Source organism: Panthera leo, chromosome B4 (genome assembly GCF_018350215.1).
Source record: "Panthera leo isolate Ple1 chromosome B4, P.leo_Ple1_pat1.1, whole genome shotgun sequence".
Taxonomy (NCBI): domain Eukaryota; kingdom Metazoa; phylum Chordata; class Mammalia; order Carnivora; family Felidae; genus Panthera; species Panthera leo.
In genome coordinates this window covers 73,221,734-73,293,822 of record NC_056685.1, presented here as the reverse complement: position 1 = coordinate 73,293,822, position 72,089 = coordinate 73,221,734, and the positions used below count along the sequence as shown (strand labels likewise).

Sequence of the window (72,089 nt, the reverse complement as noted above, 5' to 3'; positions counted from 1 at the left end):
CTCTCTGGGCTCCCTTTAGCTATCCTATTATCATTTCCCAGCCAGAAGAAACGTTTTTTAAAAGTAATATCCGTGGAAGGTGCCACATCACCTCTGATGACATCCGCTGGCAAGAACTTAGTTTTGTAGCTACAAAGGATGCTGTGAAATACTGCGTCTAGCTGAGTATCTGCGTGCCTTGTTAATACTCAGGAATCCCATTACTAAGACAATCAGAGGCAAAGGGACTGTAGGAGATTATTATCAGTCTCTGCCACCATGGGGACTAGGGTATAACAACTGTTTGACTCCAGATACCAAAGGCAAAACTACTTCCAAAACTGACTTCCGATATTTATAAAGAGCAATATTAAGGCTCTTATTGCTACTCTTCTCTTTGATGATATGTACTCTCCAGAATAAGAAAGTTGTGATGCTTTGTTCCTTATCTTGTTTTCACTGATTTAATCATCCCCTTATTCATGTATTCCAGCAGCCATCATTTATCGAATACCTACTGTGTGCCAGACATTTAGTTAGACAGAATACAAAGATAACTAAGACAGAATCATCTGGAGTCCTTACTTAAGAGTCCATCTACTTAGAAAATTCATTATTCTCTTCTGAATATACAATAACCAAAAATTTGTTTAAAAGTAATAAATTCAAGGTAAACACATAAGAGAAAGAGTTTTATTTTTCACTTTCCTCAATTTTTTACTGCTTACATCAGTCGGCATAACTAAAAATTATAGTTTAGTGTAAAATGAATCATTTAAGGTACAAAAAATCTTGGCAATAAGGACAAGTTTCAACTCAATTACACCTACGCGCTCTTACTAATCAACTGCTATGTTGATACCAGCTTTCCATCATGAAAATGAAACTGCAGCACACAAAAGACTTTCTCTCTCCACTGTGGGCCCCCCCCAATTTGGAATCCTACTTCTTGTGGATCTAAGCCAACATCAAATGTTCCCTTAAAGAAGCCAGACACAAATGAATATGTATTGCTTTATTCCATGTATACTTAAACTACAAAAACAGAGTGGGGGGAAACTAATGCAGGCTGTTAGAAGCGAGGATAGAGGTAGTACTTTGGGGGGCATACAGGATGCTTCTGGAATGCTAATAATGTTCCATTTCTGGATCAGGGTGCTGATTACACAGGTGCAATCCGTTTATAAGTGCCACTTGACAATATACTGAAAATTCCCGGTAGCAGTGTTTCACTGTTTATATTATTTAGAAGGACCTAGAGAAACTTATGGGGTCCTAGTGTTGTACCAGCCACTGTGACGGTTTTCAACAACACAGGGTATATGTGCCTTTCCATTTCCCTTCAAACTAAGGCAGCTGTGATGTGAGGGAGGAAAAAGACTGGGAGTCAGGAGCTCTAGCACTGTGTGCCCATATGTAGGTCCAAACTGATATTCACCCCTCTCAGCCTCAGTTTCCTGAGATACATCTGAACTCTAAGGCTCTCAGCTCTGGAAGTCTCTCTTGATCAGTCACTGTTGCCATTTCTCTCTTTTGACCTAAAGTAACTTTTTTGACACTCAAATTACCAAATTAGGTAGACACCAGAAAAAAAGGATTGTATCCTGACAAATCTACATAGCTCTTTACCAAAGGTAGTACAGTATGACTGGGAAACCCTGGCACCAGGCATTCCCCAACTCCTGGTTTATGACCAACGCCCAATCACTAGCTTGCTGCATGGCCTTAGACAAAGCCCATCTTCTTTCTGGACCTCAGTTTTGTCATTTGTAAGTCAAAGGAGTTGGAATGAATGATCCTCCAAAATCCTTCTGGGTCAAGCTTCTATTTCTGAGTTAACTTGTTCAAACCTGAGAAGTAGAAAAACCAAAACTCTGGGCTTATGGCTCAAGTTCAATTTCCTTTCTACAGATATGTATGTTAGAAAGCAACCTAAAGTCAGATTTTAAAATTCTCGTTCCCCAGTTATGTGCTGGACACTGACATCAACCATGCAAGCAGATACACTGTCCCTGATTTCAGATGAGGAAACTCCCCATAAGGTGGCAGGTGACTCACCCCAGTGTGTGTGTCTGACTGGTGCCAGAGGCAGAATGGAAAGCCTGGTCCTGCACATTTCAGGACCTTCCTCTCCCTACATAGGCTTGTAACATACCCCCAAATCAACAAATAAGCCAAAAATCAATCCAATCCCAAAGCAAAAATAGTCCTTCTCTTTCTAGTTTCCTCCAACTGACAAAGAAAAATAAGAATTGGAAGTTCCATCTATAAGAATAAAATACCATGTAATTTGTTAACATGATAAAACTATATACAGTTGTGTGTGGTCTCACAATGGTTCCAAAGTCCAAGCATGTTTTAATACTTGATATACGTGTCTTTGTACTGCAGTTCACATTTTATCTGGAAGATATAAATTCTCTGGAGTATAAAAGGCATTATGAGCACAGAGTCAAAGATCAACAAGGATTTTCTTTTTTCTCTTTAATTTTCTGGCTAAAGCAGAAAGGCTTACAGGTAGACCATTCAACCTGGTATGGTGCCCCATCAGGTGTCATGTATGATATGAGCATGTCCTCCATGGAAACACCTCTAGGATACACAGGAGGCATTGTGAACAACAACACTCTCAGCAAACTTAGAAACATTTTTAATTGTTGTTTCAAGCTGGCTGATAATTGTCTTAGAATAAGTCTCTCGTCATGTTCTGGCACTTAATCTGTAGAATTCCTTAAAAGACATTGGACCTGGTAGGCAGTAATGTATCATGTGTCCAGCAAAGACACAAAACATTATGGATGTTGCCATAACTCTCAAGGAGTTGTTAAGAGTTCACTTAAGTACTTCTAAAAATATGATGGTATAAACTTCCCAGGTTTGTTTCCTTTAGATGATGGACCATCAATAAATAGGCAAGGAACAGCTATTACAAGATAGCTTTGAGAAAAAGTGTACAACATTTAATCAGTCCTTATTCGTGGTTTATCTGTACTGAATCTCCCATTCAATTTTTAAACCCAAATTCTACCCTAAAACTGAATACTGAGGTTTGGGGTTAATACTACCATATAACAGGACTATTTTCTAAATCAGGTGTTATGAGCCTGCTGCTTGGTTTTTTTCTGCAGTTGTAAATGTGTGGGTATGTTCCCATTAAAACTGTGTTCTCATGTATCCCTCCTACCCCCCTGCCATGGTGACCTTACTGAGTGCAAGGATAATGTCTCTTACAAACTGCTTACGTCCCATAGCACTTTCTAGTGTTCCATGTATCATTTGTGAAACATATTTTTAGAATCTATTATGCTAGAGGCCAGGAGTTACAAATATAGCACAGCAAGTTGGAAACAGTCCTGCCCCCACAGAACTGACTGCCAACATGGATACAGCCAGGAACCGTGGGGTACCCAATGAGAGGGAAATAGAGGGTCAGGCAGAAGCTCATTGAAGGCCAGTAAAGGCTTCCTAGAAGAGATTCCATATGCGCTGAGACTTGAAGGGCAAGTAGGAATTCACCAAGTTAAGAAGGAGAAGGGGCAGGGGCTGTACAATGTGTGAGGAGGGCCAAAACAGGAGAAATAAGCTATTTCCGACAGAGACCAGAATGCCCAGTCTGGCGGCAAAAGAAGGGGAGTCAGGAGCACTGTGTGCCCACGTGTAAGTCCAAACTGATATTCACCCCTCTCAGCCTCAGTTTCCTGAGCTACATCTGAACTCTAAGTCTCTGGGCTCCGGAAGTCTCTGTTGATCAGTCACTGTTGCCATTTTTCTCTTTTGATCTAAAGTAACTTTTTTGACACTCAAATTACCAAATTAGGTAGACACCAGAAAAAAAGGATTGTATCCTGACAACTCTACATGCAGCAACCTTTTGCAGGTTGACAGTCCTTGCCAAAATATTGATGACGGGGATAGTAAATGCTCTGAGGCACACCGTGCTGAGCGAGACTCTGCATGCAGGGTCCCAATCAATGTCCCACCTCCCAACAATGCACCCCCACGAACAGGAGCCTAAATTCTACTCATTACTCTTTACCTCTTACCAACATGTGTAGTTCACTTTTATTTGGGGTCCCTTTAGAGCCTAGGGACAGAGGGAAGTTCTACTGCCCTCTCATCTACAAGCTTGCATTTGGAGAACACTCACCACGTGGTAGGGCAGTCTGATGCGTGTTGTGACTAGTAACAAATAACCCTGCGCCAGGCACTGTCCTAAGCCTTTGTCCTATACTCGTGAATTTTTTTCTTTTAATTCTTACAAACTCTCTATGAGGTAGTATACACTATTATCCCTATTCTACAGATGAGGAAACTAAAGCTCAGAGAGGCAGAGTAACTTGTCCAAGATCACACAGCTTAGTAGCTGAGGAGTACGTTGGAACCCAGCCAGCCCAGCTCTGGCCTGAGCTTTTAGGCGCTGTGCCCTACACTTCTCTACTTCGACACAATTAGGAGCACACCAAGACTTTCTTCCTTCCAGGAGTTTTCATGCTACTGGTGAAGGTGAACACCAACCCCTACCCAGAGCTCAGGGGCTATACTAGAAGTATGGGTCACAATAATGCAACTCAAAAAAACCAACTTCAGGCGGCAGAGTCCACAACATGTATACAAAACAGCATATACTTTCCATAAGAGAAATGGCTACCACTCATTGAGGGCCTCCCAAGTACATGGCACATTTACTACATCATTGTTTAACTACATCATTGCTTTCTCATAACAACTATGCAAGGAAGATCGTATCTGTCCATCTGATATAAGAGGAGACGCAGGCTAAATTAAGCTGTGTAGCCAAGTCCAGCTGCTAACGCTGAAGTTCTTGCCATGTTCATGGTGGCCTCCTTAAAACACAGCACTTTGTCCTTACTCCTAAAAGTTGGCATCAATTTCAGGTAGCTTCTCTTTGTTGTGGAGAGTACAGAGAAGTATTTCAGTTCAGGCGGTTACCAGATTCATTTCCCAAATTCTGCAACAGGAAGCGGGTGCAAACAGACCAAAACATCACACTCACAGCGGCCTGACTGCTTAGAGAGAACCCTCTAGCTGCAGACCACTCCATCTGAGGCTGATAGGAGCACTGCCCTGAGCACTGTAAGGTAGAAGGGCACCATCTCGGAGTTCTAGATCCTACTGGGTCAGGGGAGAAGGTGTTTGAAGAGTGCTGAAAGCAAAGTGGGAAGGAAGAAGAAGAGGAGGGCAAGGGAGGGAAAGAAGGAGGATGGATCAGACAGGACACCACAATTAAAGCTTCAAAACTTCCAACAAGATCTTCCTTCAACAGCAAAGGGTGCCCAACCTATGCTGATCAATCCAACCTCTCCTTTGGCTGCCAGGTATCCTGTAAAAAAAGACTATGAAGCAAGGGCTTATATCCAAGATTCCAGGAGAGGAAGGTACATTTTAACCCAGAAGTACAAGATATATTGCATCAAAGAACAAGGAAAAGATGAAAATTATAACTTTGTTTCTAAACATATATTACAGTTTTATAACAGCTTCTTTCCTCTTTCCTCCAATCCCCTAGCCATGTGGAATAATACCAATTGTACTAATTAAATCTACAGTCCTATAACCTAAAGATCAGTCTATATTAGTTTTTAACTCCTTTTGGGGGATAGAGAAGGGGCAAGGTGTTAAGACTTTCCAATGAGTAGAAAAAAGAAAAGAACACAGAGGCAAATAAAACTAACCCAGCATTTGGGCATCGATAGCAGCAATGATTCAAGTTAGTGTATAACAAAGGGAGGGATGTGTAGCTGAGTCAAAAATGTAGTGGTCTGTGTGACAAACAAAGGGAAGTGAACCTTGTCCCTTCTGGCCAATGAGTGCAGACAGCATGCATGGAGCCTGGTGGCAGCGTGCTTTCCCTTGGGGCTGCTGGAGGGATTTTGTAAATATAAACATCTTCAAATAACCCAAGATGTAAGAAACTGAAAGCATCACAAGCCGGAGTAGTCATCAGATGATATATTTAGGAGGGCTTATTTTGCAGGCTAGGATTACAGAAGAGTAAGATGTGGTCAATTAAAACTATTTAAGGACGAGTCTGTGGGCCTGAGAGGGAGTTGTCATCTATGACAAAGAATGAGAAGAGAACACCCTTCTCCAAAGATCAGGCAATAATTTTAACAAACTGGCTCATTCACCATTGCCCCAACTGCCAGTTTCTACATCAAGACTAGTTCAAGATTTCAACAAAAAGGAAGTGGTTTACAAAAGAATTACCAAGAACTCAGAAGTAGCTAATGGGGAAAAAAACCCCTGCTGTACAAAATAAATTTTACTCTGTACACCATTTAGGCTATACATGTTTTCGAGTCAGGGAGTGCTAGTAAGAAGTACGACCTTTAAAAACAGATGCTGCTGCAAAATCCCTACACTTACCGAATTCTGTATGGCCTAACCCTGAGGCCTAATCAATCCCTCATCTCCCTGGAGCCTCATAATTAGCTACCCAGGTAGAATAAGAAATATGCTCTCATTTTACAGAGGTGGAAACTGAGGCTCATGAAGGTTAAACATATTGATATGGTCACGCAGCTAATAAATGCAGGACTGACATAAGAACTCTCTTTCAATCCAAAGTGCATGCTTTTTTTTTCCCCTAGGCCATGTATATCTAAAAAAATAAATTCTGAGCTCAAAGATGTTCAAAAAGTGAAATGATTTCAACTTTCTTGACTTGCTGTCAAACCTGTCTCCTAAATCACCTCAGCTCTTAGTTACCATAGCTTTTCTCACCTCTTCTGATGCACTCCTCACTTCTTTGCCACTGAAAGTGGTCCCATTACCTACATGGAGCTTTCCCAAAGACTCTGCAACCATAGACTCTCCCTTTTGGTTCTAAAGCAATGGTTACACCACTTTCCCCATCTGTCAGGTTTTGCTATGTAACCTTTGCTTTGTATACAACTTATCATACCCATAAAACCATATGCTTGCAGGTGGAGGAACCATACACAGGTTTCCTTTCGTGAGCCTCCTGCCTGACCCCTGCAATGCAACCGCCATGCTTGATGCACAGAAGATGCTCACTAGATACAAACTGAATTGCAAAGGATCACTTACTCTCTAAGCATTCTATTATTTCATGATAAATTGCTGCTTGGGATTATATCATTTGGGCACTACAACAATTTGCATGATATATTGTAGGAAGTTTATCAATTTCATAAAACATGATGTTTCAGTTGCATGACGTTCAAGTTGCTGACTTTGCTTTAACCAAAAATTTTTATCTGCTGTTTTACCAGCCTATGCCTCTCTGGTGGGCAAGAGGGAAAATACAGTGACAGCAAAATAATAATAATAATAAATGGCTGATATTTATTGTTTATCATGTGCTAGGCACATGATAAATTATTTACATCTATTATTTCATTTCGTCCTCATAATCCCTCTCCTCAATTTACAGATGCAGAAACTGAGGCACAGAGGAGAGAAACGATTTGCCTGAGGTCACATAGCTAATAGATGGCAGATCCAAATCCACCCTAGAGGCCACATCTTGAATTAGTCACCTGGTGCAGTTACAAAAACAATTATTCTATAATCTTTTTAGAACGGTTTTTGAGCTGTAATCACTGTACATGACTTTTCTACTTCAATTTTCACAAAAAACACTTGAGATTTGTTATATTCTTCTTCTGAATCCAGCATTTAATAAGCTCTGTAACTTTCAGAACATTACTAAAACTGAAGCTTTCTGCCTCCATTTCCTCCTCTCTAAAATGAGAACGTGAAGAGTTATTGTTAGGATTAAACTAGTTTATTCGTGGAAAACACCTGAAATTAGCACCAAGTGCCCATGGCAGGGTTCTCTTGGTATCAGCTTATTATCATTGTTGCTCTGGCCTATGGCCCACCTTCTCCCACATGGTTAAGAGATCATTTGCAGACACGCACTTACTACCATACTAAGGCATATTCATATGTCTCTCCAGTGTTCGGGATGTGCTTTAAAATAAATTGGTTTGCCAAACATAAAATAAATTTGCCTAAATAAAAATCCATGCTTTTATAAAACATAAATGCACCTTAATCTGTGACAGGTACATACTTTTGATGACAAATGTATAAATAAATGAATGGATGGCCTAATGAAGGAATAAATGATCAAAAGCTCAAACAAGAAAGGGAATGACTAATAAACAAAATTGTGAAGTTTAAACTGATCTGCAGAACCTGGGAATAAAATGTAAGGCACAATTTTTTTTTAATTTTCCAAGAACTATATTTCACTGTAAACAATGTCCAAATTAAAATGCAATTAATAGTTTCCAAAAATAAGTAGTATGAAGTCACATTAAAAGCTAATGAAGTCCAAGACCCCTGGGTGACTCAGTCAGTTAAGAGTCTGACTCTTGATTTCGGCTCAGGTCATGATCTTGTGGCTCATAGGTTTGAGCCCTGTGTCAGGCTCTGTGCTGAGACCACAGAGCCTGCTTGGGATTCTCTCTCTCCCTCTCTCTCTGCCCCCTCCCCTACTTGTGCTCTTGCTCTCTCTCAAAGTAAATAAACATTAAAAAAAAAAAAGCTAATGAAACCCACATCCAATTATAGGAGAACCTCAGTGAGATCTCACTCAAAATTGAGGAAGGAAGTCTTGGTCAGGTTTTTATTTCACCCTTAATTTCCCACGCTTTTCAAAGAGTCCTATTCCAACTCTTTCTCAAACATTTGCAAGGAAGTATTGAGATTGTGAAAATAGATACTCCAGATACCTACACTAAATATTTACATTCTGCCTTTTTAGTTTAACAATTGACTTTGTTCTTCAGCATTTTAGGTCAAAATACTTAAATGTTTTAAAACATCAATAACAAGAGGATATGGCTTTTCACCAGATAGTCTAAACTTACTGGTTTTAGCAAAAGCTTCACAAGCAGGAATTAGGCAATTAAACAAATGTTAATGCACACACACCCTGAAAATAAGGATAAAAGGTGGGGGGAGGATAGCCATTTATTCTTTTGTCACAAAAAAAAAAAAAAAAAAACGTATCTCTTCCACTTCCCTATGTTTATGTAGTTAAGACTTGCTGAGCACGGGCATTCACTTACATCATTTATGACAATAGCCTCGATTTACTGACCTGATGTAGGATTTATTTCAAAGGAGTTCTTAGATTGGCATGCATCTGTTTATTCATTTTCATAGCATCCCTGCACATTGGCATGTGACTGGTATCTTATCTTTATCACACAAGATTAAAATTGGAGGTACTATGAAATGAAGTGCCTTGTCCAGAGGAGACAAAGTCACATAACTATTACCTTATGAAACTTGGCTGAGAACTCATGTCTTTTCTTACAATAGGGTGTTATCCCACCAGATTATTCTTCCTCTACATAAATTTAAGCAGCCACAGTGCACAGCTGGGCAGGACAGACTCTCTGGGCAACTTCCAAGAAGACTGTTGGAGGTTGGGTTAACCTGACCCAGCAGGGGCCCTGAGACTGGCGAGAAAGGGCGGGAGCCAGAGAGAGTTGAGCATGTTGCCTGGCAGTCAGTGAGCCACATGGAAACTACCAGGAACAGATCAGCAACATGAAGCTGTGTCAGAAAAGGCGAGAAACAGGAGTGCTTCCTAACACACTCCCTTCCTCGCTGGCCTCATCTGAAACTCCCACTCCAGCCCTGAATTCTGTTATCTGTGCCTAAATGTCAGCCCGAAGCTGAGCTCTCCTGTTGCTCCGGCAGGAGCTGGGAGATCCAGTTCTCCAGCAGCCGACTCGGGCCCAGAGGAGGAGACTGCAGATGGGCATGCCCAGTTGCTCTGAACCGCTCACATCTATGACACTGGAATGGCACATCCTCTGAGAGTGAAGCCATTCAAAGGCCCTCTGCTACAAAAGTCACAGGAGGCACTTGGACTCCCACGGTCACCTCTCTCAAATCTGAATTGGGCTGCCAGGACTGAGTCATCTTCTTTCACTGTGGGTCTTGTTCCTGGCGGCAAGTTCCACCTGTTTCAATATTTGGTGGATGACAAAAGTGACCCTTGAGAGTTGAGGGACATGGGCAGCTGAGCAGTCTTCCAAACCAACTGTGGGAGAAACCAAGATAACCTATCCCCTTACAAATGGGCCTATGAAGGCCACTAGGCCAAAACAGTGTGTTCCAATAGGTAGCTTAGTCTAAATAAAGCTCTTTTCTGGGATTAACCAGTGTTGGTGGGGGAACAGTTCAACAGTAGCAGGAGAGGGAGTGAGCTCAAATTCCAGCGGCGAGAATGCAGGGGAGACCATATGCAAATACCTCTGAACACATGAAACTAACAAGGGAGGACAAAACCTGGACTACATAGGTCTCGAAAGGAAACACCTGGAAGCAAGATCCATCACAAGCTCGCCTAATGCTAGAATTCTTTAGAAGGAAACAGGCCTCTGCTAAATGAGGCACCTTTGAGAGAAGACAAGAGACAAAATCCTTCTCTGCCATCTTGAAGTACTCCTCATCCTTGCCCTCCATGCAAACTCCACCTTCACCCATTCTGTAAGTTAACTGGTACATTCCAGGATACAATGCCAGGAACAGATTTCTCCCAGCAAAGGTTTTCACCCCACCCAACTTCTCAAAAGCACTGGCCCTTTCCAGCAGTCTCTCATGAGTAGATGAAGTGATTAATTCCTAACTGTTTAAGCAATGAAGTTCTCTTCTATCTAAATCTTGCAAATCCAAGTAAGGGCTGTCAGCTCTCACAGAAACAGGGACCAACGTCAGGGTGTGGTAAACAACTACTTAAAGAGAAGCTCAAAAGATCTGGGGGGTTATTTCCATTTTACCGCTTATTATCTGTGTAGCCTTGTGTTAGTAACTCAACCGCTCTGTGTCTGCCTTCTTCCTCCTCAAATCTGCTCATGTCTGCCTCTTGATACAATCTAGAATCCAGCACTCAACACACTGTCTTTCTTTCTCCTGTACCTTGTCATTCATGCTAATGGTTTCATGTCACTCCCTAAGGACACTTGTTTCTGGAACATGTACATTCTGATCATCAGAATCCCCGAAAAAAAGACCACAAAGTCAGCCCTTTATATATGGTTATATGATGTTATTAATATTCACCTCTCTCTGATATCTAGTTTCTCACCAAAATGTACTTTATAGAGCAAGAATAATGTCATAATTAAAGATTATTTCAATTTAGGAATTGCCAGTGAATTCAATTAAATGTGGACTTGGGGTAATTGTGTATTGTGTCTGAATAATCTGTGATTTTCTTGATGCCTTTCTTCCACTATACAAGTACTGATATTTTTGGGATATTGAAACATCTGTAGTTAAACCAGAACGGTCAATGCCATCACAGTTCAGCATTTCCCAGTTAAGAAAGGTTTTCACTAGGGATGCCTGGGTGACTCAGTCAGTTAAGCTTCCAACTCTTGATCTCGGCTCAGGTCATGATCTCACGGTTTGTGAGTTCCAGCCCCGCAGTGGGCTCTGTACTGAGGGTGGAGCCTGCTTGGGATTCTCTCTCTCCTCTCTCTGCCCCTACCCTGCACCATGCACTCTTCCCCTCTCCCTCTCTCTCTCAAAAATAAATAAACTTAAAAAAAAAAAAGAAAGGTCTTTCACTAGATGATATTTAGGCACTTTTTATAATCATTAAGCCTCATCACATTATTACTAAATGTTTATCTTCTATGAAACTTTGAGGAGTGTAACAAATGTATTAAGCAAGGAAATATGCAAATATTGCTATAGCTCCTTTTGAAATGAGAGAAATGACACAGGAAAATAGACAAGTTTACCATAAATCACAAATATAGGTTCTGAAACGAAAAGAGAGAGCAGAATCCTAGGCATGGATGGATAACTCTATCTCCCCTCTTTGACTGGGATACACATGCCCAAAGGGATATAGCTTTTTCCCCATATGCCTCCCCATAACCTGGAGAAGTTACACTGTCCCTCAGCCCCCTTATGCTTTACAGGTAATACTCTGAAGCCCACAGAGTTTAGGCAACTTGCCCAAGATCATACAGCTTAGTCAGAGAAGCCTCCTTCTGACCCCTCAACACAGCTATTTCTCGGACACTGCACTATCCAGTTCCAACTTCCACGCCCTCATTCACTCAGCAAGAATGTCCTGAGAACCCACCTAGCATGCTAGGCCCTGGGTATAAGGCAAGTTCTCATCAGCTAAAACATGTTAGGTTACCCTCCCTCCCGGGAGGCGGGGGGGGGAGCTCAAAAGTAAAAAATGAACAGATAAATAGGTGACAATGAGCCTTGGCACAGTCTTTAATGATTAGACAGACTTAGATGCACAGCCTGAACTTACTGTTCACTAATTATGTGACCTTGGGCTTCTCTCTCTGTCCTCTCGTGTAAAATTCTGTGTTAATTCCTCAGAGGTGTTTTGTGGGGATTAAATAAGATAGTGGTGTGTGTGTGTGTGTGTGTGTGTGTGTGTGTGTGTGTGTTTAAATAGCACAGTGTGTGGACAAAGTAAGGGGCTCAATAAGTGGTAATAATTATCACCACTACCAATCACATCAGGCTGGGAGTGGAATAAGTACTCAGAGCCCCTTTTTCTCCATTCTTCCATCCCCAGGCCGCAGAGCACTCACCTCCTGCCACCTGGACCACATCAATGGGGAGAGCCACTGGGAACTCACAAGGGGCCTGGCAAGGCCTCCTGTCGGGGTCCTGGTTCTGCTGCAGGACTTCCTAACTCTCTGTCTCTGACTTTCTCAGTAAATCATAACATTTAAATTCCTTACAGTCTATGAATCGTCCACCAGTCTAAACTTGTACACATTCCTGCAAGAAAAATTCAGAACCTTGCCTAATAAGTGTTTAGTTAACGGAAGATATCAGAGAAAGATGAGAACAACTAAAAAAGAACTAAACTAAAAAAAGAAAATAAATGTATTGCAAGCTTTCCCCAACTTGCCCTTTATCTATTGTTTCTGTAATTCATTTAATCCATGACAATGTGGAGCATTCCATGAAAAGCAACACAGGATCCCTATCCTCATGAGGTCTCTTGGAGGAGATCAGATAAATACTGGTAAACACCCAGTGACGGATATGGAGACACAAAGGCAGTCATGGCTATATAAAGATAGGCACCTGTTTGGAAAGGCTTCAAGGAAAAGAGTTCTAAAGGGCAGTGCGGTGATAGGCAGACTTCAGAGTTGACAAGAGACAGTAAAGCAAGACTGTAGGGGGCAGCAGAAAAAGTGACCCCTTGGTAACTGAGGGCAAACGTGAGGGAATTTGCAAACTTCTCCAGAATACCTTAGCACTCACATAGTCAACAAGCACCGGGAGCTGAATCAGATTAGAAGGCAGACGTCAATTATGTTGCACACTTTGCCACCTCACACGTTTATCTGGATTAATCAGGTAATGAGTCAGCTTTCTATTTACCTTTATGATAATTGGGAATGTGAATGCCCCAAACCCCAAACTTCAAAACCCTAGAAGTAAATTATTGGCCTCATCTAGATCACTGAAAGGTACCGACATCCAGGAGCAATGGCAGATTTTTTTTTTTTTACTACTAAATACCATAAGAAGAGCTAGAGAACTACAAACCTACGTATGGTTTTAAGAAACTATATTTTTAAAATTTTTACTTTGGGGGGGGGGGGAGAACAGCAGAGGGGGAGAGAGAGAAAGAACCTTAAGCAGGCCTCACGCTCAGCACGGAGCCCAACACAACACTAGATCCATACGACCCTAGGATCATGATCTGAGCCAAAATCAAGAATTGGAGGCTCAACCGACTGAGCTACCCAGGTGCCCCATAAAAAAATTACATTTTTATAAATGTTTTTCTTAACAAGTCTTGCCACCTAAGATCACAAGCTTATGTTTTTTGCTTTTTGGACAACGATCCCTAATACAGCAGCACAGTGTTGTCAGTGGACACTGTTATAAATACTTGTTGACTAAGCTGGTCACACTCCTTACCCAGGTCATAAGACACACACATATCCCTTTCAAGAAACTTTGATTCATTCCTCCATGAAGGCCCTACAGGCCCCATGGGTGACAATTTCCAGAGTAAAATAACATTTCTCCTTTAACAAGTGCATTTGACATGACAGGCACTATTCTAATACTTTACTCATCCCTTCCAGTCCTTGATGATTAAGGAATCCCATCCTATGATAAAGCAGCTGTCACTAATGATGAGAAACCGGCCTAGAGAAGAGAAGCAACGGTCCTACATCACACAATTAATGTCACCGAAGGAGACTACAGTGCAGCTCTACCTAACTCCACACTGCAGTTGTGGGGTCTTGCTCAAGAATGAGACAGATTATGGGGAGAATCTCTCATGCCTCTATGTCAAAATAACAAAAAAACAAAAACCACTGTCCTTGTAGACCCATAATCTTCAAATAGAAAATTAAATGAAACACCCAGTGCATAAGCTCCAACACAAGATTGAAACCAGACCCTTGAGCCAAGGAAGAGCTCTTTTCATAAGACACAGCTCTGGACAGCAGGTCAGATTTCTTCAGCTCCCAAACACCTTCCTCCACCTGCCAGGAGCTCTGCTGTGGAAGCCTAACACCAGCCAAGGCGAAAACCATTGCAGTATGAGGGCTCACCTCATCGCCACTGACAGCCAAAATAGCTCTTACTTGTCAAGGTAATCTCATAGGGAACAATCCGCAATGTCCTGCGGACACGTGCCACTCAGAAAGGTGGATCTCGAGCTGGCACCCCCTGCCCCACCCTTCGGCCCCTGCCCTGGTTGCGGTGGGAAGTGCCCGTGGGTGGAGACCGGCCGCCAACTTCAACACCAGCCTGGGCCCCTACGGCACGCTGGCCCCGCGCTCCTTGGGAGGGCGCCCTGGCTGGCACGCAGGAATAACATCAGCCTCTACACAGGCAGCAGGGAAAGGCCCGCGTGTTCACATTGTTGTTTCTGGATCGGTTTAGCAAGTCTGGGCCGCGGGAAACATGAGGCAAAGGCTGAAAGAGGCTCTTGTTGAGAGGGAACTGCCTCTCCTCTCTCCCCACGTGACTCCCCAGGGCTCCTGCGGCCCCCTCACCTTCTTCCGTGAACCTCAAGAGGACGACAGCCACCACCTCGGGAAGCCACTGTGACAACAATGCCACGGAGATGACACATGTATATACATATAATATAAAATATATATATATATATATATATATATATATATATATATATATATATATAAAATAGGGGCACCTGGTGGCTCAGTCGGTTAAGTATCAGGCTCTTCAGGCTCTTGGCTTCGGGTTGAGACCTGCATTGGGCTCCATGCTGACAGTGCAGATTCTCTCTCTCTCCATCTGCCCCTCCCCTGCGTGTGCTCTCTCTCTAAATAAATAAATAAACGTAAAAAGATAAAATAAACAGACATTTAAAATAATAATAACATAAAGGAGAGGATGATTTTTTAAAAACGGGAAGAGTGCCTCAAATGTTTTTAGATCAGAATTCTGATTTCCTCTGGAGGACATGATTTCTTTCTATACTGCCTTTATGAACATACGCTCAGCAGTGGTTTCACGGTTCCATCCCTTGCTACTCTTTGTCTCACTGGGGAGCTAACAGCTACTGCCTTCCCTGCCTCCAGGCTCACACTCTCCAAGCCACCCACCACTTTGCTACCCAAGCAGCATTCTAACTTTTAAATCAGTTCATGTTCTCCTTCTGACCATTTTTCAATGGCTACCCATTACCTACAGCAGAGGTTCTAAATGTTTTGTGGATACCTGATTAGAGCTTTGGTTACTGTTTTTCATTCCTTGAAAGTGAATCACTCATAACATACCTAAGGTTCTCTAAAAGGAAGAAATGAAGTGCATTCTATGTATGATATGGTGCCATCCATGGTTAATTTTATAAAATTAAGTCATTTATGAAGTAGATTCTTTGCAATACTTTTAAAGTTATTTTAATTTACTTGAGAGGGAGAGGGGGACACAAGTGGGAGAGGGGCAGCAAGAGAGAGGGAGAGAGAGAATCCCAAGCAGGCTTTGCGATAATTATTATTTAATAAATAATAATTATTATTAATTATTTAATAACTAACAGACCACAGCCCCATACATTTGGGTAGAGCCCAAAGCAGGGCTCGATCCCAGGAACCATGAGATCATGACCTGACCCGAAGCCAAGTGTTGGGTGCTCAACTGACCGAGCCAACAATTCTTTTAATTGAGATTTAAAAAGCTTACACCCATACCAGTTTGCTAGTCATGCTGTGTCAATACTTACACATATTTTATTTGCAAAAGAAGAGGCTCGCTCCCAGGTTGTCTGACCTTTCCTGTGATGACTAGTGGCGACCAGGACTATGCAGATATTTTCAGAAAAACAGATATGCTTAATATATCTCTTCAAGGTAAGGATGACATATTCATCATAAATAAGCAACTGTTTTTCTAAATAAATCTGCTATCTTGAAAATGGGTGTAGTAGGCAATCTCTGAGACGCCCTCCTCACCCGCATCCCCTCACTACCCCAACTCCCACCCGCCTTTTCATCCTTTCCTCCTGGTATCCATGTTCTTATCCATTTGAGTGTAGGCTGGATGTAGGCACTCACTTCTAACAAACGGAGTATTTAAAAAGTTACTTGAGATTATGTCACAAAAAAGCTCATCTCCATCTTATTTGACCTCTCTCATCCTCATTTTATGGAGAAACCCCCTGGCAAGGAACTACTATCTCTGGCCAATAGCCAGTGAGGACCTAGGGCCTGCCAATAGGCATGGAAACGAACTTAAAAGCAGCTTCTCCTCCAATCCAGCCTTGACTGGAGGACAGGCCAACGCCTCAATTATAGCCCTGGGACAAAAGAACACAGTTAAGCCACTCTTGGATTCCTGACCCAGAGAAATGATGTGATGATAAAGGTCTGCTGTCTTAAGCCACTAATTTTGGGGACAGTCTGTTACACAGCAAGAGATAACTCATACAATTGGGGAAATATTTCCCCATCATTAACGAGTCAATGGCTGAAAATAATGTGAATATGTTTCACTTTAAAAACAAAAAAACTCTCCTAACTGCATATTTGTAAAAACTAGAAAGAGAATTCCTGAGGCTATTTAAATTTTCCCAGATAAAGACTATGCATGGGTTTGAACTAATTGCTAAAAATGCAAACTGCAACACCTTCCAAAGACTTTGCAAGAATGACTTACTAATATCAGGGATGACAGGAAGTCAGTAATCAAATTTCAAGAAAAATCTGAACATAGTGCTTGAGAGTTGGAAAAAAAAAAAATACCAGCATGATTTAGATAATCCTGCCAATAAATACTTCTTTGATTGGAATTCTATCCCTTTTTTAATTTTCTTTTTTAACGTTTATTTATTTTTGAGACAGAGAGAGACAGAGCATGAATGGGGGGAGGGTCAGAGAGAGAGGGAGACACAGAATTGGAAGCAGGCTCCAGGCTCCTAACTGTCAGCACAGAGCCCGACGCGGAGCTCGAACTCATGAACCACAAGATCATGACCTGAGCCGAAGTCGGACACTTAACCGACTGAGCCACCCAAGCGCCCCAGAATTCTACCCCTTTTTGAAATATTTTGTTTTGATTAAACCCAGGAATCAAAACAAACTGAGTTTAAAAGCAGTCCTTTAAATTACCCTATCACAAAGTATTAAACCAAAGTTTTCAAATGTTCACACATTGCTCATTCTAATTTTTAATATTTTAAATGGGAGCAAAAATAAAGATTACCGTTAAATATTGTCCATGTAATCTTATCTCTATGTATTTTGTAAGAGGTACAACAGACTAGTATGAGAGTGCTTACATAAATAAATAAATATCCATATAAAGTATTACGTAACTACATATTTTAAGATTCACACTCAAGGGGCGCCTGGGTGGCTCAGTCAGTTAAGCGGCCGACTTCAGCTCAGGTCACGATCTCACAGTCCGTGAGTTCGAGCCCCGCGTCGGGCTCTGGGCTGATGGCTCAGAGCCTGGAGCCTGCTTCCGATTCTGTGTCTCCCTCTCTCTCTGCCCCTCCCCCGTTCATGCTCTGTCTCTCTCTGTCTCAAAAATAAATAAAACGTTAAAAAAAAAAAAAGTAAAAAAAAAAGATTCACCCTCAAGCTGTTTCTACCATTAGGTATATGCAACTGAAAACATCTATATGCCCCTGACCTCAAAGTTAAGTCCAAATGCTTTCCTTTAGTGTGTAGTCCTTCCACCTCTCCTTCCAGTCCTGCACTTGGAGCCACTTGGAATTCTCAAGGGTGAGCTTAAAAGCAGACACTCCCAGGGCCCCTGGGTAGCTCAGTGGGTTGAGCACCAGGACTCTTGATCCCAGCTCAGGTCTTAACCTCAGCGTCATGAGTTCAAGCCCTGCCTTGGGCTCTACCCTGGGCAAGAAACCTACTTTAAAAAGAAAAATAGAAGGAAAAAAAAAAAAAACAAGCAGACCCTCCCACTAGAAGGCCCTTCTTCCAACACCACCTCCACACTGCTCCTCTCCCATCCCCCATGTTCACTTTAGCAGGAAGAAGTACTTCTATGCTCAGCTTACACTCAACCACCCTCCCTCCTCCTCTCAATACCCTCGCTATGCCTCTGTAATACTTTTTTTATTATAGGACTTACCACCTGTGACGTATTTTAAGGATTTGCTTATTTTTCTTTTTGTTTGTTTGTTTTTGAAAGAAAGAGAGGGGCAGAGAGAGGAGACACAGAATCTGAAGCAGGCTCCAGGCTCTGAACTGTCAGCACAGAGCCCGACACGGGGCTGGAACTCACCAACCCTGAGATCATTACCTGAGCCCAACTCAGACGCTCAACCTTCTGAGCCTCCCAGGCACCCCTGGATTTTCTTATTTTTCATCTACCCTTACTAAACTGAGGGCTTCCGGCAAAATTTGCTCAGTAGCAGACAGTCGATAAACATCTGCTGAAGACATGAATGGAAGGATGGATTCATTTTTTTCAGATCCTTGTTCTCTATGACTCAAAGTATAACAAGTTGAGAAGAGACTCCCCCTTCATCTCATCCTGGCCAGATATCTGGCTATCTCACAACCAAGACTTAATAATTTTTTTTTCAAAAAATTTCAAAACTGGATGTAAGCTTCAGATCCAGCAATTCCGACTACGTTTCTCACAATATTGTGTAAGCAGCGGTGTTGGGTGGTAAGAAGCCAGACTGCCTCAGGTGACATCCACCTTGGCCACTTGGGCACACGAAATATCCTCATGCACCTCGGTTTCCTCATCCGGTAAATGGGAAAATAATAACTAACGCATATAAGCAGTGGCCCTGGGGGTCCCAGATCTGTCTCTTGCAACAGTATTGGGACAGAACAGACCCAGGGACGCCTCTTCATCCAGCCTCCCGCCACCCTCCAACCTCCTTTCCGGTCACAACCCACGCCACCATCTTCTCAGCCACCCTCGGCCCCGGGGACCAGCCAGCACCCTGTTTTCAGCCGGGCTCCGGACTGCCGGTCACCCCTGAGCTCCCAGACTCGCTGGAATCGTTCCCCGGGACAACCACCCGCTGCACGCGCACCGCGGCCCCCTACTCACGGGTCTTCGGGCCCCCGTCTGCCGCCAGGCCCGGGCTCCGGACGGCGGGCGCCTCGTCCCCCGAGTGGCCCGGGAGAAACCCGACGGCGCCCGCGGCCCCTCAGCGTGCAGACCCGGAGGGCGTGCGGAAGCCCCTGCTCCCCGAGCCGCGAGGGCCCGAAGCCTGGACGCCGTGGGAGCGCCTGCGGCCCCGGAGAAGCGCCCGCGGAGGCCCTCGTGCGGCTCGTGCAGGCCCGGGGCCGCCCGCGCACGCGCACGGCTCCCCGCTGCCCGCACGACCGCGGGCCTGGGTGCGGGGCCCTGCCCCAGGCGCCCCCCAAGCACGACGAGGATCCCGGCAGCCTTTGGGGGCCCCTCGGGCCTCCGCCTGGGTCCGGGGCTTCTGCCTGAGCCTCTCTGGGCGGCCGCGAGGCAGCTTTTCAGCCGCTTGGAGCCCCTCAGACAACCGTGGATCGAGGGGAAGCAATGAAGCGAAATAATAAAATAATAATAATAATAATAATAATAATAATAATAATAATTGCATATAGGTGTGGTACAGAGTAAAAGTTCAATAAACACTGGTTATTATCCTGTTGCCCCTGGCAGAGACATAAAGCAAATAACTAATAAGTGCTAAACGCACTCCCTCCCAGACCAGACCTGCCCTGTACCTCCAGTGAATACACACATGCGTTTGCACGTAGAAACACCTGAAGGGTAGGGCTCTGTCCATTTTTATTTTCATTGTTGTGGTTACAATGCCTGGCATATTGTAGGTGCTCAACTGATGTTTGCTGGTTTATCTCAAAATTCCCCATATATCCCTGCCTTGTAGAGATTTGGGTTCACACTGTGTTTCAGATCACCCTTTTGAAAGCATTCTCAGGGTATCTATTGTCAGAAGCAGGATGTGGGAAAACAGTTAATGTGGTTGATGTTGCAGGAAAAGCTAAGAAAGACAGGAGAGGAAATTACAGTTCAATAGAAACCAAAAGTCAATCAGTAATTTAATGGGAAATGATTCACAAAAGCAGTATTTACACACGAGTACAACTTGTTCCAGTGACTTCAGAAAGTAGGAAAGGTTTATTTAAAAACACATAACAACCTTGGCAAATTCTAACGTGGAATAAAAACATTTGCGATTAAATCAATTCTATTGTCAGAATTCTTTGAATTACAAATAACCAAGGGGAGATTCACTAGTATAAAAAAGGAATTCAGTGGGTTCATATAAGTGACAATTTCAGGGGGTTGTTGCAGGAACTTATAAACTGTTATTAGGTGGATCCTTCAATCTACCCACCCCTTTATCTGTACATCCATCCATCCATCTCTCTGACTCCTGATCTGTCTCTCTAGCTTTCAATTATCTCTTATTGGAGGCAAGTTTTCTTCATTTGGCAGAGGAAAAAGGGCAAAGCCACCAAAACTTCAGGCATACATCACCCCAGTTCCCTGGCCAAGAGTGGAAAGTTTCTTTTTCCTCCTGAGTCCATATAGGGTAGAAAGGAATGCAGGGTAACCCAAACAATATTTATCTACCACAACCACAATGGAAAAAAAAAAAAAAAAACACTCCGAATTCTACTCATCCAACAAACAAACCACTATCCATCTTCACATTCCTTTCCAGTGCTAGTGAATAACTCTTATACAATATCCTGGCTCATTTGTTCATTTGACATTTTGCCACAAGCATTTTACCAATTGCTACATAGACTTTATAACGATCACTTTTAAGTGTCTATATAACATTTGACCAAGTCATTAGTCACTATGAAATAATTTACTTATATCCTTAATGATTATTATTTATGCAATTTGTAGGTGTGGCCATAATTTTTAAATATGGTAATTATTCTCTTCTTACCCACAGCATGTTACTTCTTAAAAAGTTTTTCCCTCATATAATTCTCAGAAATTGGATTCATGAGCAAACCGGTAAGAACATTTACCTACTTCTCAAAATACGTAACCAAAGGTATGTTCAGAAGTTGTACCAACTTTCAGTGCCTCCAGTAATGTTCTCATGCCACAGCATCACCGTGTTGTCATCAGCATTGAGGCGAACTTTCCATTAAGTCCTGGTCCCTAAACCTTCTCACCAGTTCACAGTGTCTTCATTAGTCCCACTACATTTTTAGCCTGACTCTCTTCCTGGAGGAAACACATAAGAGTTTGCCCAGCCCCACTGCTAGCATAGAGTAGGTACTCACTAAAGGTTAGGTAACTCTGCAGCTGAATCCGCTACGATCCCATCCAGGTTTCTAGGGAAAACCGCCTTTTGAAATGCTGGCTTTGAGCATTCAAAGTATGGAACAAAGATAATCAAAAATGTATCTGCGGGGCCATTTCTACAAAAAAACTACATGAAGAGGAAGGACTTAACTTTTTGATTTATCTGCTCTCTTGAGGTTCTCTTATCTGTTCTGGCAGACAGATAGATCTGAAGGAGTTGTTCACAGAGAAGCATGATGCAATCATTGTTGGTCCTCTTCTAAAGAGTTTTGTTGTTGTTGTTGTTGTTGTTTTTAAGATTAACCAAACCAGTGCGTCTGAGTGGCTCAGTCGGTTAAGCATCCAACTCTTGATTTTAGCTCATGTCATGATCTCAGGGTTCATGAGTTCGAGTCCCACATTGGGCTCTGTGCTGACAGCGCAGAGCCTGCCTGAGATTCTGTCTCCCTCTCTCTCTGCCCTTTCCCCGCTTGTTCTCTATCTCTCTCTCAAAATAAATAAAAATAAACTTAAAAAAAAAAAAGATTAACCAAACCAACATTGCTGACACTGTGGGTCAAACCCCTGGATGCCCATCTACATGACCTGTAGAGAGGTTTTTAAATGCCCCATCCCAAATCCTCTAATTTAGAATACCCACAGGTAGAGCCAGGTATTTATAACTTTTTAAATCTGCACAGGTGACTGTGACAGAGTCAGGATTTGGGAACCAAATAAATCAACCAGTAATGAGGTATTAGTATTAATGTCAGTTGTCCTTAGTCCTCCCACTTGAGTGGAAAACAAACTCTATTAGGGTTTTCTTTCGTTAGACCTCCCCCCACCCCCCCACTCCACCCCCCCACCCCCGGTCTCAGGCTCCCATGTGCAAGGGCCCCGCCAGCAGCAATAGTCCCCTCTCTCTGAGCCAGCTTCCAGAAGCCCCTCCGCCCACCTGTGCTGATCAGCCTCCTGCACATTCTGTTCTCCCACGGGAGGCCTGGGCTTCTTTTGGTTGCCAGCGGTTTGCACCTGGGGCCATTGCAGTGCCTGACTGAAGAACTAGTGAGTCTCCTGGGCAAACAGATCCATGCCACGTTGCCCACAGTCCACGCAGTGCCTGGGTCCCTCTCTGAGTCTCCTAGTTCCCAACTCAGCCGGGAAAAGGGGTGCTATTTCTTGGTCTCCCTCAAACTCCACCAGTAAATTGTCTGTTTACACATCTTCTCTTCCTTCCTGGACCACGTATTTGTTGAGGGCAAGTTCACACATCTCCCCTACAGTTTGTAAGGCACAGAGCCTGGCACCTAACAGACATCAGACAGGTATGTGGTGAGCAAATAGGAGGGGAGAACCGATATCCACTCCACACCTGCTCTGTGCCCAACACCATGTGAGGCCTTTAGTTACATGGTCTCAGGCTACCTGCATCACAACCCCCTGAGATAGGATTTAATAGTCCAATTTGCAGGCAAGAATACAAATTATCATCAAATGAAGTTCAGTCAAAGACCATCTAACGTAAAAAAGGCAGGAACGTAAAAAAGTGAGAATTTATTCCCCTCTTTCTTCCTGCTGCCTAGTTTTCTTGAGATAATTTAAGCACACAGCTAAAAGTCTACAGATCCCTCATATGACAGACATACAGTTATCTAGAGATGTGTCCTCTTGGTTGGAAATGATCAAACTGATGAGGTCTAACCCGGACCAGTGCCCTCTCTCCTTCTACGTTGTTCATTATCATAAGATCTTGGTATTTCAAATAGGGTTATGCCATTTGGGCTGGGTACTTAAGATTTCCCTAAGGGCCAAGGCTGAGTAATTTTCAGGTAATGAGCTTTAATGTCCAAGGAAGGAGACATCCTGAATCACCTTCTGAACCTGTGCCATGCATCTGCTGTAATAGTATCAGTCGTTCTAGAACCTTGCATAATTGATCTTGTGACTTGAAACTGAATCACTTTTAAAGCTTCTTCCAAAATGGTTTTTGCCCTCCTGAACCATACTTTATTACAGCTACACTTACCCAGACAACAGAAAAGAAAGAAAAGAAAAGAAAAGAAAAGAAAAGAAAAGAAGAGAAGAGAAAAGAAAAGAAAAAAAAGAAAAGAAAAGAAAAGAAAAGAAAAGAAAAGAAAAGAAAAGAAAAGAATCATTCCTTAGTGCTTCCACCTTCACTGAGGAGGTTTAAAGTCACCCTGAGCCTCCTTTGTCCTCAAGGGCAGAGTGTACCACAGGCAAACTTTTCCCCAGCCTGAAAAATTATTGAGAATGAGATGTAGAGGAAGGGGAGGGTCTTCCACAGACTCAGGAATTCAAGTTTTTAGTTCTCTCAGGCCTCTGAGCCACTACCCTGAGGAAGTGATGTGAGTTATACAAACCCTTGTGCACATCACCAGAGAGAGAATCTGCATCCGTGTGCAATATCGGTGTGCAAAGTGTAGTAAAATTCAAAAAAAAAAAAAAAGGCGGGGGGGGAGGTGGGGCGGTGCCTGGGTGGCTCAGTTGGTTGAGCGTTCGACTTCGGCTCAGGTCATGATCTCAAGATTCATGGGTTCGAGCCCCGAGTCGGGCTCTGTGCTGACAGCTCAGAGTCTGGAGCCTGCTTCGGATTCTCTCTCTCTCTCTCTCTCTCTCTCTCTCTCTCTCTCCCTCCCCCGCTGGCTCTCTTTCTCTCTCTCTCTCAAAAATAAACATTCAAAAAAACAGTGTAGTAAAATTCACTAAACCAGACCCTACTCACTCAAAATTTGAGGCCATAAAACCTTAAAGCTGGCACAAAATTTAACTTTATTCTGAGATGAAATAATTTACCATCTAGAAAATAGTATAACTGAGGATGTAGAGAGAATGAGGGAAGACAGGAAGATATATGCTTTTCCTACTGAAAAAGAGATTGTTAGGCAGGAAGAAGTCATAGGTAAGAATTGAAAGTCTTCTCTTCATTTTGCCAGCGGGGTAATCTGAGGAAAGTTAGTTGACTGATGCAAACTTCAAGTTTCTTCATCCATAAAAGGGACTTACCCACAAGGCTATTATAGATTTAAATGAAATAATACAGATTAACTAAAACTTAGGTGCTCAATAAATATCACTTCCTTTCCTCGAAACACCTATAGGTCAACCATTATTCTTCTCTGGTCATTAAAGAGTCCTCCCAATGACCCTAAATTTTTTCTTGCCTGTCATTGTGTTTACTTATTTGCTCAATTGTTTATTTTCTGCCTCCTCCCACTAAGAGGTAAGCTCAAAGAGGACAAATCCATATCTGTCCTGATCTCCTTTTTATCCCCAGTTCCTAGCACAGGGCTTGACCTATAGTGACAATCAGAAAAAACTGGCAAATAACATAAAAGAATTTAAAACTTCATAGGGAGAAATGAAACTACTTTTCCTCACCATTGTATTTTTTTAGGAAAAGGCAATATTTTACTAATTCTTTTTTTTAAGTTTATTTATTTATTTTGAGGTGGTGGGGAGAGAGAAACCCAAGCAGCCTCCATGACAGTGCAGAGCTCAACACGGGGCTCAAACTCACAAACTGTGAGATCATGACCTGAGCCAAAATCAAGAGTCTGATGTCCAACCCGCTGAACCACCCAGGCACCCCTTTATTAATTCTTTTATTGTTAAGTGTGTCCTATGTAAACACTACGGTTATATGCATATATTTTTTAAAAACATTTTAAGTTTATTTATTTTGAGAAAGAGACAGAGACAGCATGAGCAAGGAAGGGGGAGAGAGAGAGGGAGAGACAGAGAATCCCAAGCAGGCTGTCAGCACAGAGCCTGATGTGGGGCTCGAACTCACAAACCGTGAGACCATGACCTGAGCCAAAACCAAAGTCAGACACTTAACTGACTGAGCCACCCAAGCGCCTCGGTTATATGTATGTTTTAATTTATGTATTTAATGTATGTAATTTAATGTATGTATTTAATGTATGTAATATTGTGTGTGTGTGTGTATATATATATATATATATATATATATACACACAAACATGTGTATCCAACATAGTATATACTAATATAGTTATAATATGTGTACACTGGGGCGCCTGGGTGGCTCAGTCGGTTAAGTGGCCGACTTCGGCTCAGGTCATGACCTCTCGGTCTGTGAGTTCAGGCCCCGCGTCGGGCTCTGTGCTGACAGCTCAGAGCCTGGAGCCTGTTTCAGATTCTGTGTCTCCCTCTCTCTGACCCTCCCCCGTTCATGCTCTGTCTCTCTCTGTCTCAAAAATAAATAAATGTTAAAAAAAAAATTAAAAAAAAAATATGTGTACACTAATAAATGATGTAAAATATTATATATAATTTAATAATGTATTCTAATAAGTATATGTGATGTGTGTATATATGTACATTATACATTTAATATATCATATGTGTAATAATATATTATAATTATTACATTAATTATTGTATTAATAATATAATATATTATATTATAGTGTGTAATGTATTATACACTAAATAGGAGATACTGCTTGCCACTGGGAAGAAGTAAAGGAATAGGTACTTGGAGAGCAGCAAAGAGAAGCTCAACATTAATCCATAAATGTCCTCTTTCTTTTATATTAAAAATGAAAGACGAAGTAAAAAAGACAAAAAGCTAATGGAATAAGAAAACTGAATGGGAAAGAGGCACTGATACAAAAGAAATATGCAGAAACTGACTCTTCCCTAACAACTTGTTGAAATAAATGATCCTCCTCCCAAGTTTACAGATGGGGAAGCTGAGGCCAAGCAATGCGTTCAAAGTCCAGTCGGCAGCAAGCAGCCAGGCCAGGTGGGGAACTGAAGACAGAGGGTGTCAGACACCAGGCCCTGCTCCTGCCTCCAGGACTCCACTTGATTTCCCAGCTGATCAGACTACCATCAGCAGAATTCCCAGTGGATCCACCTCTGGAAAAACCTCCATAATCGCCATTATTAGAGCAATGTCACTCCCCACTGAACATCTTGCAGGCAAATGTTCTATTTGTGAATCATTGCCCTATTATGAATAAGATACCAGATTAGCCAGTTTTCACTAGATTAGGGTCATTAATAACCCCAAAATCTCAGTTGCTTTTCAACAACAAAGATTTTTTTCTCATTCCCATTTCGTATGTTGGCTATGGCTCTGCTCCATGTGACTTCACGCGTGATCCAGCTGAAGGAGCGGCTTCTCTACAGGACACGCTGGACAGTGGCAGGGGAGGGAAAAGAGATGCCGAACTGCAGTGGCCCTTAGTGTTTGCCAGAAACTTCTGCTCAGACGTGGCATACTGACTTCTCTCACTCCATTGGCCAAAAGCAAATCACATGGCTCAGCATGATACCAATGGGACCCAGAGGTAGACTCCTCCCACAGAGAAGCACTGTAAATTATATGGCTGTCCACAGACATGTATAAACTATTAAAAGGTACAGTAAAATATCAACAATAACGCCATATTCCACAGATACCATGTTCCCTGCTTTTGGTAATCAACAGGTACAATTTTTTTTTTTGTTTCTGATAAACATATTGACACTTTTTATCATTTACATAAATTATTTCTTTCAGAGGTGCATGCCACTGTTAAAAGTATTTAAATATTCCCTGAAGTTCCCAGAAAGTTCCTGTCCTTTTCTGAGAGAAATGCAATAAATAATAAACAATCAGGACCTGTTTTAATATTCTATGGTTCTTTCAAAAATGATAGCGACACCTAACTGATTTAAATATATGCTCTTGGATCCACAGATGTTAGTTGTGTAATAATGAGGCTTTAAAAGAAACAAATGGCATGAGTGCCCAGACTGGGTGCATTTTGTTAAACAATGGTTTGCAATTTTCCCATTTTGGGTGTTGAAGTCTAACTGAAGGGAAATTCAATTGGAAGTGCCTATGCTTGATTTAATCCTGTTGTCTCCATATTGAAATTCTTAATATTTTTGAACAAACTGATCTGCATTTTTGTTTTGCACTGGGCTCCGCAAATCACATAGCCAGTCCTGCTCAGAATAGATGTTCCCTCCCCTGGAACAATTTCTCTGTGTCCCCTTCAATAAAGCCAAGCACCTCTCCTAGGTGCATTCTTAAGGCCCTGTGATTATGGCCCTTTCCTTCTTGAAAGCAAGAACAATGACTAATTCGTCATTGTATTCCAGCATCCACTACCAAAAAAATATTTGATGAATAAATAATTACCAGACAGTGGGGATACTTTTCTTAAAATTCCCAATTTTGTGAAATTGTATTCTCCTGCAGAAAAGAAACCACTCGATCCTGCCATTGTGTTCTCCCTGTGCTTTTCGCCAGATAGTGCCAAGTAAGCTGGTATAGGCAGAGGGCCATCTTATGAATCTGCAAATTTTTGCGAGTTTCTCCAGCCAGAACCTCCCATTACCAGGATCTGTCCCTCAGATTCACTTTATTTTTCTCCTATGCAATACACATATGCAGTCATTCACTGATGTTTAATACTTGAAGCTTCAGGTTCTGCCAAAAGCACGGGAATAGAGGAAAATGCAAATTACCACACTCCAGGAAAAGGAAAAATCAGAGATACAGAGTACATGTATGCAATCCTACACAAGAATTAAGGAGTCAATTTTCAACTAGTAAGGTCATTCTGATGCACGACAAAAGAAGGGAATAAATTCTCACTTTTTCACATTCCTGCCTATAGCCAGTCTTTGACTGAACTTCATTTGATGATAATTTGTATTCTTGCCTGCAAATTGGACTATTAAACCCTACCTCAGGGGGTTGTGATGCAGGTAGCCTGAGACCATGTAACTAAAGGCCTCACATGGTGTTGGGCACAGAGCAGGTGTGGAGTGGATATCGGTTCTCCCCTCCTATTTGCTCACCACATACCTGTCTGATGTCTGTTAGGTGCCAGGCTCTGTGCCTTACAAACTGTAGGGGAGATGTGTGAACTTGCCCTCAACAAATATGTGGTCCAGGACTAACCAGGTACCTGTCTTGGTCAAAATAACCAAATGATTACCAAATTCCTGATTTTATGTAGCTAAGTAATGACTAAATGCAGAATAATCTTTGACAAACTATGAAATGGCCTACATCTGTCTATATAGTCTTTTTCCCAGTTTTTTTCCCCAGTTTTATTGAGAAATAATTGACATATATCTCTGTGCCATACAGTGGCGTTAGCTATAGTCATCATGTTGTACATTCCATTCCTAGTATTTATTTATCTTATAACTGGAAGTTTGTACCTTTGACAACCTTCCTTCCATTCCCCCTCCCCCTAAGCTCCACCTCAGGTGGATCTCTTTTTCTAGGAGTTTTGCGTTTTGTTGTTGTGTGTGTATGGTTTTTTCAGAGTCCATATATAAATGAGATCATACAATATTTGTCTTTGTCTGACTTAATTCACTTAGCGTAATGCTTTCAAGGTTCATACATGTTGTTGCAAATGGTAGGCTTTCCTTGTTTTTAATGTCTAAATAATATTGCATTGTGTGTGTGTGTGTGTGTGTGTGTGTGTGTGTGTGTATACACACATATATATATCGCATCTTCTTTATCCATTTATCCATCGATGAACACTTAGGTTGCTTCCATGTTTTGGCTGTTGTAAATAATGCTCCTATAAAGATGAACTCCTTCAGCTTTTGTTTGTTCAGGAAAATCTTTATCCCTCCTTTGTTTCTGAAGGACAGCTTCCCGAGGTATAGAATTCTTGGTTGACAGTTATTTTCAATACTCATCTTATTCTATCCTGGCCTGAAAAGTTCCTGTTGAGAAATGCAGTCAACATGTATCCACTTCACTCATCCTTCTAATACAATCCGTCTTGGTCTCTGAAGTACAAGGTGGTGTTTCAGCCTTGTCCTCGTATTCTGGGATTCTCTCAGTGGTGTCTTGTTTCTGAATAGTTGTGAGTTGTTCTTCTTATGATGGGGAGTGAAGTCAGGAATGGCCTATGTTGCCATCTTGGTGACATCACTCCCTCCTACCTTTGAATAAAAATAAACTGGAGCATGTGCCATTTGTATTTTTTTAAGTTCTGGGAAGTTAACCAAAAACTAAATTGGAAAAGATTACATAACATCGGCATTGCTTAGATGGAGCTGTGCATCATGGTGAAGCATGTAGGTAGGCTTGGGGTCCAAACATTCTTGAGTTTAAATTCTGACTGTGCTATTTACTTGCTGTGAGAACTTGGGTCATTTACTTAAACTTCTCTGAATCAGTTTCCTCATTTTTTAAGTGTGGATCATAATTTTGCCACCCCACGGGCTTGTTAAGGAGAATAACAAGAAGATATATGTAGAGAACTTAGCACTAAGCCTGGGAAGAAGGGGGAGCCTCAGAGCAGTACGCACATCCCTCAAGTGGCTCACAAACCCTTATAGCCCAACACTCCCTGCTCTCCCTCCACTCCATTCGTATACCATTCCCCTCATCACTTCCTCCAAATTAATCTCTGGGTATAGACTCAGTTCATCTCTGATCCACAATGGTCAATAAAATATCATTAAAAAGGAATACCCTCGAGCTTTGGGTTTCTGTGGAACAATTCCTTTGGTAAGAGAGGGCTTCATGTACTTTGGAAATTTATTAATACATTAGGGTTGCCCCCTCTGATGTCAGTAAGTAAGTCAAACAGGTCAAATATTAAAAACAAACAAACAAACAAACAAACAAACACTTACTTGCTTTACTGAAAGAGGAAATGGTGTCATTGGTAACTCTCTGATAAGAGGCACCTTATATATAGCATGAATCTCCTAGACTCTAGGGGAATTGTTCTCTGTGACATCTTTCCTCTCCAGTAGCTTTTAACATTCTTCATAAATATTTGACCCAAAAAAGCCTCAATAGTAAAACTATTTTTAAAAATCTTATTATCAGAAATGTACACCTTATGTTCGTTGCTGCTTAATTTTCCATGGTTTCACTGTGTCCAATAATTTAGTGAGAAAAATCAATGCATTAAACATCAATTACCAGGTACCTATCTTGGTCAAAATAACCAAATGATTACCAAACCCCTGACTTTATGTAGCTAAGTAAAGTAATGGAAGCATTTAACCAGAATTTGCTGCTAAACAAAGCTTAAATATTATCAACATTGATTACCTACTCTGTAGAGACTAAAATACTGTGCTACAGTGATATCAACATCTAAGACCATGAAGGCCCAGCTAAATATTATTCTTCTAAACTGTAGGTAGTCCAAAGCCTGTAGAGTGGTCCAGCAGAATGAAGGAGAAAAAGATCAGATTTAAAGTCAAAAAAAAAAAAAAAAAAAAAGGACTTGAGTCCTGGTACAAACCCTCTGTGACAGAGAGGCCTTGAGTAAGTCATTTAACCTCTCTGCACTGTTAATTTTCTTAGCTATTAAAATTGAAATGAACATTGTATCCTTTATTTATTTCAGTCAATTGGGGCACTTGAATGAAAACTGTATGGAAAAGATTTCACAAAATACTATATAAATAGAAGGTGATTTTGCTTAAAATGCATGAGTAAACCAAAGTCCTAAGTCATGTTCAAATGCTATAGTAGGAGCCTCAACATGAGGTTCACAGATGGACCATCATGGCATCCAGCAAAGTATGCAAAAACACGGGCGTACCCACACATGGACATTTTTTTTAAGTGGAAGAACAATAGTTTTCATAAGATTTTCCAAAGGATCTTTAGTTCCACTCGTGCTCCTCCCGCTTCCCCCAAAAGTGAAGTGCAATCATTCTAAAGATGTTTGGTACCTTGACTGAACTGTGTATCACATCTTTTGTAAATTGAACAACCACTTCGAATGTCCAGAAGTTCAGATTTCTATTTTAGGACTTTTTTCATAAAGGCTTCATGTACATTTGGAAATGTTTAAGGACAGAAAGAAAACTTGACTCTAAACTGGTTAGATGCAATGTTTCCATGCAAGCAGGGATGGGATTAAATAGTTTCTTAATATCCCTTTCAATCTCAAGGGTTTAGTTACCTGGTTTACCACTTATTTGAAGTGATGTCGTGAATCACCTTTGAAATATCTTTGGCCCTGAAAATTATTTTTCAAGGATGTAATACCAGCTTTTTATAAAATGTTGTTCATCGCAATGTGGTTTATAACATCAAAATGTGGAAAAAATTCAGTAAGTGAGCGGGTTTCCTAGGATAGAATATTATGCAACATTTTTTTAAATGATGCTTTCAAAGGATTTTAACAACATGAGAAATGTTAATAGGAATAAAGTAAGCTTAAAACAAAGGGAACACAATTATATATATATTATATATATTTATATTTTTATATATTTTATAAATATATATTTATATATATATAAAGTATAAATACGTTGTAAAATTACATGTAATGTTTGTATCTGTATATATTCACATATCACATATTTTATTATAACTAGCCTTAAGGGATATATATACACCAAAACGTTAAAGTGGTTATACCTAGATGGTAGGATCATAGACCGTTTTTTACCTTACTTATGTTTATTTTTTATTGGTGGTGTGATGTTCTTTTTTTTCAGATGTTGTCTTATTTTTTTTAATGAAAATACTTTTTTATTTCTGATTATAAGACAACAAGACAACCATAAAATATTTAGATAGTGCAGAAAGACACCAATTAAAAAGCAAACATTACTTATAGTCGCAACACTGGAAAATGCTACCGTTCACGTTTTGATGTAACCCTTCTGAGTATTTCTACACATGTCCCCCTATATACACACATACATGTGTAAACACACACATACACACTACAAAAAGAGAACTGTATATACATGTTTGTTTGTTTTTTTTGATGTTTATTCATTTTTGAGAGAGAGAGAGAAAGACACAAAGTATGAGTGGGGGAGGGACAGACAGAGAGGGAGACACAGAATCCGAAGCAGGATGCAGGCTTTGAGCTGTCAGCACAGAGCCTGATACGGGGCTTGTACTTAGGGGCCGTGAGATCACGACCTGAGCTGAAGTCAGATGCTTAACCGACTGAGTCACCCAGGCGTTCCCATACATGTTCTTTATAGTCTGTTTTTTCAAAAACTAATAGACTATTTCTTAGAGCAGTTTTAGGTTGACGGAAACATTGAACAGAGAGTAAGTGCAGAGAGTTTATGTACACTCATTTCTCACCTTCCACCCAGTCCCCCTATAATGAACATCCTGCCCTGGTGTGGTACATTTGTTACAACTGATGAACCTATTATTATTATCATTATTATTATTATAAGTTTACATTAGGATTCACTCTTCCATGGGTTTTACCAAATGCATAATGTTATGTATGCATCATTAGAGTATCATACAGAGTAGCTGTATTGTCCTGAAAGCCCCCTGTTCTCCACCCATTCATCCCTCCCTTACTCCTCCCAGTCCCCTGCAAATCCAGGTCTTTTCACTGTCTCCAAAATTTTGTTTCTTATAGAATGTCATATAGTTGGAAGCACACATTGTGTAGCCTTTCGGACTAGCTTCTTTCCCTCAGCAACATGTCTTTTCTTTATTTTCCTGATGTGATAGCTCATTTCTTTTTATCACTAAATAATATTTCATTGTCTGGATGCACCACACAGTTTGCTTGCCTATCCACCTACTGAAGAATTGGTTGTTTACAATTTGGGGCAATTATAAATAAAGCTGCTATAAATATCCACGTGCAGGTTTTTGTGTGGACATCAGTTTTCAATTCCTTTGGGTAAATACCAGGAATGGTGACTACTGGATCACATGGTAAGACCATGTTTGTTTGTCTTTGTAAGAAACTGCCAAACTGTCTTCCAAAGTGACTATTGTAGTCTGCTTTTTAATTAACAATTTATTGTAGATATCTTTTCATATAAATAATAACTGCATCGTATTCCAGAGTTTGTAGATACTGTAGCTTAGACGTTCCCTACTTATGGTCATCAAGGTCATTTCCAGTTTTTTACTATTGCAAACAATGCTGAGATAAACATTTTTACACATACATCTTTGACCACTTGTCCAATTATATCTGGAAAACAATCTGAAAAAATGTAAAAGCCTTGCACATATTTAGTTTTGATGAAGGTCTATATAAATGGGCACTCCCATAAGTAGCAAATGAGAATGCTGTACTCCCTTTGCTTCTCATAATTAGTCCTCCTCAACCTTAGCAGCCCAATTGGTAGAAAAATGCATCTCGGTGTTGTTTTGGCTTAACTTTTTTTTTGATTATTCACAAGATTAAACATGTTTTCACTTTTGTTGGCTGTTTGTATTTCTTTGTGAATTGTGCTCATATTCTTTTTACTTTTGCTCTTGGAGTATGCAAGAGAAATTTTTTTTTGCTTTCTAAAAACTCTTTGTATACCTTATTTTTGGTTTCTAGCAGGTAGTTTATTAGAATATGCATTATTAATTTAACAGTTCTGAAGACCAAAAGGAAAGAGACATTATCACATGAATGTATACACTAACCTCAGAAAGGATGAAAAAATTAGAGTAAGGAACTATAGCGTTTCTGTGATATGTGTTGTTTAAAAAAAACAAACAAACAAACAAATTAACTTTTGTCGGTAGTGACTTTGATTTTGATTTATTTTGTTTTTGCCACATTCAACTTTTATTGTCAGATTTGTGAGCCATTCATTTGTGTTTTCTGGCTTTGTTATCGTGGCTTAATAGGCCTGCTCTAGTCAAAGAGTAGGAGTGTAAAAATATTTACTTAAATGGTCACCTAGCAGTTTAATGTGTGTCTTTTAACATTAAAATCTTTTATCCATTTGTAAATTTTATATGATGTACAATCCCAACTTCTTTTTTCCAAATGGCTAGCAAGTTGTTCCACACCATTTATAAAAAGTCCATCTTTTGGCCCGCCTTATCACATGCTAAATCTCCATACATATTTGGGGCAATCTCTGATCTCAAGATTTTATTCCATCCTTCTGTGGCTCTTTGGAGCTAAGACCACACTGTTTTAATTACCGTAGCTTTTTATATCCCAGAGAACCTCATGACTCACCTCCTGCAGGTCTTTGCTCAAATACCACCTTCTCTGTGAGAGTTTTCATAAGCACCCTACTTACAACCACATCTTCTGTCTACCCCCACCCTGCCCTGCACCCTCCCATTATCTAGTCCCTTCTTTGCCTCATTCTTCTTAACACACGTCACCATCAGACAGCTTACATATTTTACTTATTTGCACATTGTCTGCATTTCTAAACTAAGTTCCACAAGAACAGGGATTTGGGTCTGTTTTATGTACTTTTGTGTCCCCAGTGCCCAGAACACTACCAAGCACAGAATAGATGCTCAAAAATAGTTGTTGAGTGAATGGCTATCTGGTAGAGAAAAACATCCTACATACAACCACTAATTTTTTTTTTTTTGAGAATTCAACAACTTTTTTGTACACAATGATTCTTTCATGAAATATAGAATAGATTTGATCAACTAAAAAAAGAAAAATCGATGGGATTTGGATATGATTAATGTTGAATCAAAAGATTATTTTAGGAAGAATTGACAAGTTTATTTTTGTAAGATTTTACATTTTTTTAATGTTTATTTACTTTTGAGAGAGAGAGACAGAGACAGAGACAGAGCGCAAGTGGGGTTGGATTAGAGAGAAAGGGAAACACAGAATCCGAAGCAGGCTCCAGGCTCCGCGCTGTCAGCAGAGAGCCCAACACGGGGCTCAAACTCACTAACTGTGAGATCATGACCTGAGCCGAAGTCAGAGGCTCAACCGACTGTTCACATTCACGCGTCCCTAGAATTGACAACTTTATAGCATTGAATACTTCCAAGTAAGAACCCACTATTTTCCTTTTGTTTTTCAAGCCTTCTTTTATGTCCCTCAGTATACTTTAATAATTTTCTTCGTAAAGGCCCTATGTATTTCCATATTATGATAGTTCCTAATCTTTAGTGATGTTTTTATTGCTATTTGCTCACTTAATACATATTTATTGCTGTCCACTATGTACCAGGCATGGTTCTAGGAGATGGGGAGGCAGTAGTGAGCAAGATGAGGTCTATCCTCGTGGAGTTCATGTTCTAGTGAGAATGGGACTTTTTTCTCTCTTCTATTTTTTTTATTATTTTTTTTCTTTATTTATTTTTGAGAGACACAGTGAGAGTGGGGGAGGGGAAGAGAGAGAGGGAGACACAGAATCCGAAGCAGGCTCCAGCACAGAGCCCGACACAGGGCTTGAACTCACAAACTGAGAGATCATGACCTGAGCCGAAGTCAGACGCTTAACTGACTGAGCCACCCAGGCGCCCCCTCTCTTCTATCTTCTAACTGGTAATTTTGGGTATATAAGAAAGCTATTGAATTTTGTGCACTTACTTTTAACCTGTCTTCTTATTAAATTCTCTTGTTTCCAAAATTATTATGATTGATTTTCTAGCTTTACCAATCATATCACCTGCACATAGTGATAATTTTGTATCTCCTTTCCAAAGATGTACACCTCTGGTCCATTTTCTTCTTTTATCCATTAGCACAGTGATGTTTTCCAATAGTCCCTGTATTTACCCACACTTGAATTTCTGGAAGTCAACTGTATTTTTACAGTCAAGGAAAAAAGTCATAAAAGGAATTTTTTTTAGTATTAGGCCTGTATAATATACCAGAAATTTTAATTTAGATGAATCCAAATATCTGATATGATACAATTGACATCAATTGTATGCAACTGGTATACAGATCATTTTGACAAAATCTTAATTTTCTTCTCTTTGCTGGCAGCTTGTTGATGTAAAATTGATAAAAAGAAAAGAAGATTGAAGTTGGTTTATGTTTAGGTGGCTAATTAATTCATTGAATCACCTACTGCTGAATCTGTTTTTGAAATAAAACATAAAACCATGTCTCTCCATTGAAAGTTAGAAAATATTAAATCTTCTTATTTCTTTTATATTACTTGCTATTTACTAATTCCTGGTACAAACACTGCGATAGCCAAAGATTTAATTTGCATCTCTAACCACACTGAAATAAGGCTCCATGAGGAAAGCTTTATGCCACATCAGTAAACTAAGATTTTCTGGGGAGTTACATTTGTCCTAATAAAATAAAACAGAGACTAAGGGCCATGATACAGCACCCATTTTACAGCTAAAGAAAATGAGACTGAGCAGCCCTACATATCTTACCCATGCTCACATAATATACTGGTCATGGAGCTCAGACTTAAACTCTGATTTTCCGTTACTCATCAAACATTCTTTCTACATGCTTTTCTTTCCACTTGGCATTATGCATGTAATTAGAAACACTCAAACATGTTTTCTCACCTACTTACAAAATTTTCTCGACTGCTACCATTACATATTATTTTACTAGGAAGTTATTTCTTATAACATTCACGTGTGGCTTTTGATTTTATGGCACCCTTTTCCTGGAGGTTCAAATAATTAATGTATGCTTGAAAAGAGTACATTCTTACAACAGTCCTGTGTGCGGGGAAGCAGAAATGATGAGCCTCCTATGATATAAATCAACACTCTAATCATTAAGAAATAGATGCACTCATTCATAAGTGTCACAAAATACTCCCAACTGAAGAGGAAGGAATATCTGAGTGGAACTGATAACAGCCAGGCCTGAAGAGGAAGCACAACAGCCCATTACAAGCTATTGAAAACTTCCATAAAAAAAAAAAAAAAAAAAAAAAGGAAAAGAAAAGAAAAAGACACAGGGCAGGAAATTCCTGCCCAGTAGTGTAATCTCTTACATAAATGTGCTGGCAGATAAATGGATTTTTATGATTTTGCCTACGCCCCCTGCTTATGGCGCCTTTAGATATGTCACCTTGCAAATGTATTATAACTTCACTCTAGCTCTACTTAATGGTCTGATTCAATAAATTGTAGGCTCATCTTAATCCCTTCAAAATACTCCTGGCCCTTAGCCCAAGAGTGGGGGAAGGGGTCAGTAAACTAAAATACCAAAAGAAACTTGCTATAAATCCCAGGAAAAGTATTATATTGAGGACTCAATACCCTAATTTACTATTATCGTATGTAAGGAATTAGTGGAAATTTTAACGTATTGATTAAGGCCATAGAACTATAAGCATGGCAATGAGAATAAAGAGCTAAAGAGTAATTGAAATAAATATGTATTAAGCTCCGTGCATATGTTCAATACCGACATGGATGTTTTACCTACATTACCTCATTTCATTTTTATAGCAATACTGCATGCAAAATGACTATTATGCTCATTCTACAGTTCAAAAAACTGAGTTTCTAAAAGATGAAGTTATACAATCCATGCCCTCTCACTCCCTAGGCAGACCTAGATTTAGTAATTCCTGGCTCTACCACTTTCTGCCTACGCAACCCTGGGCAAGTCTTGAACCTCTGCGAGCCTCCCTTTCCTCACTTGTTAAATGAGAGTAATGAGACTACCTACCCCCCCACCACCTCAGGAGGTTACCCCCAAAACACCAAATTGCAAAACAAAGCACAGCCGCGGTTACTACTATGAACGCTAACAAAGGATAGTTGAACTAAGAGAAAGTGATGGGAACTGATTTCCAAACTGTTTTCTCGGACACTTTGTTTTCAAATGCTTGGTTATGCAATATGAGCTGTGTTTTCCAGGCAAGGTCTTTCAGGTTGAGTATCAATGAATCATTTCCTTCATATTCAGATGAAAGATATGCCCGGGTAGGTCAGGTTCCCACCCTGCTTTATCTTCACAATCCCTACGTTGCAGGTAAGCAAACAATTAGTATTGTTAAGAATTTCACTTATAGGAGTCTAAGATTCCCTCTCTACAGATATTTCTAGCATAAAAGACAAGGACTATTGTATCAGGCCATTGACCTACTGACTCTGGGTCTACAATGACAGGCTCCATGCCAGCAAAGTGAGAGAGGCAAGAAAACTAAATCCAGAGTTTTTCACTTTTCTTGTCGACTAGACTCGGTTTTCTTATTAAATCTTATGTGGATCTACAACATAAAAAGATAATAAAAGTAATATTCTATTAAACTATTTTATCAGCTCAAATTTGTTACATGTGTTTAACATAAGATTAATAAAACGAGAACAATGAGTTTTAAGGCACACAAAAAAATTTGAAATTGAAGGTTATTCACGGTAATGATACAGACCTTAACCTCAGTATCCAACTATCTCATTTGGATATTTTGTTGTTTTGTTTTCACTAAATTGAGACAAGTCTGATTCACAAGATTACACATGAGAAGAGTTTTTGTTGGTTGATTGTTTGGTTTGGTTTTTATGGTTGACTGTAGATTTGGTTGTTTTGTCTGTGTTCATATCTAATAGCTCATATTGCCTTTTGCCAGAGAGACTTGGTTGGAAAATACACACATAAGGAAGTTAACCTAGCCATACACATCATCGTAGTTTAATATTGTTCTGAAGGTATGTGCAGATAAAATTCTTGCTTAGCTGGAGAACTCAAGACAATCAGCTAGACAACTACTATAAACAATGAAAAAATCCAGTATGGTAAAAAACATAATATGGAAAAGCAATAGTTTTCATACATATAAAAAGCAACCAGAAGCTATAACAGAAGGAATCACTACCCAAAAAATTTATAAAAAGATACAAAGTCCTCCAGATAAGCTTAATGGCCATTTTTCAAAAGACTAAAACAAATGGAAAGCATATCATGTTTTTTGGCTTAAAAGACTCGGCATCTTGTAAGATGTCAATTATTTCAAAGCTAACTTATAAATATTGTGCATCCCACTTCTAAAATTATTAGTAGGGTTTTTTTTCTCATTCTAGACAAGTTGATTTTAAGGTTCTATCATAAAACTAAATGAGCAATAAGAGCCAGGAGAAAGTATTTAGGGAAAAATAAAAAGAATTAGGAAGGACTGATCATACCAATTACTAAAGAGAGAAGAGAGGGAGGGAAGGACAGAAGGTGGAAATGTAAGTCTATATAATTGCCTGCATCTGCATGGAACATCTCAGAAGAAATTGGCAACACTGGTTGGCTCTGTATATGCCTTTTGCACCATTTAAAAATTTTATATCATATGCATGTATAATGCACGTAAAATGTAAAAAATAAAATAATTATAATATTTAGATGTTAATTGGATAAATAAAGATTGTAATAATTTTCTGTTCTATCAAACTAAGGGAAGGATTATCAACTGCATTGAATTATCTGGAATCCATTTATGTATAGCAGGTTTACAATCTTAGAGATTACTTATACCTCTGTAATAGAAAATAGCTTATAATGTGCTATATTTTGAAGATTTCATTCTAGAATCTAGAACAGTCAAGTCTTCCAAAACCATTTCACATTAAGCCATAGCATTCAGAATAGTCATTTTAAGAAAAGAAAAAAGAAAAAGAAAGAAAAGCACTGTTTCTATAAGTGCTATCTAGGAAATACATTAAAATACAATTTTTAATACAAATATATTACTTTTCCCCTCCTGTCCACCTTACCACTATACAAATGTCTTGTTATAGATTTAATGGAACAAATGAGCAATTATCTTGTACATAGTTCTTAGTCTTGAATTTCAGCAGAATTTCAATGATACTAGGAGGCATAAAATCTATTAAAACCCTTAATATTGTCCCTGGTACACAGAGGCACTCAATAAATATTTGTTGAATAAACACTAACTACTAAAGATATTTGGTAACTTGTCTTTTGGGATCCAAATGCCATTAAGTGGATTTTAAAATTATGCTAACTGGGATATTTTTCAGGTGTAATTGATATTTTTAAGCTTAATTTTGAAAAGCTGAAATCATAGGAATTAGTACCAAAATAGTATCAATACAAAAGTAGCCAGAAAAGAAAATAAAGCCCCTATTTTCCAAAAAATATAGCAAAAATATTCTATTTGTTCTCCTATAATGACTTGGTCATTCAAGATCCCCAAAAGGTATTATTATAAAAAGACACATCCCTCCTTGCAGCATTATAATAGTAGTAGCAAAAGTCTGAACACAGTCGAAATATCCTCCAATAGAGAACTGAATAGCTATTTAAAAGAATAAATTAGGTTTCTATGTGCTGGTGTAGAACAAACAAGATATTCTGTTAACTTTTTAAAACATGTTTATTTATTCTGAGAGAGCACCTGTGCATGCACACACAAGTGGGGGGGGGGGCGGTCAGGGAGAGACTCCCAAGCAGGCCCGACCCTCAGCATGAGCCCAGTCTCATGACTGGGAAATCACCACCTAAGTGGATAACGAGTCAGACGCTTAATCACCTGAGCCACCCAGGCGCCCCTGTTAACTCCGTTAAAACAAAGCAGGAAACTGAACAAGGAGCAGAGGGTTCTCAAGTCAGTGTGTAAGGGCTGGAATTGCACACAATCCAAATGTCCCTTGAAGATCCGTTGGAGCAGTGCCAGTCGGGTGGCTTACAAACCCTCTCTCAGTAAATCCTGCATAGAGCTGGTGTTTCCTCTGGCACCGAAAGCCATTTCAATTCTTCAGTTGCACATCAGATGAAGCAGGCTTCCATTTAAGGGCCATGTTGTGTGATAAACACAGTCTTTAAAAGCTAGGCTCTCTTCAGCCATAGAAAAGAAGGAAATCCTGCAGTCTGCAACGACATGGATGAATCTTGAGGGCATCATAGAAAGTAAAATAAGCCCGTCACAGAGGGACAAATGCTGTGTGACTCCACTTATATAAGGTCTCTAAAGCCGTCAAATTCATAGAAGAGTGGTGGTTGCCAGGGGCAGCGAGGAGGGGAAAGGAAGAGCTGCTAATCACCGGGTATAAAGTTCCAGTGATGCAAGATGAGGAAGTTCTAAAGATGTGCTGTGCAACACTGCGCCATGTTGTACGTAATTAACAGTATTTATGGTGCGCTTTACAGTCTGTTGAGAAGGTAGATCTCATATTAAGTGTTCTTACCACAGTAAAATAGAAGTCCATGAAGTCTAGATTCAAAGCTGTTGGACTACAACAACATCTATCTGTGGGATTCTTGCCAAAAAATGTTTAAGCTGAATCTGTTCATGAAGAAATAATCAGATAAATCCAACATATAGGACAGTCTTCTATGTAACCAGCCTAAGTTCTTCAAATATTAAATGTTACAAAATAAAGTAAAACAAAAATATAAATGCAAAGAGACTAAGAGACACAACAACTAAATGGAATGTGTGAATCCTGAATTGGGGAGGGAAAAAAATCTGTAAAAGACACTTTCTGGACAACTGGAGAAATTTGAATATGGATTCTAGATCAGATGATATTATAGAACCACTGTATATCTTAAGGGTGTGATCATGCCTGATCACCAAGAGGTGAAATGTCAAGAGGTCTGCAACCTACTTTTATGGTTCAAAAAAATACACAAATAGTGCAGATGAATGTGACAAAATGTTAATAATTGATAAATATATGTGAAGGGTATATGGGTATTCATTGTACTATTTTTCTTTCTATAAATCTGAAAATATTCTATTTAAAAATTGAAGGAGGGGCACCTGGGTGGCTCAGTTGGTTAAGCCGCAGACTCTTGATTTCCACTCAGGTCATGATCTCACCCACCGGTGATTTTGAGCCCAGTATCTGGCACTGTACTGACAATGCGGAGCCTGCTTGGAATTCTCTCTCTCTCCCTCTCTGTCTCTCTGCCCTTCCCCCACTCATGCTTTCTCCCTCTCTTAAAATAAATAAACCTTAAAAAAATAAAAAATTGAAGGACGGGGCACCTGACTGTCTCACTTGGTAGAGCATGCGACTCTTAATCTCAGGGTCAAGAGTTCAAAGCTCCACATGGCATGTAGAGTTTACTGAAAAATAAAAATAAAATAGGGGAGCCTGGGTGGCTGAGTCTGTTAAGCATCCTACTTTGGCTCAGGTCATGATCTCAGGCTCAGCTCGTTAGTTCCAGCCCCGAGTCAAGCTCTGTGCTGACAGCTCAGAGCCTGGAGCCTGTTTCAGATTCTGTGTCTCCCTCTCTCTCTGCCCCTCCCCTGCTTGTGCTCTATATTTCTCTCTTCCAAAAATAAATAAACATTTAAAAAATAAAATAAAACTCTTTAACAATGAAAATTTTAAAAATTTTAAAAATTAAAAATTTGAAGAGAAAAATTCCCTTTGCTCCTAACACAACATCACTACCAAATTTCCCCTTCCTTCTTACTCAACCATGTGGCTTTCCATCTCCATCCTTCTTGCCAAAATGGATTTTCGGTGCTGTTCAAGAAAGCCAGCACTTGATTCATTTCTTCCAAAAATATTATGAGGCATAGACGGTGTCTCAACTTGAGCCCGTGCTTCCTTTGTCTTTGCCTCTCTTGGCTAACCTGTGAACTTGGTGAGATCAGGAACTATGCTTTTATCATCTTTATAACCCCAGTGTGAAACACAATAAGGGAAGGCAATAAACATGAACTGAACTGAGGCTTTGGGCCAGTTCACTGATCTTTAGTACCTATTGTGTTACTCTTTAATAAAGTGGGTACCAGATTTCATGGCCAGATGAAAAAAATGCTGAAACCAAATCATTAAATTGAAATTCTAGGGCTGCCTCTTCCATCAGTATGGATACAAAGAGCCATGCTTATGGTAGCTTTGGGCCACCTTAGCAGGAGTATGAAATACAAAGCCTGCCCAAAGTAGAATAAAGTGAAGGTTTTTGTATTGCCATCTGTGCATGCTGCTGGCTCTATCTGACTTCCACCTGTTAGCTTTTTATTCCTTAATACTACGCTGACAGTATTTTCTGTGGTGATAGAGCTGCAGAGCCCGTCCCTGGCAACATAACTGTATCCTACTTTAGAGTAAATAAGAGTGTTTCAAGCAAATTGGAAACTATAGGACAGAAAGAGCCACAGATGGAACACACTGGGAACAGGAGGGGAATGCTGCATTGCTCATAGGCCCCACAGCCCAAGAAAGGAGTGACTCCGAAGTGCTGGCAGTGGACCCGAGCTGACTACAGCCATGTGTCCGAGGAACAAGCCAAATAAGAAGCTCCTTCATTCTGTCACAAGAATCAAATCTATCCATCGTGATCGATGTTTCGCTTTTTAAAAAAGGTTTCCTCTTAACTTCAGTCATTGCCCGTTACTTTTCCTTCTCCTTTCCTATCACTTCTTTTCTCTTCAGAGATGTCTCTAGAAAAGAAACACGTAGCCCTCAACCAGTTGACATTTAAATTCTGCAGAACACTCTGAAATGAAAGTTCTTTTGTTTACAGTAAGGTTTAAGAGACCCAATGCAGCCATGAAAAGTCATGAAAGTCATGATGATTGGTTAAAAACAAAACTAAATTTAAATAAAAGTATTGCTAAGAGTATTAGGAATGGCAAAAGTAGGTCTGAGGACCTTTTCTGAAAGAAAGTAAGGCTAACACTATGTTACCTGGCTTTAGGAAAATTGCTTATTCTTCTCACAGCCATGTATTCCCTTACTTCCTATTCTCCTTCTTTTTTTTTTTTCTATTAGTCCAGGAAGACATCAGAGGAGAATACAAGAAGGTAAAAACATATATAAAAACAGAAAATGTAAGGACATTGCTTTCAAAGCAGTGCTCAGGCAAGAGGCAGCCTGTTGAAATTCCCAGGAGATTTCTATCTACCTACTCGGCCTCGCTCTGAACAAAATATGTATAATTCCCCCAAACTGATGTGTGACCTGTTGTGTACCTACCCCTATTTACACAGTTGATCCCACGCTTCCTCTCCCAATCACCACTATCAGTTAGTCTGGGCCCAGGAGGTCAGATACTCAGATTTACCAGCTCCGGCTCCCTGCCGATACCAGAACTCTTGGTCTGGCTAAAGGAAGAAAAATAGTGACACACTTTTCACCACCAAAGTTTCAGCCTTGACTCCTTTCCAATTGAGAGTCCAATAAAATCTAATCTCTTGATTAAGTTTAAAAAAAAAAAATGGAGACGTTTGTAATGGCAGAGCACACTGGCCCAAGACAGGGGCTGGGAACTGGTAGAAATAATTGGTGATGTAAAATATGTTCCCTTTCCTACCCTCTTTTGTATCTTCAAGTCCTTTCTTCTGCATCTACCTGCCCTCTCCTCCTTTTCTTTAAATTGTATTCTAGGGGCGCTTGGGTGGCTCAGTCGGTTAAGCGTCCGACTTCAGCTCAGGTCACGATCTCGCGGTCAGTGAGTTCGAGCCCCGCATCAGGCTCTGGGCTGATGGCTCAGAGCCTAGAGCCTGCTTCTGATTCTGTGTCTCCCTCTCTCTCTGCCCCTCCGCAGTTCATGCTCTGTCTCTCTCTGTCCCAAAAATAAATAAACGTTAAAAAAATTTTTTTTTAAATTGTATTCTAATTCTAGTATTGTTAATATACAGGGGTAGATTAGTTTCAGGTGTACAGTATAGTGATTCAACAATTCTAGACATCACTCAGTGCTCATCATCAGTGTACTCTTAATCCCCTTCACCTAATTCACCCATCCCCCCACCCGCCTTCCCTCTGGTGACCATCTGTGTGTTCTCTATAGTTAAGGGTCTGGCTTTTTGTTTGTCTATTTTTTTTTTCCTTCATTCATCTTTTGGGATCTTAAATTTCACATATGAGTGAACCCATACAGTTTGTCTTCTTCTGACTTATTTTACTTAGTATTATATTCTCTAGATCCATCCACAGTATTGCAAATGTTAAGATTTCATTCTTTTTATGGCTGAATGATATTCCATGTATATGTGCCCCATCTTCTTTATCCATTCATCTCTTGATGAACACTTGGGCTGCTTCCATAATTTGGCTATTGTAAATACTGCTCCTATAAACAGAGTGGTATATATATCTTTTAGAATTAGTGTTTTTCTATTCTTTGGATAACTATCCAATGGCGCAATTACTGGATCCCGTGGTAGTTCTCTTTTTAGTTTTTTAAGGAACCTCCATACTGTTTTCCACAGTGGCTATACCAGGTTGCATTCCCACTAGTAGTTCATGAGGGTTCCTTTTTCTCCACATCCTCGACAACACTTGTTTCTTGTGTTTTTTATTTTAGCCATTCTGACAGGTGTGAGGTGATATCTCATTTCCCTGATTTGCATTTCCCTCATGATGCATGATGTTGAACATCTTTTCATGTATCTGTTGGCCACCTGTAGGTCTTCTTTGGAGAAATGTCTGCTCATGATTTCTGCCCATTTTTTTGACTGGTTTATTTTGGGGAGGGGTGTTAAGTTGTATCAGCTCTTTATATATTTTGGATACTAACCCCTTATGAGATGTGGCATTCGCAAATATCTTCTCCCATCCAGTAGGTTGTCTTAGTTTTGTTGATAGTTTCCTCTGCTGTGCAGAAGCTTTTCATTTTGATATCATCCCAATAGTTTATTTTTGCATTCATTTCCCTTGACTCAGGAGACTCATCTAGAAAAATGTTTTTTGCTTTCTCCCTTTGTTCTCTTCCTCTTGACCCCTTCCCCACCCTGTGGGGAATTAGGGACTCCCACAGGTGTCAATTAGCAACTCCCAAAGGCACTTGACTTACTAAAATTATTTGTCTCCTGGAGTCAAGACTATGAGCTCCCTTCTCCTTTTCACTCATTTGTCAGGTTGGTGGCCAACAAGAAGATTTGGCCCAAATTAGTATACAGCGATCCACTAGCTTTATGTGCCCTGATGTTTATTGAGCAATGCTCTGTACCAGTGAAGAGAAGAAAGTATTGTCGTTGTCTGCAAGAAGTCTATGTCCCAACAGAGGAAAACAAACATACAAACAACTAAATCTAACACAAAGAGAATCCCAGAGGTGAAAATACAGAGGGGAGTGATTTGTGGTGATCAATGAATGGTGATTTCACCAATGCTACTGGATTGTACTGCAGGAAAAAAAAAAATGGTTTTTTCTAAAAACATTTAAACAGACAAAAGTGTAAACCAAAGATTTGTTGGATATCATACAAAGAAATCTTCAACCTCAAAAAGCATCTCTCCTCCCAAATTTTTTAAACGGGTGAGGCACTGCACAGTACAAATGCTTATGCTTTAGCAGAGCAGGAAGTATACCGATAGAACACCAGAGCAACTGCTTATAATGCTGTGTTCCCACCTGTGGTGACTCTTACTCAAGAATAGCACTTATTGGGGGGGTGCCTGGGTGGCTCAGTGGGTTAAGCGTCTGACTTCAGCTCAGGTCATGATCTCATGGTTCGTGGGTTCAAGCCCTGCCAGAGGGCTCTGTCCTGACAGCTCAGAGCCTGGACCCTGCTTCGGATTCTTTGTCTCCCTCTCTCTCTGCCCCTCCCCTGCTCATGCTCTGTCTCTCTCAAAATTAAATAAACATAAAAAAATTAAAAAACAAAAAAGAATAGTGCTTAATTTGTTGCAAGATACTACAAAATAAAGCTGCCTAAACACGTAGGTCTACACAACATAAAGCAAGCGGGGGGGGGGGGGGGGTGGAGGGGGCAGGATATCTGACTGGGAGGTCATTCCCCTCCTTCCCTTCTTTTAGTTACCCAGGGAATTGAGGGAGTTCACAGAAAGTGGACCTGGGTGAGTAACCTAACAAACATGTTCTAGTGTTGGGCAACCACAACACATGGAAAGGGCAACACCACTGGGAGAAGGGAGGAATGCAGGAGGGAGAAGGGAGCCAGTCACAGGCAGCATCCGAGGCCCCAGAGGCCCTGACTATAAATAACCGCTTTCCCCCATGTCCCTGTCGCCTCTTCCCAAAGTTAGAGTTAGATTCCTGGCCAAAGGCTACACCATACTCCCGCGGCTTCCTTTCCCACAAAGCGACATTCCCTAATGAAGTAAGGTGGCGGCTGCCAGTGACCAGCAGGGGATTGGGAATCCAGTGTCCCCTTGTTCCATCCCTGCCTCCCATTTGCTAGGGTTTGGAGAACCTCTGTGCTCCAGCTTCTTCATCTGAAAAATGGGGACAGTGATGATGATGATGATGATAACTAGCCATCATAAAATGGGTGCTGTGCTAAGTGCCTCACATGCATTATTCACGTAATCTTCAGGAAAAAACACTTCAAGGCAGTATTAATTATTATTATAAGTAATGATAATACTGTCTCCTTTACAGATGAAGACATTGTAATTCTGAGAGGAGTTAATTAACTAACCCAAGGTCTAACCTCGCTGCCTGAACTCTTGACTCTTGATCCTTTATATTATTGTAATAATACCTGTCTAAACGGGATGTTGAAAGGTTAACATTACTGGATATGCACACCAATTAATGCTACTGTCAGTATTTTTAACAGCTATTGCTGTTGACGGTGTTACTGTTTTTATTGCTTTTCTCTACCTCCAGATGTTGGGAATTCTGAAGTCTATTAAGCACAAATCACCGACCCATATATACACTGGCAAGTCTAAACCGATGCCTTGGGGACATTTTTGAGCCCCAAGTAACAAAACCAATATACCTTTTAGATATTTCGTTGTTAAAATATATCTTCTGAGGATGAATGAGACATCAAGAGGGAAGGAAATGGGATTCAGTACTAGTATCTCAACTTACTACCTAAAATGCTTCCCAATGCTTATGTTTTAAAAAAGTTCACAATGACAGGGGCACCTGAGTGGATCAGTCAATTGAGCATCTGACTTCAGCTCAGGTCATGATCTCACGGCTGGTGAGTTCGAGGCTCGCGTCAGGCTCTGTGCTCACAGCTCAGAGCCTGAAGCCTGCTTAGGATTCTGTGTCCCCCTCTCACTCTGCCCCTCCCCTGCTCATACTCTCTTTCCCTCTCTCAAAAATAAACATTAAAAAAATTTTAAGTCCAGAATGACAAAATGTAAGGTACATTGTTCTCACATGTTTCACTTAAATTTCCTCAGTTAAAATAATGTGTCAGATGCTAGCTTTTGACTATCCAAACCATACTTTTGCCCTACCTTATCTTTTAATTCATTTTCATTATCATGAAATAACTATGATAAATGTTTCAACCTCTGATGTGCTAACACGCCAATCAGATTAAACATAGCAAGCGTCTGACATACACCTGGAGACTTCCCTAAGCAAAATAAAATTATTGCATCTCATCACTTCCTTCCTATTGCCAACTAATGTCCCCATGCCTGAAAGGGTCATTTTCAAGTCACATATCTATTTATAATAATGTGTTCACTGTCTTCCTTCCTCTGGCACATTGTCTGTGACCTTGACCATTTCAGGACTGATAAAACAGTGCCATCAACATATGTTGATGAGGCTCTAGACATCTTGTAAGAGATTTCATAGTTATTAAAAGCAATAAAGAGTGACAAGGACAGTTCTACACTATAATACTGCCTGTCAAGAGAAAAATGTCACACTTACCATAAAGTACCCAGAGGCCTAATTAGGGGTGGAAAAAGGAATAATTTCCCGAACACAGTAATGAGGGGCTAGGGTAAAACATGGCAGCAAGGGAAAGTGCGTCCTCTCCAACGTGCTTGCGTGGAACCCAGTCCCCTCCAAAGGGTCCAGGTGAGAGTGATGGTTCCGTGTCCAAAATGTGGAGCATCAATGGATGCCAAGTGAGCAGCACATGAAGAGGTGCCAGTAAGAACTTCTGTGAAGAAATAAGATATTCTGAGTTTTTGAACATTTCCTAATAGCATCAATATGAAAACTAAAATAATGAATCCTCCCAGGTACCTTCTAAGAACATTAAAGGAATTTAAATACCACAGTTCCCAAATGCTCATACCCATAAACACAAATCCATACACCCCGCAGAGCTGTAAATAAATTCTACCTGAAGGTCTCCTTCCTGTTCACATAGGTCTCCATAAAATCTAGTAGGATCCCCTCCCTTTTGTCTTAGGCTTTATCCTTGTCATTCCTATCTATCAGTGACAGGAGGTTAATAAAAATAAATAAAAACCAGTGTCCCTATAACCCAGCAGGAAGCGCTTGTGGCACCTCAGGGCCCTCTGTCAACCAGGGGCATTTAGTGTGTCCTCAGCCATCCTTCCAGTTCATTGTAGGATTCTGGGGTGCATGGCTGTAGGCAAGAAGAGTCTCGGCAGCAGCCCCACACCCTCCAGCTTGGTCCTTTGCCCTTCTTTTCGTGACGGGGCAGAGCCTGGGGCTGGGAACTTGACATCACTCCCTCTCCTCGGGGATGCTTCAAAGATGGCTTCAAAGATAGCAATGGCTTCCAAGATGGAACAGCTTTTTCCCAAGTGACTTTTCTCACCTTACAGAAAAATCATCTATTCCTCACTTCTGCTTCTCAATCTTCTGCACCTGTCAACACCCACGGCTATCCCAGCTCTGCCACTTCTCAGCTGTGGGAACCTCTCTGGGCCTCAGTTTCCCCATCTGCAAAAGGAGGGTAGTAATGGGGTCTACTGCTGCTGTGAGGATTAAATTGGTTCATGTAGAGAATGTGCTTACAACAGTCCCCTAGGACATAGTAAGCACCAAATAATTGCTATCATTTATATTAGTAGTAGTAGTAATGGCAGTATTCTCTGTCACCGACACAAGGGACCCCAATAGTGTTATCTGTCCCTCCTTTAGATTAGGTTGAGAGTGAATAGAGTCTGTCGTAGGGGACAGATGAAGAACAGAGCCTACTGCCAGTGCTCTGGGACCTTTACCGGAAGGTTTTCATTTTCTCTTGACAGGAGGCACTGTATGTTGAAAGTGTCCTTGCCACCACTATGGTATTAATAACTGCAAAACGTGATGAGGGAATCGTAAACATGTCAGTGACTTGATTCCATGGGTTTACATCATGATGGAAATAGTCAAGGTCACAAACAATGGGACAGAGGAAAAGAGCGGCTCCGTGATACCAAGCCCAGATTTACCCAGCTTTTTTGTAATGTGCACTTTTTAGGATTTTAGTCCTATTCACTGTCTGCGTTTGATGTATTAATTGTTCCCTGACTACATTTTGTAGTTTGTGTAACATCCCAGCTTATAGATTGAATCAGGGTGGTGACAGCAAGTGGCAGAAAAATAATTATCAAAAATCATTCCCAAACCCAGAATGAGGTGTAGAGCTGTGGCAATAGACTGGCACATTACTTGTTTCTTCTGCCCCAAATTTCTAGTAACACTCAAAGGCTGGGGTTCTGAGATCTTTTGCCTAAGGCTTAAAATAATAATAGACCCAATCACTTATATTCTTTTTTGTTCATCCAACATTTGAAATCTTTATAGGCTCTAAAATAATATGTTCTGATCACTGAAAATTTCATTTTATGGGATCCTATCATTTCAACACATGTCTTAACCTAATTTATTTTTGTTCACCCTAAATATAAAGAGACATCCTGGAACCGAAGTAGTTGCAGTCAGAATCATTGACATCGACTGATTTACTTAGCATTGTACACATTCTTCATAGGATGAGGGGAGATGTGTTCCGAAATGAGTAACTGAAAAATTATAACAGTAAAAGAATAATATTATACTATGAAATGTCCTTAAAAAATTAAATATGTATGTCCTTACCTTGGTGTAGATGGAGTAAAATGGTCAGAAGACAACGTGTGCCTGGTCGTGGATTGATCCACAGGCAATTCTGTTCTCAACCCATTGTGCCCACTGTAGGGGTTCAGACAACTGCCTGTGGATGGTGAGAGAGGATCAGGTCCTACTACTATCTCAAATCAACACATTCAAACCCAAAAGACTGTACAATTGGTTCTTCACTCAACTCCAAGTGATGTAGTCCATCTCATACAGTGATGGAATCCATCCTGTACCACATCAAAGTGTGGTGAGGAATAGAGAGTGGCATCCCTAGACTAACTCATTCCTAGGTACTAACTGTGGGAATGAGACCTGCTCCCTTATGTTTGGGAGCCCCAAATGGCACCCCATCAATAGTCAGTAAGTGACCACCCCTGTTGCCAGCCTTCTATGCATTCTCTCCCTCTCCCCTAGAGTTCCTCTCTCCCTGTGGTTTCCACATCTCTGGTGTCCTGACCATCAGAGCGGGTTATCATTATCTACTCCACATGGTTCTATGGCTAGATAGGGAAGATTCGGAAGATTCGGTAGAGGTGGTTGGGAAGGAGTCCCTCACAACCATCTGGTCTCTGGGTGAGACCACCTTACATGGCAAAAGTTAACCTCCTGCTAGTATAATTTTCCTACCTTGTTAAGTTAAAAGAGGGTAGGCCTTCTTCCTAGCTTTGGGTTATATTTCAAAAAGCTGCCTTCAATTACCATATTACCCTAGATAAAGTAGCTGCCTCAACCCTCTCTATTCCATTAATTAATTTTTTTCATTCTTAGAATTTAGCATTAGATAAAATTTATATGAATTTTTTTACATACTAATTGTCTCTCTGTCCATCTTCCCCCTGACCCCAGCCCTACTAGAATATAAGCTCCATGGGAACATAGGCATCACTTCTCTTCGGCTATTCACTGTTTTATAACCAATTTCTATAAAGGTGCCTGGCACAAGGTAAGTAAGTTCCAGATCTGCATGTCCAATTGTTTATTGCTTTATCATACGGGCATCTCAATGACAACTTGGAAAAAGCAGAATTCTGCAAAGAGTTCCCAGAAAATCTACTCTTCCTCACTTATTTTCTACCACCTACCATTCTGGCCAGCCAGAAAATCCAGTTATCCTGGAATAAACTTCTCTCTCTTCTTTCTCCAATTCCCCACATTCCTCTCCTCTTTCACCACTTTCCTCCTCCTTTCCCTCCACCCATCTCACCTCCTCCATCCTCTCACCACATCTAATTGACTTTCAACTCCAGCCAGTTCTTCCTCCTCAAGCAATCCTGCCCACCTGTGTTAGAGCCTCAGTGAAGCCTTTTCCTTAACACTGCAGCTAGCAGTGGTCACCCCTGTGCATCACACCAGTGTGTCTCTTGAGTCAATCAATGCGTTTTAGGTCCTTTTAGGGTCTCACACTTTCTTGAGAATCTGATAAAAGTCATGGGCCCAAGAAAATCCACATGCCTTAAACTTCTCTGTAAAATGTCAGGACTCCAGAAAACCAAACCAGGAAGTATCATAATCCCAGACTTCAAGATATACTACAAAGCTGTAATCATGAAGACAGTATGGCACTGGCACAAGAACAGACACTCAGATCAATGGAACAGAATAGAGAACCCAGAAATGGACCCACAAACGTATGGCCAACTAATATTTGACAAAGCAGGAAAGAATATCCAATGGAATAAACACAGTCTCTTCAGCAAGTGGTGCTGGAAAAACTGGGCAGCGACATGCAGAAGAATGAACCTGGACCACTTTCTTACACCATACACAAAAATAAACTCAAAATGGATGCAAGACCTCAATGTAAGACAGGAAGCCATCAAAATCTTCGAGGAGAAAGCAGGCAAAAACCTCTTTGGTCTTGGCCGCAGCAACTTCTTATTCAACACGTCTCCGGAGGCAAGGGAAACAAACGCAAAAATGAACTACTGGGACCTCATTAAAATAGAAAGCTTCTGCATAGCGAAGGAAACAATCAGCAAAACTAAAAGGCAACCGACAGAATGGGAGAAGATATTTGCAAACAACATATCAGATAAAGGGTTAGTATCCAAAATCTATAAAGAACTTATCAAACTCAACACCCAAAAAACAAATAATCCAGTGAAGAAATGGGCAAAAGACATGAATAGACACTTCTCCAAGGAAGACATCCAGATGGCCAACCGACACATGAAAAAATGCTCAACATCACTCATCATCAGGGAAATACAAATCAAAACCACAATGAGATACTACCTCACACCTGTCAGGATGGCTAACATGAACAACTCAGGCAACAACAGATGTTGGCGAGGATGTGGAGAAAGAGGATCTCTTTTGCATTGTTGGTGGCAATGCAAGCTGGTGCAGTCACTCTGGAAAACAGTATGGAGGTTTCTCAAAAAACTAAAAATAGAACTACCCTATGACCCAGCAATTGCACTACTAGGCATTTAGCCAGGGGATACAGGTGTGCTGTTTTGAAGGGACACATGCACCCCCATGTTTATAGCCACACTATCAACAATAGTCAAAGTATGGAAAGAGCCCAAATGTCCATCGATGGATGAATGGATAAAGAAGATGTGGTGTATATATATATATATATATATATATATATATATATATATATACATACATACATACAATGGAGTATTACTCGGCAATCAAAAAGAATGAAATCTTGCCATTTGCAACTATGTGGATGGAACTGGAGGGTACGATGCTAAGTGAAATTAGTCAGAGAAAGACAAAAATCATATGATTTCACTCATATGAGGACTTTAAGAGACAAAACAGATGAACATAAGGGAAGGGAAACAAAAACAATATAAAAACAGGGAGGGGGACAAAGCATAAGAGACTCATAAATATGGAGAACAAACTGAGAGTTATGGGAGGGTTGTGGGAGGGGGTATGGGCTAAATGGGTAAGGGGCATTAAGGAATCTACTCCTGAAATCATATGCTAACTAATTTGGATGTAAATTTTAAAAAATAAAAAATTAAATTACAAAAAATATTTAGAATGTGAAAAAAAATGTCAGGACTCTAAATACTTACTGCAACAAGCATCATGGTTATTTTGTTATAACCACTTTTTTTAAGATTTTTAAAAATTTTTAATTGATCTCTTCACCCAACACAGGGCTCGAATCCACAACCCCGGGATCAAGACTCTCATGCTCTACCAACTGAGCCAGCCAGGTGCCCCTTTAAAACTATTTACTTATACACCTATCTCCCTCACTAGAATGTAAGTCCTCCTCGGACATGTTTGTATCATGTTTTATCTTTTTCCTTTAATCCCTTTGCATGTAGCACTGCGTTTAGTATGCACAAGATACTAAAAAATGTCCATGGACTATCTAGTGCAATATTCAGGTATCAGATTAATACAGCATTTCCAAATACTAGTCATTTGAGTAACACTCTCACAATTTTTGCCATATCTGCCACAACTTGTCCTATTACTTACTTACCTGCCATTTGTGGTAGATTATTTGCAAAATTATTGCCAAAGCTTCTTTCCATCTCTGGACATGAGTGCCTCTAATCTCCCAAAAAGATGTGAAGTCTATTTCTCCTCCCCTTGGATCTAGACTTGTCCAGTCACATGCTTTAACCAGTCGGATATAGCAGAAGTAATACTTTTTGACTTCCAGGTCTAGGCCTTAAGAAACTTTGCAGCTTTCTTTTGTAATCTCTGGAGATCCATCCATGATGTGAAAAAGCCCAGGTCAGACTACTGAATGATGAGAGGCCACATGGAGAAAGAGGCTCAGCCAGTTTCAGCCACTCCAGCCACTCCAGCTGGGCTGACAGGCATGAGGGAAGCCATCTGGGACCTTCTGGCCTCATCCAAGTTCTCAAGATGAAGGAATGACCCCATCGGATATCATGTGGAGGAGAAGAATTGCCCAGTTGAGTCTAGCTAACCCACAGAATCCTAATAAGTCACTGTTTCTTAAGCCACTATGTTTGGGGTAGCTTGTTACACAGCAACAGAGAACTGATTTACTGTATTTCCTTAAATAAACTTTTTTTAACAAGTATATGTTGAAAGAAAATTTTTGTCACTTCCATAGGGAAAACTAGTATCACTTTTCATAAAACTAAACACAATGAAAAAAAAAAAGAAGAAGAAAGCAATGTTATTCACTTCTAGCCAAATACTGCTGCATACAAAAGCTTCTGCATTAGTTCCAAAGGAAGATGCTCAAATGTCAGAAAAGTATTAAAAGGTACACCGGAAGTAAACTGGAAATCTCTCTTTGGTGTAAACTGGACTGAAAGAAAATAGAATGAAAATAACATGCTCACTCATCCTGATATGTGATATTATTTAGTGTTCTATCACCAAAAATCATTATTTTGCAGCTATAGGTACTAAATAATAACCAAGGTGGTAAACAGCCATGGCAAAAATTGAGAAAGTTACTCAAATGACTGACATTTGGAAGATGCTGTATTAACCTAATACCTAAACATTGAGACAGGACCCAACTCTTTTAGTACCTTCTACACAACAACACAATGCTAAACAGAGAAGGGTTTGAATGAAAGATAAAACATAGTACAGTCCCATCCTAGAAATACTTCTATTCTACTAGAGGAGACAAGGAAGTGAATAAACAGTGACCATTCACTAACCACGGTAAATGTAACTGTATTAGATTTACAATATAAAGTCCATGGACTCAGACTTCAAATCTCTTATATTCTATATAAAAGTTTGAGGGTAGATGGCTATTTTGGGGTCCATAACTTTCACCAGATCCTCAAAGGGATCCCCTAGAGTCCCACTCCGTAACCTGGGAAACACTGGATTAGATAATGCATATCTATTATTCTTGGTTCAGTTGTTTCTACCTCAAGACTTTTCCAGATTGCCTGGACATTCCTTTTTAGTTTGTAATTCTGAAATCAAAACTCTGGCCTTCTCTTTCCTCTTTATGATTTTATACCTTTCTCACAAAACTATATAAAAGTTCTCTTAAACTCCCTGATGACCAACTCCCCTATAGATCTCAACCATATTTTAAGCTCTTTGAAACTAGAGACATGTCATATAACTTCCTGCCTTCTATTATCAATAAACATCTGCTAAATGAAGAATAAACCTCCTAGAACTCCTGCAGGAAGTTTTTCCTGCTGTCTAGGACTGATTAAAAATGTGTTTTCTATTGCTCAGACTATGAACACTCAAATGTGAATTGAATCTGAAATGTGTGTATAATAAAATAGTGGGGGAAAGAAAGCACCAAGTTCTTCCTGCATCGTGTTCTGTGTGTACATTCACAAATGTCTGCCTGGACTGGCATTCTGTGTCTATGCCTGTTTAGGTCAATGTTGAATATTTTAAATGGTGTGGGGACCATATTTGTTTACACACTGCATGCAGCAGCCATTGCCAAGTTATTCACACACAGGGACTCAGGACCTCTCCCAGGCACAAAAGTGCTGCTGTTGATATTTATGCTTTTCTCACTGTTTCTTCTTATATCCTATTGCTTGAACATAGCAATTTTGCTTTTCTTTGGAACTTAAATCAATGAACAATATAGACCTCTAAAAGTTTAGTACTCTCATCAGAATTTTTTTTTATTTTAGCCATGTTGGGAACTAAGTGAGCTGAAGTTCCCTCTGTTCAGAGTTCTTGAAGGTTTGACATTTAAATTTATTCTAAAATAGTTTTTGCATGAAAAACCAAGAAAGGGAGGATTGTGGTTTGTACCTTGGCATGGAATTTTATATGAGTGGGATAGAAACAGAGTGGTGGTGTTGGAGCAGTCTGCACGATTTACTGGCACTGATTGGGGCCGGAGTGGCCCAGTGTCCAGACAAGTACATCATTCATATGACTAATTCTAGCTTTGCCTAGCCTTCACTTCCACCCCCCCACACATACACACCATCAACATATATGGAGATATTAGTAAAGCTATCATCTTTGAAATGATTGATTCTCCCCAATGACTCTCCATGCCTGGGCTTTTCCACAAAAGAAGCATGCCTTCAGGACAAGGGATTGCCAAGGGCAGCAAATCGACGGGAGAAGTCCTGTAAAACTTTCTGAGGGGACAGAATGAAACATCTTTCATTCCATGATGTTCTCCAGTGGGTATGCTTCTGAGCCACTGGTGCATCTGAAAATATTATGTATATATATATACACACACATTCTAAACTTTAGTATTTTTTTCTAAATACTTTTTAACCTAACATTTAATTTTTAAGGTGTATTTAAGTACCGCCTAAATATACTCCTGGGTTACTCATGTTTTATTTTAGTTCTTAAAATACTCTTTTCATTCCTCTGTATCTCTGAAATTTTTTTTAAGTTTATTTATTTATTTTGAGGGAGAGAGGGAGAGAGAGAGCAGGGGAGGTGCAGAGATAGAGGGAGAGAGATACTCCCAAGCAGGCTCTGCACTACGAGCCCAAGGTGGGGCTCAATCCCATGAGCTGAAATCAAGAGTCAGGCGCTTAAGCACTGAGCCACCCAGTGGCCTATATCCTTGAACTTTTTAAGTAATAACACTTCCTTATAACTAGGAGTTTTAACTGATTAACCATGACCTGACATGATAGTTTACAAAGACTTAATATACATTATGAATGTGTAATAGAAAGCACTTGCCACTTGGAATGTACTGCTCACCTAACATAAAGTAGCAGATTTTGAGGAAAATGCCTGGTACATGTTAAAGCCCTACCTCCAGTGGCCCCACATGATTGCAGTGACAGCCCTTGGAAGAGCAGGGAGCCAGCTGAACTCTCACATCTTTTTTCTTAGAGCTTCTTCCAAAAGAAAACAAAGCAGATGTGTGTATTTTCTTGGGTTGAAGGTAGAAGGTTCTAGAAGTACATGTTAGCTGGTGCCTGAGATGCCAACAGAGCGGATAAAGAAAATGGGGTGAATACAAAGAAGTTTAACCAGAGGTCTCCCTGGAATGATTCCTTCCAGGTTGAAAAATCTATTATCCTCTGGTTCGGGGCAATTGAATGAGCACAAAACCCTGCTTCTCCCCAGATCTAAAGAGCAAGAGGAAACTGTGGAATGTTAACGGAAAGGTGGTTTGGTGGATGAACGGGCAGGAGGGTGCAGTCCAAATGCAGCCCCTCGAAGACTATGGTGGGAGAGGCAGGTTCCAGGTGCTTTAAGCCTCTGCACAAGTAAATGGGGTAACGAGGCCATCTGTACATTGCACGCATCTGGAGATGCCCTCCACCTGGTGAAGGCACCCTTGTGTACCTGAAGGGATTGTGCATTCACACAGTCATCCCTGTGGTGGACTCCTCTGGAGACAAGAGCAGGAAAAAGACATTGAATCTCAATCTTGGGAAGTAAATACCCCTTCCCTATTTCCTGGGTCCACAGAACCCAGAAACAGTCAAAATGTCTGGGTTCAATCCCCTGCCCTACTGTTTATCAACGCGTGACCTTAGTTAGTGGCTACGCTGGTCTGAGCCCAAGTTTTTTTAAACTGCACAATACATATAGTGCATTTAAACTGACATACATATAGTGCTTGCTTTACCAACATGAACTGGCGAGGATAAGGACAGCCCTGGGAACAGTGCCCACAGGTGTGTGTCTATTGGGGCAGGGGGGAGAGGCACCGGTGCACACGGTTCACCAGATGTACGGCAGATGGCACTTTAGTCTGTCAAATATGCTAACTGCCCGCGAAGGCCAGCTGAGCCATACCAAGTGGACGTCTGTGCTCCCGACCACGGAGGTCCCTCTGAGCCCACACCGCAGCCTCCCTCCTGTAGTCACGTGAATGCTCATGTCCCTCCACTGGCGCTCTGGAGCCCATCCCTTCTCACCCTACTCCAAGACTTTGCTCCAGCAATTGTCTACCTACTCCTGCATCATTGAGTTGTTGCTCTCTACTGGATCATTCCCAGCACACAAATGTGCTGTAATAACTCCTTCCATTAAAAAATTTTAAAAAATGTTCCTGGTCCCACATCCTCCTCCTGCTACCATTCCATTTCTCTTCCTTTTAAGAGTAAAACTCCAACTCCTCAAAGAGTCGTAGTCTGCCTCCTGTCCAGCCCCTCCCACTCCTTCCAGAATCCATTTCAAACAGCTCTCACCCTCCTTACTTCATTGGAATAGTTCCTGTGGAAGTCACCACTGACCCCTCCCCATGGTGCTACATACAAAGGTCTGTTCTCAGCCTCCTCCCATTCACCCTGTCCAACACCAGACACACTTGCTCACTCTCTTCTTAAAATATTTGGTTCACTTGGTTTCTAGAACTTCATTCTGCTCAGAACCCTAGAAGGGCAATCCCTCTCACATGGAATAAAGACCAAAAGCCTTAGAATGGCTTAAAAGGCCCTCTCTGACTACTCTTCTGGGAATGTTCTTCCAGATAACCAAAGAACTCACTTTCTGAATCCCACCAGCTCAAATACTTGCACCTTCTCAGTCTGCAAGTCTTTCCCTGGCCCTGTAGGTAAAATAACTGCCTCTTTAACCTCCTGTCTCCCTTACTAGAAGCTTAATATTATAATCTACATTGTACAAGTGTATGTTTACTTATTTTACATAAGCTTGTTTTGTTCACTGCCCTTTCACCAGCACCTACGACAGTATGTGCACATAGTAGGACTTTAGTTATTTATGGAGTGATCCAGTGAAGTAATCCTAAGCCCTGGAAACTGGACAGAGGCTGTGCACATAGCCAGCCTTCAATGTTTAGTTCGAAGAGGAGAAATTGTCAGAATAGAGGTGGACAGTGCTAGAGATGTTCTGTATACCCTATTTCTATCGGGCTGGATAAATCTCTCCCTGTGGGAAGGTGAAGCAGGACGAAAGCAACATGATGGTTTTGAAAAGTTTCTACAGTACCAGAGAAGATGTTCATGTCTTGTTTGGTGTCCTAAATAGAGGTGTATGAAAATGTGAGCTCTATAAAATGAAAGGAAGAAATTCAAGAACAGATAGACTAAGATGACAGGAGAAACGAGTATGAAGCTACTAGTATAAGAAAAAAAAGGCAAGGAAACTTAAAATGCCGTGTAGGCATTTTCCAGGATTAAAGTATTCCTTTGAAGCAATAACAATCATAATGGGTATTGCAGAAAATTAATTGTGCTGTGGATGGATCACTTTAGTAGCTCTTCCAAAATGCAGAACAAAGGTGAAAAAATGCATAAAAAAAGACTAAAAGTGCTTTTCCAAAATGTTAACAATGTCAGTATCTTCAGTGATTTTAGTTGTCCTTCCTACATACTTTTTTCTACATTTTCTAAATTCTCCAAACATATGTGCAGAATCGTAATAATCAGGGAAAAAGGGAAAGGAAAAAATTAAATTTAAATCTTAAATTATTTGTTTATAGTTTTTTTTCTTTGAGAGGACAGGGAAATTATTCCCTAGCCCGCTGTGTCCCTTCAGCCTAGCAACGCTATTCTTCCCCTCTGGCAGTCAACCACTTAATCCAGAAATTCCCATAAAACTTGTTTTATTGGAAGTCACTGTAGGATTTAGCTTTTTTAATATGACTAGATCAAGGGGTGTCTGGGTGGCTCAGTCAGTTAAGCATCCAGCTTTGGCTCAGGTCATGATCTCACGGTTCGTGAGTTCAAGCCCCACATTGGGCTCTGTGCTCACAGCTCAGAGCCTGGAGCCTGGATTCTGTGTCTCTCTCTCTGCCCCTCCCCTGCTCATGCTCTCTCTCACTGTCTCTGTCTCTGTCTCTCTCCCTCTCTCAAAAATAAACATAAAAAAATTTAATATGACTAGATCTGAGAAAGGTCCTAATCCCTTGGGTAAAAGTGGGAGCACTAAGAAACGAGCATGAAACGGAGGATAGTGTTTTCTTCACTTTCCTCTACTTCTCTTGTGATGCATACACAGCCATTTTGTGTAACTGCCTGTTAGGACAGAGATTGCCAATTCCACTTAAGAGTACATATTTTGGGTAAGAGGTAAGAAACCGTGCTTGGGCTAAGGGGCCTACGTGATTGTTAGTGTTCTGATGGAAAATTTGCCTCAAGACCCTACAGCTCTAATGTGGTAGCCTTGGCTGCTTCGGCCAGCTTCCAAGACTGCAGTTAGGGCTTTTAAACTTCAATTGGCTCTGCTGGTATGTAGTGTTATTTCTTTCCCTCCTTCCCCAAATTTGCAAGCTTGTTTCTTCTTAAATGCTCCATGAGATGATGCATGAATGCATTTTATTTCCTCAATGGAAATGTAGATGCTGCACAGCTGTTAGACTTGAAATCACCAGGTGGTACTTGGAAGCAGGAACTAAGATGCTGTTGCCAGGGTAACCACACATTCTTCCAGCTATGGGAAGAGCTGCCATGTTTTCTATGCTCTTAGGAATATAGTTATAAAAGGATTGGCTTAGTGCATACGAATATTTACTATTTAAAGAGAACACCCATTTCTCCATAAGCCAGTAGAATATTTGTTGATTATTCATATGCCTGAAAAAGACATTTTATCTTTTCAGGGCATCAGGTCTCATCTTTCTTTGCCATTAGAATTGTAAGGATCTAGGGATAACTAATGTTTTATGCTACCCGTAACATACTGGCACATCTCATTTTATATATTAGATTCATTTTAAATAAGCAATTAGAGCTTGGTATTTATACCCCTGTGAATTCCGTAAGAAAATACATTTATGGAATGTATTTAATTCATCAGTTACGAAAATTGTTATCTCCATTCACAGTAGAGTCTGGGAGATGTAGAGGCTAATCTGAGATTCTCAAAATTGCAGGCATTTGACAAACCTGTAGGGTGGTTTCGGATACATCCTGGCATGTACAGGGTCCTACAACACTAAGAACAAAGCAAAAATGAAGCCAATGACATAAATATTCTTCCTTCCTTCCTCCCTCCCTCTTTCCTTTTTCTAAGATCTATTTCCCGAGCCCCTACTCTGCATTAGGACTGTGGCTGGTGCTGTGAAAGCTTCTCTAGAGATTAAACCCAGCAGCAGAGGTGCAGGTAGTATGCAGGCTCATCCACAGTACTGGATTTTATCAAACTGTTTTCCAAAGGGGTAGTGCCAGTGAAATTCTCCCATGAGCGATGCAGAAGATTCCTGTTTGTTCTACATCTCCACCAAATTTGGTTTCTGGTGGATACAAAATCCTACCTTCTGACAGTTTTAACTTTGCATTGCCCCGATCACTAAGTTCTCATGATTATCGACCATTTGAGTTTTCTTTTCTGCGCACTGCCGATTCACATCCTTTACCCATTTTTCTGCTGGGTTGATTTTAGGGATTCTTTATATATCCCATACATGAATTTTTCCATATGTTTAAATCTCTTAGTTGCTCACTGGTCTTACACTTGTTTACGTGTCTTTTAATTTTAGGAGTTTCTAATTTTAACATAGTCAAGTTTGTTTGTCCATGTCTTTATGATTTTTGTACTTTGTTTAAGACATCCTATCTCAAGTGCATAACATGTTTCCTTTAGATGTTTAAAAATTGTGCTTTACACATTTATGTCTTTAAGCCAGCCATAACTGAGTTTTGTTTATGGTATGATATAGAAACCTAATTTTCCTTTTTTTTCCCTGTTGTACCTAAATCCATTAGTGAACCATTAAGTTTTCCCTAATCTGGCCTCTCATATATACCATGTTTTCATATATGTATGTATGGATCTGTTTCTAAATTTTCCATTCTGTCCCATCAGCATGTATGGCTAAGCCTTTGTCATTACTATGCTGCCTTGATTACCCTAGCTTCATAATAAGTGTTGATATGTATTAAGGTTAAATTCTGCACCTTGTTCTTCAAAGTTATGTTTTTTTAAGGTTTTTTTTTAAAGCTTATTTATTTTGAGAGAAAGAGAGAGAACCTGCAGGGGAGGGGCAGAGAGAAAGGGGGACAGAGTATCCAAAGTAGGCTCCATGCTGACAGCAGAGCCCCACGTGGGGCTCGAACTCACAAACCATGAGATTATGACCTAAGCCAAAGTCTGACGCCTAACCAAGTGAACCACCCAAGCACCCCTGAAGTTTATTTATTTATATTCAGAGAGACATATGCATGCGAGAGTTGGGTAGAGGCAGAGAGTGAGGGAGAGAGAAAATCCCAGGCAGGCTCCGTGCTGTCAGCACAGAGCCCAACATGGGGCTCCATCTCATGAACCATGAGACCATGATCTGAGCCAAAATCAAGAATCTGGATGCTTAACCAACTGAGCCACCCAGTCACCTCTTCCTCTTCAAAATTATCTTAACTATTTTGGGCTCTTTGCTCTTACATGTAAAATGTATAATACTTTATTGAACTGGTATCATCATCACAAGGATTTTATGCTACAGATTACGCAATTGGTTTTTACATACAAAGGTTAATTAGATAATATACAACCTTATCATTGGCAGCTTGGCTGCCAATTAAGTTGCATACACAAATTCTAAAAATGCCATACCCCAAAATCATGTCAAAAAATGATTTCTGTAAGGGATGCCTGGGTAGTTCAGTTGGTTAAGTGTCCGACTTCGGCTCAGGTCATGATCTCAAGGTTCGTGAGTTAGAGCCGCACGTTGGGCTCTGTGCTCACAGCTCGGAGCCTGGAGCCTGCTTCGGACTCTGGGTCTCCCTCTCTCTCTGCCCCTCCCCCACCCTCACACTCTGTCTCTCTGTCTCTCAAAAATAAAAATAAATAAACATTAAAAAAATTTTTAAAAAAAGATTGCTGTATGACTTTGGTTGATTATGAATACTGACAGGCTTTGGGTCTTTCCTCAGAAAAAGACTCAGCCATCTCACTCTACTTTGTATAAAGCTCCCATCAGCAGTCTGTGGCTAATTCTTTCCCCTCTGGATCAGTGTCAGTAGTTGGCAGCAGCTTCCATGGTTGCTGAAGACACCAGCAGAGGCCCCAGCACTGGCTTACTAGCCAGTGTGGGAGGTGAGACCGAAAAATGTCCCCTATCATCTACTTTACTCCCCTACCGCCTCCATGCTGCTTGCCCCTCAGAGTCCTCAACATTAATCGCACTTTTAGGATAGGATTTAAATTAGTCTTTGCACATTTGGAAACTTCAGGCTTGTCGCTGCCTCAATAGCAGATGTAGGAATCTTGCAGGGCTAAGATAATGTTATATGTATCTTTATACTCCTCTCACATATTTACTACATAACAGTGCTCAGAAATATCTTTTTAAAAATATAGTAACACAATCATTTAGAGCCACCATAGCTATCTCTGTCTTCATCAAATTCTGGGCATGAACTTTGAGCACATTTTATGTGTCAAGCATACTACTGAATACTTTTCATACATCTTTCCAGATTATCCTTACAGCAGTCTTGCAAGGTAGGTAATACAATCCCAAACTTGCAGGTGAGGAAATTGAATACCAGAGAAGTTATTGCCTAAGGAAGGTGCAGTAACTCGCAGTAAGTGATGAACATTCAAACCCAGAAAGTTTCACATTCCAAAGTCCTTGCTCCTTCCTACAACACTTCAGACTATGTTAAAATCTTCTAGTTTAAAACAATAAACATAACTATTTGCATTTTAGGGATACTTACTTACAAATTGCTATATGCCTATATGGTGAACAATTCAATCATTTATTTGAAATGCATTAAGTGCCTATTATATGGCACTCTGCCTGGATATTCTTTTTTTTTTTTTTTTAAATGTTTATTTATCTATGTTGAGAGAGAGAGAGCACCAGCAGGGGGAGAGGCAGAGAGAGAGAGAGCGCGCGCACCAGATCGGGGAGAGGCAGAGACAGAGAGAATCCCAAACAGGCTCCACACTGTTAGTCCTGAGCATGACACAGGGCTCGATCTCACAAACTGTGAGATCATGACCTGAGCTGAAATCAAGAGTCAGACGCTTAACCAACTGAGCCACCCAGGCACTCCATGCCCTGGATATTCTTAAAAGCCACTCAAAATTAACCTGAGTGTCAACACACCCTGAAAAAAAGTTAGAAAAAGTGAAAATATCGAATTAGCTAGGACACATTACAAGCAAAACAAACAGAAATTCAAGATTCTCTGACTGATTACTTTGAGAGGCTGCAGATATGCTAACTACTACCAATTTTGCCAAAGAATTGTATATTGTCCTTTTGTCTGGTCTGAGTTGAAAATCCTAAGAATTTTAAACCATTCCAAAAGATTCTGTATATAAGTTGGGACAAATTCACAGGCTAGCTACCAATGTAGATATTTCCCACTACGTGAATTGTGCTACATATCATCAAGTGAGCAAAAGAGGTTTTAAAGTTGTACTACTGGTTAAGTCTATGGAAAGTATGGGGAGGGGGGATATCTCAAATTTTAGTCAATAAAAAGTGAAAAGCCTGGTTCTCTTCATAGCCTTTGGGTAGCACAGTATGTGGATCTCTGAGCTTCGGTTTTCCAGTTTGTAAAAATGGAGATCATAACCGCCATCTCAAAAGCTCAGGTTGATTAAATGTGATCATGCATTTGAAAAGTACTTTGGAAATTGTAATGCATTTTTGCATTCAATTTGCAATTGAATGCATGCAACATTATTAGATAGAAGCATGATCATCAAAACACCTGTTTCTGGAGTTAGGCTTATACTAACTTATGAGTGAGCTAAAAAAGCAGGCTTCCTGCTCATTTTAGAATGGAAAAAACCCAGGGCAGGAGATGGGAATGGAAATGACAGGTTTCTAGGAAAAGGGTAAGATTAGAACAATAGAAGTTATTTCAAGTTTCCCTAAGAATGAGAGTAAATATATTTGAAACAATAAAACTTTTTATAGGGAGTAGTCTCTTTGTGGGGGATAGTAGAGATACTACCTTCCAAATTTCAGGACCACTCAAACTGTAAGAAAATAGTCTGGGGAGGTAGTGTCAAAGAACCAAGACTTTCTGCTGTGTTTGGTTGAATTCCAAACTTCAATGGGATTTTAATCTATTGCATATCCAATGAGGAATCTGACTGCAGATAATACCGAAAAGAAATATTTGATGAGAAACAGGAGAGGCCAAAACTCACAAATCTTGTGAGGCCGCTCCTGATGTGATTCTATGTCAATAGACGGACTGGTTTACCCAGGGCCTTTCCCAAGCTCTCAATCTTTCAGTTACAGCTTGCTAACTATTGGAAATAAAAGAAAATGCATCATCTTAAATCATAAGCGTATGTAGAAAAAAAGAACCAATGGTACTGTAGAAATATGATTTATGGCTAAAAGGGTCTAATACTCTGGTGTGTCCTTCTCTGTTTTTAGACTCCTGAAAGTTTCAGCAGCACCCTAACCCTAAATTAAGTGCCTTAATAAAACCTCTGGTGAAAAACAGCCTTGGACTGTCAGCAAGATACTTGTGGATTATTGTAAGTTGTGATTAGCAATTGTCCATTGGATTCGATGACAAAAATCACGAAACCAGCTCTTCCCCAACTCCAGCAATTTAAGTCAAGTAAGACAGAACAGAATGAACAACACATATTCTGAGCTGAAGCCTAGGAGGGGACATTCAAAAACCTGCCTTCCGGGCTACTGCATTCAATGTAGCTTGTGTTCTGCACCAAACCCTGGGCGGAGGAGGTGGTAGGGGCTGCCATCCAGCCTGTACTCCACTTTCAAGCTCTGTCCCTGGGGATGGGACTCTGTCAGCCAGCATGACGAGGAACCTTCTTCAAGTGAAAGGCCTCACGCCTCTGAAGGGCTGCAACAGCACAAGGCTAACTGACACAGAACTGTCACCTGGACTTGTGTGCCCTGCCTGGCTGACTCACTAGTGACTCCCTAAATGACTCACAACTCTTCCAATTTGTCTGGAGTAAGCCCTTCACATCATAAAACTACAAATGCTTGACAATCCACACCCGGACTCTGTCCATCACCCACTGCCGGGTAACGCCAAGGGTCTTTATCTTTAATTGGAAATAACATAAACAAATCGTGATCCAGCAAGTCCCCAACCTGAGACTTTGAGCAATGGCGTTACACTCTGCTATACCTTCCTCACCTTCTTGTCCTCCAGCTTTGGCCCCAGTTGGATGGGAGCATGTGGAAGATGTTTCACAAGAGAAGATCAATCCCAAGGAAGATCTCTTTTTTCACTTTAGTGATACGCTGCTTCTGCTGGCACTCGATATTAGCATCTACGGCACGGCAGAGACAAAGCTTGAGATTTTTTGTTTAAACAAACACTTGCGTAGTATTTAATATGTGTTAGGCAGGGTTCTAAGTGCTTTCTTTGCAAGCATTAAGTCCTCACCAGTCATCATTCATCCTTTACATGTGTGAAAGCGGACGTACACAGCTAGCAAAAAAAAAAAAGCAGAACCAGGAATCAAGCTAGGCAGTCTAGATCCAGAGTCCATTCTCCTATCTAGACTGTCTGCTGTGGTTGCTGCTCTAGCTGCAACAAAACAAGTACCTCTGAAGAATATATTTTCCAATACTTCCACCCAGTGAACAACATCCTAAAGTCTTTGAAAAATACATACTGTGGTCCTTAAAACCAGATATAATACCTAAATTTTTCAAAATATGTTTAATATCATATCAAAAGAGCATATTAGAATGCAACGTTCTCAACTATGGTAAGCAAAGACCAGGTTTGCTTTGCATTCAATAACAACAACAAAAACCCCACATATTTTCTGCAGTCAAATCTGAAATACAATAAAAACCTTGGATCGTAACTTGTTCTGCAAGTGTTCCCCAAGACAAGCAAACATTTGTAATAAATTTTAACTTGATAAACAAGCAATGTCTTGCAATATGGGTAGTACATGTTGCCGAACGTCATGCGATCACAGCTGAGCCAATGGTTTCTTGAAATTTGCTTTGCTACATGAGTGCTGTGGGTTACAAGCATGTTTCCAGAACGAATTATGCTTGCAAACCAAGGTTTTACCGTATTTTAAAGCAAAGTGAAATGCTCACCCTGAGCTCCCCACTTTCCAGAACCAAGTGATGCAAAAATCCCATATTCTTCACAAAAATCTGACTTGTCAGAGAAGACATTCAGCACCTTTTCTCTTCAATTCTTCTTTGTAAATTCAGGTAACAAAGTTTATGAAGTGCAAAAATTTCAATTGTGTTTAAAAAGGCAAGGGAGGGGGTAAGTCTTTAACCAGGACTTCCCACAAAGTTTACTCTTCAGAGTCACAAGCAGCTTCGCCAGTTGGAAGAAGGAAACTAGAATACTACTTCTTAGATACATGTGCTCTTAACTTTTCTAAATGAAATTTCCAGGACAGAGGAACTTAACGCTCATTAAATCAGTACTCAGAAGGAACTTCTAATCATCGTCAGATACATGTGTGTGTGAATTCACGTATGTATGTGTAAATATATACATTTTATATGGTTGTAATTGGCTAGGTTGAAGCATTCTGCAAATTATGGCCAATGGAGAATCAACTTTATAAACTAAGAATGACTGGTTAATTAACTAACTTCTGGCTCCTCCAAAATTCAGAAGGGTGGATTTTTTTAGCCTAATGGATTAAAAGCGTTAAGTGCTAGGTACTTGCTGAGAGCACATCTGGAATCACTTTATCCCGAAACTGTTGTATAATGAGGTGCTAACATAGCCAACTATGGCTCACCCCCCACCGAAATGAGTGTGTGTGCCCTGGACTTAACCCCTTTTCAGTAGCAAGTTCAAATTCCAGAACAGCTTGTCCAGGGATCATGTTGGCAGGAATGTGCTTGTCTTGGAAACCTATAGACGAAAATATGCTCATCCTTAAGAAAAGTGGATCCTGCAGATAACAGAGACTGGCCAATCGGTGTTCTCAGACGTCTCAGAACTGCTGGTTCTCCTCCCCTCATCCTCTTTCCAACATCAAGCCCATCTTCTCTCCAGCACTACTTGTGACACAAAAGACAAGAAGCAAAAAAGTTGTAAGGGGCCCTAACAAAATACCAGACCAAGACATTTGGGGAGAGGCACTTTTGAAAGAAGAGCAATTTGGGGCGCCTGGGTGGCTCAGTCGGTTAAGCGGCCGACTTCAGCTCAGGTCACGATCTCGCGGTCTGTGGGTTCGAGCCCCACGTCGGGCTCTGGGCTGATGGCTCAGAGCCTGGAGCCTACTTCCGATTCTGTGTCTCCCGCTCTCTCTGCCCCTCCCCCGTTCGTGCTCTGTCTCTCTCTGTCTCAAAAATAAATAAAACGTTAAAAAAAAATTTTTTTAAAAAAAGGAAAGAAGAGCAATTTTTCACAATGTCACTGATGAAGCATGTGAATTTACCATAGATTTTATGGTTGTCAATTCACAAGTTTTCTGGTGGAAATCAATGCATCTAACAGCTGCATGATTAGATTTATTAATTCTCATGACATGACATTCTAAAGTGGAACGAGAAGACAGGAGACCTGGGTTCTACCACCAGTCTTCCCACTAATCAGTAGTGCAACCAGGGATGTTATGTTCCAGCCTCAGCTGCTTCCCTTCATAAAATTAGTCAAATCTCTAAAACCCCTTCCAATTCAGAATCTTACACTCAACCTTTTATATTGAACCTCATATACATGTGTATGTGTAAATATATATGTGTATAAGTATATATATATTATTCATATTTTATACACACACACACACACACACACACACACACACATACATACATATATGGAGAAAGAGAGAGAGAGAGACAGATGCCAAACAACCTATTGAAGAGTAAGACAGGCATAAAAATCCAGATGCTGCCCTATCCCATTCAGACAATTCTTTGTTACCATTTCTTCCTCATACAGGCTACATGGGGTACTCACTGAGACAGGCCTTGACTTCCCATCACTTTATGCCCTCCGGTCTCTCATTTCCTTCCCACTTCTTTTAAAAGCTTTTTTTTTAATGTTTATTTATTTATTTTATAGAGAGAGCACAAGCAGGGAAGGGGCAGAGAGAGGGAGAGAAAGAATCCCAAGCAGGCTCCATGCTGCCAGTGCAGAGCCTGACACAGGGCTCAAACCCACGAACCACGAGATCATGACCTGTGCTGAAACTGAGAGTCGGCACTTAACCGACTGAGCCACCCAGGCGCCTACCTTCCCACTTCTTAACCACCATCACACCAAAAGAGGTATAGTGTAGAAATTTGCAAAACTGTAAAACCATGCCATCCTTCTCCCTAAATGTTTTTATTTTGAGAAATACAGCCATTTTCACTTTAAAATGCTATTTATGGGACACATGGGTGGCTCAGTTAGTTGTTTCCAACTTCAGCTCAGGCCATGATGTCATGGTTCATGAGTTCAAACCCCACATCAGGCTCTACACTGACCATGTGGAACCTGCTTGGGATTCTCTGTCTCTCCCTCTCTCTCTGCACCTCCCCAGTCTCCTCCCACCCCCCACCCCCGCCCCCTGAAACTCTCAAAATAAATAAACAAACTTAAAATAAACAAACAAACAAACAAATAAATAAAATGTTCTTTATGTTAGGGGCACCTGGGTGGCTCAGTTGGTTAAGCGTCCAACTCTTGATTTCAGCTCAGGTCATGATCTCAGGGTGGTGAGATCGAGCCCTGTGAGTTGTGCTCCAAGCTGCATGGAACCTGCTTAGGATTCTCTCTCTCTCCCTATCTCTCTCTGCCCCTGTCCCTCCCCCAGGCTCATGCTCTCTCTCTCTCTCTCCCCCAAAAATTAAAAAAACGCATACATACATATATACATACATACATGTTATTTATATCAGCATATTATTGGTTTATTATTTTTTAATGAATTAAATGTTTAAGTTTCTAATACGGTAAATATTAACAGATATAACTCACCTGAACAAACCCTTTGTGGTCTTCCATAATTTTTAGAAGTTTAAGAGGGGAGGGGTCTTAAGACCAGAAAGTTTGAGAACAGCTAGTACAGTGGTTAAGATCACAAACCCCCGGGGTGCACGGGTGGCTCAGTTAGTTGAGTGTCCAGTTCTTGATCTCGGCTCAGGTCATGATCTCACGGGTCATGAGATGGAGCCCCACCTCAGGCTCTGCGCTGACAGCATGGAGCCTACCTGGGATTCTCTGTCTCCCTCTCTCTCTCCCTTCCCGATCCTCAAGCACATGCAAGTTCTCTCTCTCTCCTCCCTCTCTGTCTCAAAGTAAATAAATAAACTTAAAAAAAAAAAAAATCACAAACTCCAGATCCAGACTGAGTTCAAATCCCACTTTTATCACTTAGGAGCTGTGTGACATTGGGGACAGTTGCTCAACATCTCTGTGCCTCAGTTTCCTCAACTATCAAATGGGGATAATAATAATAATACAGCTTACCTCATAGGATTGTCCTGAGGCTTAAATAAGTTGGTACCTGTACTGTACTTAGAACTATTGACATTATCCATCACTCTCTTTGGTGTCCTTCCCTTCCTCTTCACTACTTCCATTCCCTTGTTCTCTCTCTTTCTCAGTCTCTCTCTCCTTTTTGCTTGGTTTGGTTTGATTGATCTGGTCTAACTATTGCAGCATCTGCCGTAGGGCCAGCAAGCAGCTGTACCTGGCACTGCTCATGCGAGGGCTAAAGGTGTAGCTGCTGGGTCCCCGCTCACAACCGCCACTCCCCTTCCCCTGTGCTGGGGCAGCCAGCTGTACTTTGAGTTTGCCCTTCACAGAAGCTCCATCAGCAAAAGACAACTGGAAAATCAAAGCGAGCAACGCTAAATTTTTTAAAACATGCTATGTCAGATGAATTAAAATGTAAAGGAGAAACTTTAGCCTTAGGAATAATCAATGAACCAGAAGAAGGAAGTAGAGAGAAAATGCAAGCAATTACATTCACTCTTTAAAAGAAAACGTGGTATTTACCCAACCTCCTTTGAAATTTTGACCTATTATTTTTCATTGCCTTCCAACACCCCTCATTCCCCAAGAACATTCCAAGCCACCAACTCGTTTAAATATTCCGATGAACCAGATTCCCATCATATGCAGGTGACTGATAACCATTTAACCTTGGGGGGGGGGGGATGTCTTTCAGCTTTACTAATCAATATATAATCATAATGCCTTGGTTTTTTTTAAGTTCATTTATTTATTTTGAGAGAGAGAAATATAGAGAGGGGGAGGGGCAGAGAGAGAGAAAAAGACA

At 40.6% G+C, this 72,089-nt stretch overlaps 1 long non-coding RNA gene across 1 annotated transcript; it reads right to left on the bottom strand.

The window, feature by feature from the left end:
• Positions 1 to 48,350: 48,350 nt before the first annotated feature.
• On the bottom strand, positions 48,351 to 67,164 carry LOC122224459. Its single transcript, XR_006204805.1, has 3 exons — positions 67,016 to 67,164; positions 51,048 to 51,162; positions 48,351 to 49,149 (listed from the first exon to the last, which is right to left on the bottom strand). It is a non-coding gene; the product is annotated as an uncharacterized LOC122224459 (long non-coding RNA).
• Positions 67,165 to 72,089: the final 4,925 nt, after the last annotated feature.